The sequence below is a fragment of the Parus major genome, chromosome 2 (genome assembly GCF_001522545.3).
Source record: "Parus major isolate Abel chromosome 2, Parus_major1.1, whole genome shotgun sequence".
NCBI lineage: Eukaryota > Metazoa > Chordata > Aves > Passeriformes > Paridae > Parus > Parus major.
Genome location: NC_031769.1, coordinates 7828485 through 7900573, shown reverse-complemented (window position 1 = coordinate 7900573; position 72089 = coordinate 7828485). Strand labels below are relative to the sequence as shown.

At 42.9% G+C, this 72089-nt stretch overlaps 1 protein-coding gene across 1 annotated transcript; it reads left to right on the top strand.

Annotated features, from left to right (window-relative positions):
• The first annotated feature begins 52430 nt into the window (after positions 1–52430).
• On the top strand, positions 52431–63960 carry SHH (sonic hedgehog signaling molecule). The gene is made up of 3 exons (XM_015620259.2): positions 52431–54710; positions 59395–59656; positions 63167–63960. The coding sequence occupies exons 1-3, from the start codon at positions 54402–54404 to the stop codon at positions 63859–63861; spliced, it is 1266 nt and encodes a 421-aa protein (XP_015475745.1). The 5' UTR covers positions 52431–54401; the 3' UTR covers positions 63862–63960.
• The last annotated feature ends 8129 nt before the right edge of the window (positions 63961–72089 follow it).

Genomic DNA, 72089 nt, shown 5'->3' with positions numbered 1-72089 from the left:
TAATGGCAGTGCTATTTTCCTAACTTGGCTTCAGTCACTACCGTGACTCTCAATTCTCAAATAATAGGTGATTCATCTTAATGTTATTTAGGGAAGGAGTCACAATGGCTTTGATAAGTCAAATGATGGTCAGATATTTTTCTTACAGCTCATTAATTTTCCCAGGAAACAATGGGCCAAATCCTGCTGTCAGTTATGCTACCAAAGTCAGTGTACTAGAGATGCTTTTTAATCCAGGATAGATCCAGATCCTTCTCTGACATGTACAGCATGGGCTCTTGTGTTTTCTGATATCATCAGATCTCTTGGGGCTCTCCTGAAAGTGTCAACCAGAAATATACTCACTGCAGCATCCTGATGAAATCTCTTGGGAGGGTGGGATCAGGGAGACCCCTCAGTCTGAGTAGGTGCCTTGGAAACTTTATCCAAGGTTTCATGGTTCCACCAGAAAATTCAGGCTTTGGTGGGGGGAAAAGGCTCCACGTTGCCTGAAACAGGAGTGTTGGAGCTCATACGGCTGCAGTGCCTTTTCAGGGCAGACATAAGGTGCTCTCTCTTCCCCTTGTTGCTGAGTTTAATGGCCAGAGAAGCAGCCCATGAAATTGTGTTTGTGCCTTTCCTTTGGTGTCCTCCTACAGAAGGAGGTTGAATGGGATGTGAGGCTCAAAGAGCAGCTCTCAAAAGGCACTGACTATTCTGCTCCTTCCTGAGATAACTGAGACTTCTTCACTGCTGTGCAGATTTCTCCTCTGTCAGCATACCTGGAACTCCATCATCTTGTGCAATATGGTCCAAAGGTTTGGCAAAATCAAAATCTCTTTCCTTATTTGAGGTCAGAGCCTGGTGCCTTCAATCACAGCAAACAGACTTACTGCACACTCCAATGACTTCAAGGAAGCTTCTCATGAAGAAATCTATTTATTCAGCTTGAATAATGGGCACAGGAATCTGGATTTTGCTATTACAGGAATGGCTGCTTCACAGATGCTACAGCATTCAGTATTATTCCAAAGTTTCAATTTTTATTTCTAATAAGATGATGACCTTCTAGACATTATAATTAGAAGACTTATTGGGAAGGCTAATATAATATTATACCCACTGGGGAGTCAAAAGTGCAAATAGTAAAAATATCAAATCTCAATATTTAATTAATTGAAACAGATTGAATTTCAACCTATTTCTCATTTCTGTCAGCTACCTAGAGTTGCATATGAACTTTAGAATTAATGCAGATTTTCCCACAGACTTTCTGAGCTGGAATTTCAAACAACTAACATTGATGTTTGTAGACACACACTGCAGATTTTTTTAAGACCTTCTCAACAAAGAGCTTCCAAGGCTCTGCGTGGGAGGAATTAATTGAATATGACTGCTCTAGTCAGGTGCCTAAATGGGATTCAGACACTTGAGAAAACCTGTCCTTTCTTCTTGGTGAGGAAGGTTTGTGGAAGACCATCGTTTAAAGCTCCCCAATCAGGCTGTTCTCAAGGAGCACCTTCATCCCAAAACACGTAGAAGACTCAAATGTATGAACACAGATTTCTTCAGTGACACAATGAAGAGCAAAAGGCAAACAGGAATAGCTTTCACAAGAGCTGGGGTGACTTCCATTTTTGTGTCACCTTTATCCAGCATACAGCAGGTCTTCCGTGCAGACAAATGGAATTGTGAAAAAATAACTGAAGAGCAGGTGCTTTATCAAATCACAACAGGATATTTGTCCTTATTCCTAACAATGATATCCTTACAGGGATTGCCTTCACTGGCTTACTGCACAGTAGAGATTTGTTGTCAAAAATATATAAAAATAAATGAAAATGGGCACCCAGTGAATGAACCACCAGTGAGGGACCAGGAGCTCCTCTGAGAGACTTATTTTTGCTAGAGGATCCACGTGACTGCAGTTCATCTGTGGGACTGCTGTTCTGCAGCTGAATTTCTTCATGGTAAAGGAAATTTGCAGTACTCAATCATATGCCATGGGTCCTTTGATTAAATGTGGATTTACTGTACTTGATAGCCCACAGCAGCTTAAGTACCATAGAGTGTGTTACATAAATGCATGTTCAGGATTATTACACATACCAAAATAGGCATGTACATGATGGAGGTTGTTATGGTTTACAATTCCCTTTTCCCTTTCCCTCTCTGTGGTAATAACTGTACATGTATTGGCCTTAAACACCTATATGTCTTAAGCACAGGTTAAATTATAAAAGAGATTGCAACATCTTCTTTGTCCATCATCATCTAATAAATCAACAGGTCCATTTCTGTGGATTGATGTAATGGCATTTATGAGCATTGGCAAAGTCATATCCACTTAACTGATGCAATTAAGTAGTGCCGTGCTCTTATTATAATAATAATGGATTGACTGATGAGTAATTTATTTCTTTCCAATGTAACTGACAAAAATAGGCTATATTCATAGACAACGCAATGTATTTGGATCATAAAACTGCTGTCTTATCAAATCTACCATTAGCTTAGATTTATCCTCACCAGAGAGTGGTGGAAAACGCTTTAAACCATGGACCAAGCTTAATGAGGTATGCTGGCCCTGATGTGTAAAGTCCCACAGAGAAGGTGAATATTTTACTAGCTATTTCTCATAAGAGAAGTGCTGCTAAACACTGTCATAAAGAACTAACTCTCAGAGCTGCCAGCTGAACTCTCTGGTCTAAAGAAGGAGATGGCTGTGTTTGGTTTAATTTTAATGGAGTTTCCAGGAAAAATATTTCCTTATTGCCACTTGTTACTCCATACACTCTCCCTGACACTCCTTTCCTATCAATATTGCCTGGAGACCTGGCAATAAGTGAGATCAGTGCTTTTATCACCCTCAGTGTGACATTTTGGAGTATCTTTTTATTTCCTGTGTTTATGACTATGATTTCATTGAATCATAGAAAGGTTTGGGTTGGAAGGTGCTCTCTCAACTTCTCTGGGTCATGAAAATAATCTCTATGTAGATTATTTGCATTACTTTGGGATTACATTTTTTTAATATTGATTGCTTTCACACAGCCCCAATTCTAATAGCCCTCTCTCTTCATAGCTCAAATTTTGTGATCATGGCCCTCCTCTGGACTCACTCCAAAAGGTCCATGTCCTTATTTTGGGGGTTCCATAGCTGTATGCAGCACTGCAGGTGGGGTCTCACAAGGGCAGAGCAGAGGCACAATCCCCTCCCTCGACCTGCTGGTCACAGTGCTGGCCATGCAGCCCAGGATGCCCTTCTGGGTCTTCTGGGCAGCAAGCACACACTGCTGGCTCGTGTTCTGATTCTCATCCACCAACACCCCCAGCTTCTTCTCCCCAGAGCTGCTCTCAATCCATTCTCTGCCCAGCCTTTGTGTTTGGGATCACCCCAACCCCATGCAGGACCTTGTACTTGGCCTTGTTGAACTTCAGGAGGTTCTCCCAATCCCACCTCTCCAGCCTGTCCTGGTTCCTCTGGATGCCAGCCTCCAGGGTTGACTGCATCACTCAGCCTGGTGTCACTGGCAAACTTGCTGATGTTGCCTCAGGCCCACTGTCCATGTTTCTGAAAAAATATTAAGTAAACTCAGTCCCAGCCCCTGAGGACCAGCACTCTTCCCTGGCTTCCACTCTTTGAGTGTAACCATCCAGCCATTCCTTAACCACTCATTAAATCCACTTCTCTCCAGTTTAGAGACAAGGATGTTGTGTGGGACAGTGTCAAAAGTTCTGCACAAGTTCAGTTAGATGGCACCTGCTGCTCTTCCCTTCTCCACCTTTGCTGTAAGCCTGGCATAGAAGGCCATCAAATTTGTCATGCACAGCTACACACGTGGGGATCTGCTGGCTGGGGATGGACATGCTCCATGGAGCAGAGCTGCTCCAGTTTACAGGCTGCAGGGTGGGCAAGGGCAGACACTACCTCCAGACACCCCAGAATTTCTGCATTGCAGCCTGGTTTTGTTCATTGCCCTTACATCCATCATTTGCTTTAGGTATAAAAGCTCATCATTCTCAAGGGCATATTACGTCCATTTCCATCATCATTCTGTTTAAATTATGGCAGCAACAACTCTGCCTTTCACTGAGTACAAGTCAAATGTGCCAGATTCTAATTTTACTGCATTTTAAGTTCATTTTATGTTAAGTTCAGGAACAAAAGAATCCTCCAATTTATCTCATTTGACCTCCTGACTCAGAGAACAGAAAGCAGAGCCCGAGACTTCTGCGTTGACAGGGAACTGATTAATTGAGATAAGCCAAAGTGGACCCCACACTTTCTGGGGAACAATGGAAGAAGAATGATCCTGACTTTTGCAGTTCAACATCATGGAAATTACCTATCCAATACCAAAATCTGTAAATCAGCTTGTCCTGAGCCCATGAACCCCCAACACTCAGGCAAGGATGATTGTACATGCCTCCTGGGAGCACTTTTCTGTTTCATCTGGGGGTCTCTCTGTACCTGTGGGATATGTTCTTTACATTCCACATGTGTTTATGTGGGTTTTTTTGTGTATGTACACAATTCTTTACCAAAGAGAAATTCCTTCCTGGCCTGAGGTCCAGTGTTTGTTGTTATTTGAAATATTTTATTTTGTCCTGAACAACACTGGGGACAATCCAGAGCTTGTCCTTTGCATGGATCATGGATGGAAAATGGGATTACATAAACTCAAGGCCAGCAGAGATCCCCACAGCCACCCCATACTTCTGGCCATGTTGTCTGTGACACCCTGATGAGGAGGGGAACAGCTCTGCTGACTGGGGAAGAGGCTTTCACTTCTAAAAACAAGAGATGAAAGTTCTATTTCTTCTCATCAAATGGTGGCAAATATCATAAGCTTCCTCAGCACTAGCAGACTGATCCTAAATGTTACACTAGGAAGCTAAAAAGATCTTTCAAATGCACTGCATGAACACTAACATAAAAGTAGAAGATGTGGTGGTTAATGGTATTGGCTGGCCTAAGAGGGAGAGAGAGACCTACAGAGGTTTATTTACTGCTCTAAGTGTTAACAAAGTTTGAAATCAAGGTGGTTTATGATTAAAGACAACAAAGAGGTTAATTTTTGCTCACTGGATCCAACTCTTTAATGCAAGGTTAACTCATTGACCTCACCTAAAAGGCATTATGTATTTAATTTTCAAGGCACAACTGCATGTTACACGATTACCAATAAGATCATCAATACTGCCTTTTATTTCTGGACTGAAACCTTTAAAATAAGAGAAACATCTGATCTCTGAGAAGGTGTGATCTATGCCTGCACTCATGCACTCATATATTATTTATCTTGATCTACAAGTGAAGTCTTATAAAGGTGCCTGTGGAGGAAAATAAGAGCCATTTGTGCTACCTTTCATCAGAAATATTTGTATAGAGTCTTCTCTCTGACCACAGAGCAGACATCTCATTCCTGAAACTACATCTCCTCTCAGGAAGAAGCACTAATTATTCTCACCACTGCCGAATGTCTGGTTCTTCTTGTGACTTAAACTCGCTGCTTCAAACTCTCCAAACTCTCTTCAAGTTCTCCTTCCTCCTCACTGATGATGTAGCCACTGCTCCTGTCCACTGATCCACACAAACAGAACACAGGATCTTCATTGCTGAGTAGCTACTAAAAAACTGGTTACAGGTCTTTGATAAAGCCCTTTGGCACAGGAGAAAAACAAAGATGAAATAACGTTCCAGTGATGAAGGCTGAGTGCTGAATCATGAGAATGAAATTAAACCCATGGAATGAAAAACCCAAGTCTGCCTCTACTAGGTGGAGTACCAAGATGCTGGCCTGTGAAAATTCAGCAGGATGGATTCACTGTACTGGTGATGAACACTAAACAGGAAAATTATAAGAAAATCAAGAATAATGGCACTGATGGACAGGCATATGATGCAATGAAGAGAAGGTTTCAGCTTCTGGGTAATTTGTAGGCCAATATATTTCACTGTTCTGCCTGAAAGCTGAGACCTGTTGTGATACCACAGTCACCATACAGTTAAGGTCTGGAATGTGATGTTCTGGTGAGTTAAGAAAAACTTTTTGATTACCCATGCTTTGCACCTGGAATTTAAACCAGGGACTGGATATGAAATAGTGCTGGATGTGCTTTGGAGATAAGGACTCACTCACCATACCAATAGGGTTCTTTCTGTTGCTGTTATTACTTTATTTGTCTTGTGGCATTTATTCCAATTCAATTAAAATAATAGAAATTAATTTGAAAGACATAGCTAATTTATTGAAACTTGAGAGACAAAAAGATTGGCAAAGGGTTTCAGATTTTTCTGAAAGAAGAATGATCAATTTGCAGTAATGAAGCTGTTTCATACCGTGTGGTCAAAGGGAAGACAAAAAATGACCATGCCTGAAGAAGAAAAGGATATCTCTATTTGGGTGGGAAAAAAAAGAGGATGAGATGCAGAAATGTAGCAGAACTATTTTCATGATCAGTGTCAAAGGAGAATCATGTTTGTACCCTGGGAAGATGGGCAGCATGAAAAAACTAATGTTTTTCACAACTGGATAAGCACCATGGGGGAAGAAAAGCAGAATATTCATGATTTTCTGTCTACTTCTGTCCCTAGTGTTTCAGATTAGTCAATGTCTCTAAGAAGACCTCAGGGATGAAAAATGAAGAGAGCTGTTGCCAAGAGCTGTGTGCAGAGGTGGGGCAGGCCTGAAGGATCAGGAGATCCTGAGCCTGCCAGAAGGTGTGTGCTGTTCTGGGGTGCCACATACCTGCCCGTGGCTCTGGAAATGACAGCAAGCCAGACAAGCTGAGTAAATGGTGGCACACAGAAGAAGGCAAGGAATTTAGAGGGATATTTTACCTCATATTTGGGAATGAGGGAACTCTGTTGAGATACAACCTACGGGTTTTGTCTATTATATGCATAGCTGGAATGTGCTGCCACAAGAATCATAGAATCATCCAGCTGGATTGTGGCTTTGCTGCATATTCCCTGTACTCATGGAGTCCAGCACAGATAACCAAGGCCCATCTGAGGATTTTAGGCAAGCCCAGAATTCCTCTAGACTGGAGGTGAAGTATGGCCTTTGATTCACCCAGAACAAGATGCTGGAGGCTCAGGAAAAGGTGAAGAAACACCAGAGTCTGCACCGCCACCTGCATCACTGCAGCTGACAATCTGCCATGCCTTTTGGAGCCTGTCCAGAAGTGTGCACAGTCCCACAGGCCACTTTAGTGCAGCCTGTCACTGCCAGTCCTCACTCCCAGTATGCAAAAGAAACACAGGAAGCCATTTCCACTTACATATAAAGAGAAGTAACTGCTACACACCCCAAAAATGTAGTCTTGGGCCCATGTTGTGTCTGCAATACTGCCACTGTTCTCTGAAGAACTCTCCTCTCCTGACCCATACCTCACTCCCTTTTTCTCCCACCTGGATATTGTCCTGCACCATCCCAAAGTCTATCCCAGAGAGGATTTTGGAGGACCAGACACTGTCCTGCTGCCTGACATGCTTTTTAGGAGGTTCCTTTCAATCCTGGTATATTTGCTTCGTTATGAATACACAGTGTATCTAGCAACAATCCCTTTTCATGCCCACTGTCTTTTCTGGGAAGTTACTCTGAATATCCAGACAGTAAACAGCCTGGACTTGAAAACTGTTTCTGTAAAAAGCCAAAATCTATTGGGAGATGAAGGACAGCTCATAGATTTGATTATAAAATCTGTTTTGTTTTGAAAATGAGAACTAAACAGGTTTGGCTGTACCAGCAAGCCAGAAATTCTAAGCAAGCATGCAATATGAGTATAGGAAAAAGGAAAAAGGATAGCCCCAAGGCACAGTGTGCAGCAAGAATACCTAGAAAGTGGAACAAGTGTATAGCTTTGCATGTGGCCAAGTTAGACCCTGTATGGCTGTTCCCATATTGCACTTAGATCCCTAATGTTTCCTACAAGGGCCTTTAGTGACTGTTTAGGGAAAGTGAACAGTTGTGGGTAAAGAAATTACTGTGTGAACCAGTGACTAGAGAAAAGGGGGAAAGGAGAGCAGAAATGTCATGTTTTACCCTGGTGGGGGTTATTGGTGGGGTTTCACAGAGAGCCATCCTGGGACCTCTGCTCTTCAAAATATCAATAAACAATCTGGAAAAGGAGCTGAGAAGTAACATGACCAAAAAAGCCTCCAACAAGCAAAAAAAAACCACCACCAAAATTAAAAGCAGAAAAAAATTATGACATATGAGTGAAGTTTTTCACGTTAATTAGTGACCAGTTGATGCAAACAGTCAAATGAAATTTATTTGACAGATGCAGTCTAATAGCTATAAAGAGTATAGGAGATAAAAAGAATATAAACCATTCTAAATATAAGAAAAGGATAGTGTGTTCTAAATTGTTTATTATTATTATTATTATTCAAGAATGGGGGTATCAAGGAAGGGTATCACATAAAAATATCAAGATGCAGATTTCAAACAAAATAAATTATTATTAATTCTTTTTTCACATGCTGCATAATTAAACTGCAGATCTCAATGCCACAGGATGTTATAGGGGCCAAAAGTATAAATGGGCTCAAAAAGCAATTAGACAAATTCCTGCCTGAAAAATTCATCGAGCGTTACAAAACGCAAAGATGCAGATACAATCTCTGGCTCAGGGTGCCCCTAAGGCACAGACTGCTGGGAGGGTGTGCCAGAATAAAATATCCCTCTACAGTTACTCTGCTTTTACACTGTTCCCTGAAATACCTGCTACAGGCCATTGTCAGCAGCACTGGGCTGGGGAGGGATTTCTGCAGCCACTGCTACGGGAATAGGTAGTTACTCATAAAGTTAAGGGGAAAAAAATAGGAACTGAATCCAGCAGCATTTGTGATTGCTGAAAAAAAAAGGAGTCAGAGAGGATTTGTCAGTCATAAGGTAAAAAGATATTGCAATAGAAGAAGTATCAGTTTTAGTATGGGCTGATCAGTGTAAAGTAAAGGGTATCAGTCTTGTACTGTCAGGTAGAAAGGAGGCTACACACTCACTGGCTCATGAGGCTTCTGGGGTCATAAAGCACTTTAAGAAATGAAATCCACACAGAAATGCTTTCTAAGACACCATTTAGTAAAAGACATAAAGCCAATCTGAGGAGTTGCATATGTCATTGATGTATTTCTAGGAGCTTACCTTGTTTTTCACTAGAATCCAAGAAGAGCCATTTGTATTTAAATGACAGTAGAAACGGTAAATTTTTTCATCTGGGACTTTAATAAATGGTTTGCCCTGGTTTGTCAGAGTTTGCCGTAATTTTATGTGACTGGCCAGATAAATTTGCTGGAAATGATCAGATAGCAGGAGATTGGCACAGCAGAGGAATTCCAACAGAAGCACAGAGTTAATGAATCCCCACCCATGTCCAGACATGTGGATGGGGAGAAGGCCAGGCAGGAGCACCCAGCTGGGATCCTCTGAGCAGAGCACACCAGCTCCATGATCTCCTTCCTACTGGTTCCTGCATCCACAGGAGAGTGGCTGAGACTGAGGAGAAACTCTCTGTGTCCAGCCCCTCTGAGCACTTGAGAGGTTAAAAGACATTCCAAAGCAAATTATTATGAGACAAAAAACCATTTGTGTAGTGGATAAGCTGCACAAATGTCCTAATGCTAAAAAAAAAAATAATTCTGGGAATTAATCCACCAAGGCACTACAGCAGGCTCTACCCATTTTGGAGGGGCTCAGGTCCTGCTAGAAATTCAGGTGCATCCTCAGAGGTGTAGGGACCACGGTGGTGGGTTGAGAAGATGTCCTGGACCCTGCAGAGACACCAACCACCTCCTGTGCCTGGGCTGGACAAGGTGCACATCAGCTCTCCATGGGCCATGGCTTGGCGTGGTGTGACCTTTCTTCTCCCTGTTGCAGTCAACCCAAACTGAAAGCAGTTACTCCTTTCCTGGATTTTAAAGCATCTCTTAACTGCTTCAGCAAGGAGGTAGCTTCTTTTTAAGTTCACAAGTCTATTATTCCCCTGAAGTTACCCACCTAGAAAGTCTTCCTAAAGTTAATGGATTTGAAGGGGAAAACATGCCCTGAAAGTGCAGATAATTTCTGATTGTCTGTGCTCTGCAAATCAATGCACTTGAATCTGGTCGAATCTGCAGCCTGACAGGCTGAAAAAAAAATAATAAATCCAGCAGGGGTTTGAACATCGTTCACACATCTTAATAGGGACATTATGCCTAAACCCCTTCGTGACCATTTAGGTGATAAGACCATTAGAACCACTGAGTGGCAAAAACAACTCTCACAAGGAAAATGCATCTTAAGTATCAAGTGTATACAGTGCCTATCTTAAATAAAAGCCTCCTTCCACAAAAATTCACAAAAATCAGGAAAAATGCATTGATGGTCCCAGATTGCTCTCTGGGTAAAATTTATTGGTTTTTCCTAGTGAGTTTTGGTGAAATGCAAAAACTTCTACAAGGACATGAATCTTATGTTTACAGAAATAACGGAGTATAATAGATTTTTTTTTATTTTTCCTCCTGAATATTTGGATTTCTCTTGCACACAGTCTATGACTTTCAGCTACAGGCTATGACTGATCCCTTGACAACCCTAGTCTCTGCGATAAATTGTTCAAAGTCAGACCTGGGGCTGTGTCAGTTCCTAGAATATCAGGGTTTTATATCTTCTCTAGCCTCATTTTAAATTTAAATGATAACAAATGCAATCTGACCCCAGACGGAACAGAACATTTTTTTATATCAGATTAGTGTTCTTGTTAATATGACTTTGGTAAGGATCTCAAACCCCAAACAGTCTTGAACAATCTCAAATCTCAAACAATCGGTTATGCTGAATTCCTACAAGCTTCCTAAGAGGAAGATGAGCCATGAGCCACCATGGGAATGATGCACAATGCCAACAAGAGCACACCTTGCCTTGCAGGGAAGCAGTGCCATGGTCCTCTGGGCACAGCTTTTCACACTTCTGTCCCCAGTTCTTCTGGTTCTTTCTAAGTTGGTTTTAGAAAATACTTTATATATTACATAGATTGTGTTGGCTGAGGGATTTAAATTGGGGTTTATTTTTTTGTTTTTTCTTTTATTTGCACATCTACTTATTGCATTTTGAAAATTATATTATTTGTATAATATATGCTCTTCCTCAAATTTCAGTGTGACAGGACTCAGACCCAAAAAGCAGGTTATTCCTTTGTTCTTCCCCCACACTCTGTTTTTCTTAAAAAGAAATGTTTGTAAAATACTTTATGGCAGTCTGGGCCCACACCTCTGTTGTTTGGAAGAGGCTGGAGAGGGCAAGCCTCACAGAGAGGAGAACAAACCTGACTCTGCAGTTGTATGGCAAAATCTTCTGATTTTGTGGGAGAAGGGAAATGTCTCATGGCTTGTGCTCTGTGGTGCCGTGGCTGATGGTCTGAGCTGGCAAAGCACTTCTGGCAAACACTGTTTAAATGCACAAACCTTTTTCTCTGGTCTTTAAATCCAGTTCTCATGTCAGTAATCTCTTTCCTATTTTCAACCAAAGGAAAGCCTTGTGCCACGAACAAAGGGGAAGGAGATGCCACATATTAGTAGCCAAGATAAGGTACCAGTATTTAAACAACATCAAATGCTCACTCCAGACAAAGAGGGATATCTCTGATGAGTCCAGTGCAAATACACACCCTCACATCTACTGTGGTCATCTACAGAGCCATTTTGGCTGGATTTTTTTCCCTCTTTGACCCCTCATCACCTCTTTATTCAGCCTCCCCCAAGCAGAGCATGATGTCTGACTCAAGCTTTTGAACTCTCTGCATGTAAGTAGGTTTCAAAGAAACCAAACAAGCTCATACATCCCTTGCCTGTGTAGGTGTGTTCACATTTTTTTATTTATTAAAAACAAAATAAAAACATAATCTGATACAATTAAAGATGTGTTTCAGAGAGTGGTCTGTGCAGAGAAATGCTTGCACCTGGTATCATAATTTATAATGCTTAAAAAACAAATTGGCATTAAAAAATATGAAATTACAACAGAGATAATAGGATCCAAAAGTCTCTCCTGAATTACTGAACAATAGAGAATTGGATAAGATCACTCAGGCTATTTTTCTAATATTTAAGAGTAGTAGTTGCCTGTGCAAGCCTTTGATCTCATAACTTTGCCAGCTGACAATAGATAAATAAGTGTTACAGACAATACAGCAAGAATGAAAATCGGTGCATTTTCTAGGGAGGCACTGAGATAGGAAGTGATAGGAGATTAAAGTGTATGTGAAGGGCAGATTTTGCTCTCAGCTGTCTGATGTACATGCAGACTTCTGAATATGGCCTGTTTGCAGGAAGATCATCTAAAATTGTTAATTCAACAAATAGAGAAAAAAGCAGTTTTCCAGTGTGGGTTTTGTTGTTTGTTGTTTTTTTTAATTCCCTGTGCTGATGGAACACTTATTTGTTAATCATGATATGTAGTAAATAATGCCAAAGGAAGAGAGCAACTGTATAACAAAGAAACTGAAAAGCTATCCTCTCCAGGATGAAAAAGATGGGAAAAGAGACTCCCATTTTATGTCTGTTCTTCTGGTTGAGTGAAATAAAAGCTCATCAGGTCTCTAAGGCCCCTTCTCAGAGTCTGGAAGAGGCAGAACTCTGTGAAGCACTGGGACTGGTGAGGGTTTGGGGGTCCTGAGCCCTCCAGACTCAGTACAGCCACAAGTGTGCCCAAAGGGACCACAGAGGTTGAAGGTGGGTGTGCAGCTACCTCAGCATCCTTTCCAGAGAATATTAAGAGCCACAGATGAAGCAAATGGGAAATGGTTGCAAAAGGCCACAGAGTATTCCCAAAGCCACCACAATTTTGCAGTGAAGGAGAGATGGGAATCAGCAAGAGAACAACTTGTAGAACCAACTTTGTTTTCCTGTTTCACTGGCTAGTATATGAACCACAGGCATTGGGCTAAAATAACAAATATTACTGACTTCTTGGCTTGGTCAGTGGAGAAATACATTCTCCTGATGGATCTGCTCAGAGTTTTTTGTAGGCAGTACTTTGTGTATTGAAGTGAATTAAACAGGCTGAAAGGAATACACCCATACATTATAGCAGTAGTATAGGAAAACAAACTTTCCTTTTCCTCACACCAGATAAACACCAATAACACCCAGAGACACTATTCAACGGAGGCAGGGTGAGCTCCAGATACCAAGGCCCTGAGACCCTAGTCTGTCAGCCCTGTGGGATTTTGCTGTGTGACTGAAGTCCAACGTAGAACTTGGCTCTGGACCAAACCCAAGGCCAGCAGAGCCGGAGCTTGTAATTTTTTAAGCGATCCAATCCTGCCATATGTTTACCAGTGATATCATAATTGTCTGTGCATCCTCAGTCTGCTATGGATTTTGCAGCAGCTGTCAATAGCACTCATTCATCACGGGCCCAAGATAATTGAAGCACTCCATCTGCTGCAGGGCCACTATTACCAACACTGATACTTGTGTCAGTAACTTACTGAAGAAGGGCCTGAACTTGCTCCTAGTGAAAAATCAATGGGAGGGTTCCTGTTGGCAGAAGTGGAGGCAACTCTAACCCTTTCAGTACTGGAAACCTGAGCTGCTGCTCAGCGTCCAGTTCCACAGCACCATCCAGACCTGCTGCACCCCTGGATCTCTGGCTGGGAGCAAACATAGGCAGAGCTCTGCTGTCATCTCACAGCCTTTGCAAACTGGTCCTGCAAGGCAGTCTGGAGCACAAATCCCCTCTGAGGGGAAAGGCAGGTACAGTAGAAAAAAGGACTTGGCTGAAGGAACACCTGATGTCAGCTCACATGGACGGGAGAGGCAGAATTCAAGTTATGCATTCGGTTTAAAGCCCCTGCCTGCATAAGCAGTCAGACATGTTTACAGGAAAGTGCTAAAGGAATTAATCTGTTACTCAGCAACACTAATCAAGACTCCTACCCCATGCAGTTCACAAAGTCCTACATCTGTGCATACCTTTATATTTCTGTTCACAGTCAGCCCCATTTCATCTTCTGTCTGCTGTACAAACAGAAGGAAAAAAACAAGGTCTGTGAAAGAAAACTGGCTATTGTGATAAAGCATTATTTACTCTCACATAAAACAAATATTCTCTATCATTTGCAGTTCTCTTTTCTCCTATTTTTATCTACTTATTTTCTTCCAAGAAACGAAGAAACTTTAGAAAACCAAGGCAAGTTATGGCCTTTTTAACAAAGCAGGGAAAAGAGGAGTTGTTGTCCTACTGCTGTGAGTGCAGATGAGATCGAATTAGAAGTTTAAATCAGAACACCCTTGAACTTTCAAGGTCAGGTTCACCTCTAAAGTTTGCTGCTAAGGCAAGTCAAAGCCTGTGCTCAGATGGATGAGGATAGCTCCCACTGAGTTTCAGGCTGCCCTCCTTGATTGTCACGGTAATATTTTTGTTGTGTTTGTTTACTCCAGCACAGGTTCTCAAGGATCTGACTTCATTTTCATTCTTTCCTGTTCAGACCCAGTATAAGAAAGGCCACTTTCTCAAATACATTTAGGTTGTCTTTGTGCACACAGTGATGTAATAGTAAGAAAATGAGAACTTTAGTGAGGACAGCTGTCCCTGAAGTGTCACTTCAATGGCAAAAAACAAAGAGTGCTGAAGGTTCAAAGAAGATAACACTACAAGGTCTCAAAATACAAAGCAAAACCTGGTGATTTCTCTTTTCATCAGAGGAGCAGTGAAAGTGAGGCCCTCTTCTTCTGGGCAGTGATTTAGGTGTTTTTTGAAATGTTTTGTTGTTTGGAACATTCTAGTCCTGAAAGGTTTCAACCGATAAATAACATTTTTAACTGGATCAATGGGAATAGCAGAAAAGGGAGGACATCTGAATTTCCTGCCAGTGAAGTCCTCCTGAATATTTTACAGTTCCACAAGATGGAGGAAGTAATCTAAGATCTCCATATTGAGATGATTGGAAAAACTGTAAAGGAAGTTTACTTTACGGTTTCCTTTGACTTCTGTGGATGTCTCCTTAATTCCTCCAATACACCAGGAGTCAAGGTAGATTTGTTTTTCTAAGCAAAATTATCAGCTAGAAATGAGAGAAGAAAAATCAACAGTGAGGAATAGTTTGATGAGTGGCTGAAGTCAAAATAGAGACAACCGAAAAAAACATAGACATTCCACTGGTAAAGAGAATCATTTCATATCAGAAGGAAGACATAAGATTTTTTTATAAACTTTGATCTTTAGAAGAGATGTAAAGATTCTAACTAAAAAAAGATACCTTTCTTTTCAATATTTAATGAGCCTTTATTTTTGTCCATCTACTTTCAGTACATGAAAACAAGCCTCTAACACAGGAACACACTCTCCAGCTGCAGTGTAACAGATGTGCAAACCATTAGTATCTGCTACCCATTCCAAGTCATTAAATCTGAAACCCTGCAGGAGGAGTCAAAGGTACCATCAGGGGACCTGTGGCAGTTATGGTGTTTCTACTTAGCCCATTTCACTGGAAAGGGCCAGTGCTTTACCTTGAGGCACAGAGAGTAAGGAACCCAGATCTGGACTAAATGTGGATGAAATGACTATGAAAATGTACAGCTGGAGCCATAAGATCCATTTTCTGATCCCCTCACCATGGTGAAGGGGAGATAAATGGTGTGTCACTGATGAGGGAAGGTGCCAAGAGCATCCAATGGACTTAAAAACAGAGTTTAAACGCAGAAGACCCTGGGCTAAAATGCTGCTGTGTCTGGGGAAAAAGGCAGAGCCAGGGTTTGATTCCTGAGAGCTCAGCTCCAGCTGAGAAATGGGTGGTTCAAGCTGGACACTCCAGAGAGTGTTACAGGGTCCAGGCAGGGTCTGTGCCCACCAGCTGACCCAGGATTTAAGAGCCACCTTGGCATTTGCATTCAGTGCCTCTGAAAAAAAAACCCTCATCACAAGGTAACCAGCACTGAAAAGGGACAGTCCAAGGACTGAATGGAAAGATGGACCTGTCCACAAAGGCACAAAAGTGCAAGCTGGGGAGCTGAGTCTTCAGAAATGCTCCTGGCCCCTGTTCACTGAGAACACAGCCCTGGTGGGCACTGAGGCTGGACCTCAGCAGAACCTGACCAGAATAAGACCAAACACCTCAGGCATCTTCCAGAAAGCCAGGAACCTTGGTTTGCCTAAAGCACATCCAGACCCCCTTCCCTCCTCAGAAGACACTGTTCCTCCTGGGATAGAATTCCTCACTCTTCAGACGCCCAAATTCACAGCATTTTTGTAGACTGCGTGGCATTCCAGCCGCTGGCTGGCTTTCTGATGTTGCATGTGGGTGAGGTTTTGCTCACTCTCTTGCCATCTCTCTGCAAGCAGTGGGAGCCAGAGTGGGGCAAGTGTCACAGGCAATATGCAGAAGCAATTCCGGAAACTTTATTGCTCAGAAGTGGCACTTGGCCAGGGGAGGAGAAAGAGAAGAGCTCATAGTTGTGTGCTTGCACACACTGACAAAACTGCTACTGATGAATCAGAGAGAGAAATCTGTAGAGGTGACCTTGGGAGGTCACAGAAGACTCATTTTTGCCAACAAATATGAACATTTGCAATCATGCTGTGGCCTGATGCCAGTCACTGTTTTATGTGCTATCTCATCAAAACATATGAATTTTCAATAGCTGTTTTAGAGTCCTACTTGCTGCGGCGTTATATCTCTCCTACTCCTACAGGTTTTGGATTGTACAGATACAAAAGCAGGGTATTGAGGAAAGCTGGCACTTGGGTTGGCATTGTTCCCCATGAACATTTTCCTGCATTCTGAAAATTGCCGACTGGTCAAGTGCCGGAAGGTCACTAAACAACGTGGCAAAACTGATGACAGAAGGGAGGAAAAAAATCTCTGGAAAAATGAAACTCCTCCATTGTCCAGCCTGGAAGGTCAAAAATTGCCGTTTTAAGATTGCTTGTGCTAAGGGAGGCTCACCCACCCTAGGTGTCAGCCCTACAGAGAGAACTACTGTAAATATCGCCATCTGTGATGTTCCTGGTGAAGGACTCTGCTGATGTAAAGGTTATTACTCATTTATAAACATATGGCTGCTGTAATCCTTCGTTCCTTTATTCATAGTGGGGCTTGTGTTTGATTGAGCTCGGTTTCAAAACAAAGATTTTTTTTTTTTCTCTACTCAGCACTAAGGGGACATTATCAATTTGATTTATATTAATAAAAAATCCAGCAACCCACTGTGGCAAATTCTTAAATCAATAAAGATGATTTGACTTTAAAAAAAAATCCCATTGAAAGCAGTTGGTCTGAAGGAGCACCACCCAGTGCAGCCTGAGATCAAATCTGCAGTGACTGAAAAAGATTGTGAACAAATAGAAAGAGGACTGTGCTATTCATCATTGTCCCAACTAAACAAAATAATACAATCTAACAGCAAATGTATGCTTTTCTGGCATTATTTCCGTTTTGTCAGTCCAGAGAGATAAAACACTGAGGTTTAGAGTACGTGAGCTGACAGCATCTTTTCAGTGATACTGTGATGGCGAAGGCTCTGAAAATGTGTTTTCAAACTATGGATTTTATTGCCTGTGTGTGTGATGTGTGAATACTCGAGCATATACATGCCTTTCAAATGAGCCCTTTAGATCTAAGATCCCATTTCCTCCATATAGTCAACAAAGACCATAAAGCAATTTCTGTAGGAGCAAGAGTTCACGTAGAAGACCTGAAAGCTGAAAATTCCCACCAAACCAGTTCAGACACAATGCACAGCTTACCTGTTGTCTGTCTGCTTCCAGGAGCAAAGGGACCAGTTCATCAGGCTTATTGTAAATGTCTAGCTCAGGCTGAGGTGAACTGCTTCCTAAACTCCTTTGACTTTGGGGAGAGTTTTATAAGGCCCTTGATTAAGAGTTTTGATGGCAGTAGAGCCTGTGTTTGCATAGCTATCCATAATATTATGCAAATTCTGGGGAAAAAAGTACTTTATTCATTGTTGCATTGAAATACCTTGCAGCAAGCCACACCCCCATCCCCAAATGGGCACGGCTGGATTCCACATAACAAGACATCTCTCTCTGTACTTTTAACCAGCAAATTCAATAAAATCAGAACTACAAATACATGATCCTGACTCCTGAGAAACATTTTTTCTGATAGAGGACTCATCTGCCATATTTTAAATAGTGTCTAAAAAACCTTGTCACTGATATTGCCTTGGATTACTCTAAAAGAATACTTTAGCACCCAGCCCACATTTCATCATTAATAATATTTATGTAATGCAGCTGCAAGGCTGAGCAGCACATTACGTCACCTCAGCTGAATGAAGAGCAAGTTGCACTTTCTAGATCACAGCACTGCCATGTTTGCATTATGTATGCTGGAATTCAGTAATGAAAAAATTTAAATGATGGGAACAATTAAGCTGGCTTTGGGATTTTTAAATTTAAGGTTGCGGGATGAAGTTGAAAATGTTCTTCAGCATCTCGGGGGTTTTAACATTTTCATGTTTAAATCAACTTAGAAAAAAATTCCTTTTTTTTGGAATGCTGAGGTAATTATTTTTATATGTAATCTTTTGTTAAAACTAATTTGTGAGCCCCTGAAATAAAGGGAAAAAACAACGGAATTTATTGAGGGATCCTTACATCCATGAGAAAGCTTCAAATACAGAAATGTGAGTTATTTTTTATGTGAAAGTGTGCGAATATCCCTGATTTATGGCATCTGAACACCAAACTGCCAGTCCTTCCTGGATTGCTGTGAGATGGCATTTGCACTACGACAGAGTTCTCAGCACTTTCTTTCAGCAGAATTAAACATATCCATGCAGCTGGCAACTTCAGTTTCTGACAGAGTGTGTTAAATGTCCAGGTTTTGGAATGTTTTAGATGGTAACACCTAGTATGCTGAGAAACTTCACCTCTACCTGTTTGTGTTTTCCCTCTAATCCACGTCCTGTAGTCTTTGAGCACACTGGGTTTCACCCTTGCTACATGCCTGGCAGAGATTTATTAATTGCAGCTACTTGAACAGAACAGAATAGAAGCACAGAGAGAATAAATGACTTGGCAGAGCCAGAAATAGAATCAAGATTTCCTAAAACCCATTCCAGTGCCTCAACCACAAACCCATTCCTGAGAAAAGACCAGGTTATGTACCATCCCTTCATTCCCTGAATTTATTCTATTAAATTTCTGCAAAAAGTCTGTGGACATTCTTGCTACAGTTTAAATAGTAGCATAATTTAGTTTATCTTGAACCTGTTCCCAACAGGCTTGAGACGAATCAAAACATCTGTGCAATGCAGGTATTAGCTTTATTTTTAAACCCACTGTTTAACTGTTGAGGATTTCTCATGGCCTGAGTTATGGGTCAGAAGAATTCAGATCTGCTTCTCACACCTTGTAAAATTCAGAGATACACAGACTTCTGTTCAACTAATAATTACTTGATCATTTCCTGCAGATTTGCTTCTCTGTGAATTTTAGCATTAAGCTTTTAGCTGCAATCACTCTCCACAAAGCTCAGAAAATTGTCTGTTGTTTTAAATTCATTGTTTGAGAGTTTTTACAAAACAGCTGCTGTTTCACCATTCCAAGGCACCATGACTGATGAAAATGCCTGAAGTACTTCTTTTAGTTTTCTCCCCCAAAATTCCCTAATAAACACTAGAAGCGAGTTTGCCTAGTCTGTACTTACAGGCGTAATCTCCTATTGACACATGTATAAATTACAAGGGGAGAAGCACTATCCAGTCACAGGGTAACGCTCTATCAGTGAGATTTCTGGGATTTTTGAGCAGTGTACTCTGTATATGGCAACTGCTGGCTAGTGTTTGCCTATTCTTCACTTGCTTAAAACCTCTGGTTTTGTCTTGAGGGTCCACGTAAGGTCAACTTCCCACCCCCCAACAGTGGCATAGAAAACTGCTCTGAAGGTGGAAGAAAATGCCTCTCCTCACTGAGCAGCCAGTGTTGATAAAACAGCTCTCTGTTGGAATAGCTCTAAGGGCAAACAGTGAGGAGGTTTACCCATTCAAACAAAGTTAAGAGTGAGCAAATTCTCTTAAAGATGTACCTATGTCTGAGATCTTTGTTTCGTTTTCAGTTACTTGATAGAAAATAAAGATAAAGCCAAGAGCAGGCTGCACTGAAAAAAATCCTCTGTGCTCCTGAAAATATTTCTTTTGTGTTCAAGAGAGAAACATAAGAGAAGGCCACTTCAGCTAGACTTGTAATAATATTTTTTAAAAATAAATAACAAAGTCTTCTATGTGTATATATATACATATTGAGCCCTTTTTAACCTTTGCTTTCTCACTGTTTCTAGAAAAGAACAAGAATGGGGAAAGTACATGTTTTGCCGTGTCTAATTTACTCCCTTTTATGGGCTCAGGTCTTAAGAGAAAACAATCCCTGGTGAAGTTGTGTGATTTGTAAACATGAGATGGTGGCTGTATCATGAAATCTGCATATAATTCTGTCACTTGTTTCCGCTTGCTTGTCCTCTCCTGGAGTGTCTGGTGGCATCTCTGGCAACATGTCCACAAGGACTTTCCTAAAAACATGTCCACTGATAAAGTAGAACTGTGGGGTTTTCTTAGGGGTTGTCTGGCCTTGGGGATGAGATTTGACAAGTTGGTCCAGTTTCAAATTTAGACAAGGGCCAAACTGGAAATTCAAGATGCCATTAGGAGAGGACCACAAACGAGGAAGGAGCTGAGCCTGAAACATGGAGGCAACCCAGAACCGCCTCTGCCATGCACACCAGGATCAAATAATGACTCAGAGCTCCCTGAAAGAGATGCAAGTCAGGAGCCTGCCCCACACAAACACAAACACACCTCCTCCTGCTTCCAGTGTCCTTTGAAGTAGATGTCCTGAAATTCATGTGTAGGTCCCCAGGGATGTGAACAATGGCTCCACGTGCAGCTCTTGTTTAAAGGGGAGGAAGAGAAATCCTGACATCCCCTGCACCTCCTCCAGCCTCAGCTTCAGCTGGTTTTACATTTTCTGCTCCTTGAAGGTGAAGGGTTTCTCTCTGCTGCCCATCAGCAGGCTGGCCTTATGGCCTGCTCCATGCAGCCAGTCTCACAGCAAGGTGTTGCTCCTCTCCCCAGACTGAGCCTGCTCTAAGCTGCCTCGACAGGCAAGGCGTGCTCAGCAGAACTGTCCTGTAGACTACACATCCTGCTGTCTGGGGGGCAGGTCATCAAGTGTACGGAAAGGCTTTAGCAACCAGTCTTTTGTGAATGTTTTTGGGGTGGCCTTGGGGCTGTCAGGACAGCATCCTCCTGAATTCTGTTCCCCTGTGGTTGCCTGGCCACAGGCAGGGAGAAGTTCCTGTGCCTCAGCCCAAACCCAGCAAACCTATGGTGACAGACAGTGTGGAGATGTGTTCTGTGTTGTGTGCCTGGGCTCACTCTGGCCCTGCAGTACTCCAGTGTATTTCCATGGATGGGTTCTGCATCATGAGCTGCTCTTCTTGCACCAGGATCTCTTCAGTGAAGCCTTTCCACATCTGCCCAGCTGGCCCTGCTCTCCCATGGCAAAAAACCTTCCAGTGCATATTCCCAATTTAACAGGTTGTTACACAACCTGACTATTTCTTTGCTTACCTCCCAGGTGGCATTTGCCATGGTGAGGAGTTCAGACCTATTCAGTGAGAGCAGGACAGCATCAGAAAAGGCAGCGCAGAAAGAAAACTTCACCTTCTCGAGAGCTATGAGCTCATTCTCAGAGATAGAGCACTTAAAATGAATTAGTGTATTCCAACACAGCAAAAGCTATAAATAGAGTGCTTATAAATAAACCAGTTTTGTCCCTTTCTCAGGCACCAATTCAGCAGCCTCTTCCTCCGTGTCTAGCACAAGCACATACTTACATCCCGCTGATTGCAGTGGGATAAGGCATTGCTTTCAATTAGGCATGTTTTGCTTAATGTAAGCTATAATGCTAAATCTATCCAGGTACTAGCCCTTCTTCCCTGTTAAATCAATAGTGCTTAGAAGCCTAACTCCCCTCTGTGAATCCAGATTTTACATTTTAGGACAACTTCTATGTTTTATGAATAGGAGGTGGATATTTCCTGTTTCAAACGCTTCTGTTTGCCGTTCCCGAGGGACCACCCTTCCCTGCAGAAGGGAGCTACTATTTGTGTAGGCCATCTTTCTCTTTCCAACACATGAGCAGCCTCCTGATGCCATGAAAGGGAAAACATCACAACTGTTAGCAAATGTGCTGAAACAAGGTTTAATTTGAAAGCAAAGGCGTGCAGTTATCACATGGAATCAACTCTAAACAGAGAGCGCTATCGTATCAATCACATTTTGATGGGCCAAATCAAAAAGCCCTGAATCTTTCAGAGATGTGCATTTCTGGATTGGCAAGAAGAGCCAGAACACATGGCTCAAATACATCTGTTTGGCCAGATGCCCTGAGGACAGTGTTGGCATACCCAAGGAAGTGGCCAAATGTTTGATGTTATCCCATGCAAATATTTGATATTATCCCATTGGACACAGGTTCATGTCACCACTCAGACCAGTTATGCCCAGAGTGAAAATATCCACCAGACATCATTATGCAGAGATGCTTAACATGTCCAAATTGGACTCTGAGCCTATAAACAGTTTTTTATACAGCTGACAAGACCTCAGTGACTCAGGCAGGGAGCCTGAGTGGACAGAACCATAATTTGCACCATAATTTCAGTTCTAACACACCAGCTCTACTGGCAGTATCTGATTTTGCAGTTTAAATCTATCTTGAAAGCTTATATTGACACACAGAAATACCTGAGGTAATAAATTAGCTTAAATACAGCCGTTATTTACCTGCAAATTGCAAACATGGTTTTGCCCTTGCCACATTTGCTAGCTCAAGAAATGTCATGTGGATATGTGAAACGCCTCTGAGCACCTGTCATCAGGTCACTGGCCTCTCCAATGAGTCTCACTGCCTCTTTAACCATTTTCTCCTTGGCTGCTCTTTACATCAGAGTGCAAAGCTTTTTCCTCACAGAAGTGCTGTGTGTTCCTGCTTACCACCCTTTGAGCATTTTATTTTCTTTAAATTTAGCTGCAAGCTCATTTTCTTTGCTTATTTTCACATGCTTTCTGTACATGCACCAAAAATACAATCATCAGTGCTTTGTTTTTAAATACAGCAACTAGTTCCAGAATAAGCTGGTGCAAGCAGATGAAAAATCTCCCACATTTACATCAGCTGTGCAGCAGACCCACAGGCTGAAAGCAAAGCAATGTCCAACACTGGCTTTTGAAATGGCCTTCTTCCCCAGCCTTAACAACTAGTTCTTCTAATTCAGCCTTAGCATTGGGAAGAATGTCATTATTTTAAGGAATATACTATTAAATTACTATATTTTATATACTATTAAATCACAAATTTTAAGAAAATCCCTTCCCCTACCAAGATGCCAAGATATGTCAGTCTTCAGGCTGCAAAACAAGACCTTTTCCAGGGCAAGCTAAGCCAATTCTGTTTTATTTCAAGCTTTTTAAATGACAGAGGTCTCTGTATTTGTATGTACACAGGGTAGGAATGGTTTGAGTAGCCTGTGGGCTGTCAAATGACAACTGTTGGACTCTTCCTCCCTGCCTCTGAAACTTTCTGAGCACAAAAACCTCTAAGCACAAAACATTCTGCTGAGCCTCCTTTTCTTCTGTGGGGTTTAAGGGAGCTGTTAAATTCAGCTGCACACCCCACCAGGCAAAATCAGCCTCATTTCTTGCTGAAGGTTTCTCCTGTAAAAAAAAGTGTTTTCTCACTTGTTAAAAAGTGGGGCAGAAAGCAGTTTGGGGTTGTTCACATAGGAGTCATTTCAGAGAAATCCAGCCTACAACAGCATTTCTGAGTCCATTATGGTGGTGTCCCAGGATCTTGTTCTGTACTCCTGTTCCCTTTAAGAACACAAGGTCTTCATATTCGTCCTCACAAGGGAAATAATTTCTTTGTGTAACTTTGATTATTTTTTTTTAAGAATGGTAAGAATATTGAAAACAGTAGAAAATTTCATTTTATCTTGGTCAATGCTCGAAAATCTTACCCTTTAAAACAAATTTATAGCATCTTCCAGTTTCTGGAGATGCCTAAAGAATCTGCCAATGTCACCTGGACCTCAAGAACAAACACATTCATCTTGAAAGAAGACAGATTAAAATAAAGGGCCCAACTCTACTCCCACAGAAATTTTCCCAGCAGAAACATTTCTAAAGCACCAAACAAACCCTGCAGTGGCTGAGTCCTCAAATATTCTGTATTAAGTACTGTCTCTGGAGAGGTGCTTAAAAATTCATAATATGGTGTATCTATTGATGTATTTAACGGAACTCTGAGTAAGGAAGTAGAACTCTCCACCACTGTCAAGATAACACTGCCAAATTTTCCTTTGGATCTGTACACCTCCAGATGAAAACCTGAGCTCCCTAGGGGCCCAGATATTATAGTTGGAGCTGACAGCTTGGATCTCTATTGTGAGAAATTATTCATGATATTAGCAGTTCTTTCCTCTTAAGGCAAGCATGTGAAATATTACATCTTCACTCAGATTTCCTGCAATAACCTGATACATAACTCAATATTAGGAGACGTTCATCAGCAAAAACAAACGTGTGTTAGTGCAGCAGTATAATATAACAGAACTCGATACCAGGATGTAGCTGCTGAAATGAACTTGCAAAAAATAGCAACTATATAGACATTACATCAAGTGAGGAGCCTTTTAGGGAAGGCAGAGAGATACATGCACTGTGAGCCTTTCTCGCTGCATATCCCATCTTCCCTCTGCATGAGAGAAGTTCAGCTTCACAATAGAACTGCACTCTACTGCACTGTGAAAATATTTGCCCTCTTTTTATCTGTTACCCCAGTCTAACACTGTCAATAACCTAATTGTTGAATATATGGGAGTAAGCTGTGGGTTGCTATTGAAATGCTTCCCCTGAAGATCTGATATCAAACATGCAAGAAACAAGGGGGAGTTTGAGCCCTGCTTTGGAACAGGGCAAAGCTCCTCCTTGGGTCGTGGTTTTCTGGTTATGTGACTCCTAGCTCAGAATTTACCCTTCAGGACTAGTGAGGCATGAGGAGAGGACATGTGCAGGGGGCATACACTACACACACCTAAAATGAAAGAAAACTTCAGTTGTAAGGGAGTCTCCGCTTGAATAAAGTGCAAATTAAATCAACTGTCATTATTCTCTACATTTAACCAAAACCTGACTGTACCTAAAAGGCTGTGAACAAGGTAGTTTTTTATAATCTCCATATTCTTGTATGCTAAATCCTACTTTACCCTGAGCAGATGGACAAGGATGCAATTGATGATTTGACTTCAAACCTTTTGATTCAGGTTTCACTGTGTAACCATCTTGCGGAGCATAGGCTCGCTCAGGCCCACATTATGCAGCTTTGAAACACAAAGAGCAGTGAAGAGTGAGTGAAAACCCTTCTAACTTCAACATCTGAACGACCCTGCTCTCCTTCTGAAAAGGAGACTGAGGTTTAAAAGCAAATGCTGACCTGCAGTCTATACAATTTTAAGTAATCTTAGGTGCATATAATGAGCAGCTGTAAAATCCTAACAAATGAAGCCTCTTTTCCCAGCAAAAGAGGATCAGTTCTACAATGCTATTTAATTTATACTTTTCCAGATATGTTTGAAAATAATGGTTATAGTCTATAACTCCTATCTGCACTATTTGCATCTCTTTTCCAGAATGCAGCAATCCCTGCAGTACCCAAGGAAGTCTAAGGTCTCAAGAGGTCACAATGCAAAAGAGTTTGACCTGAATTAGCACAAGGTTCCACAGCACCACCTGTAAAATCACATATTCCTGGAACTAGGATGAAGGACAGGAGCATAAGGTAGGCAGGGATGTTTTTGCATGGTGAATAATGCTCCAGTAAAGGTGGATGCACCAGGGATGGAGGCAGATCTGGGCTTGTTGATCTGCAATGGTGAAAGGAGATGGGGTAGTTGTGCCTTCTTCTTCCTAAGAAGGATGTTCCTCTTTCCCAGCAGGAAAGCTGCCACAGCTCCATCCTGCCATCAGCAGCAGCACCCAGCCCAGCCCTTCAGGACTCTGCCACAAGCAAAGTGGACAGTGGGGCGCTGGCAGCCCTTGGCAGCCCTGCCATGAGCAAGTGGATGCTTTGTTGACCCCAGATGAATTCACAATACTGCTCTGAAGAGGGTAAAATTTTTTCACAAAATTACAAATGGAAAGATTGAAGAAATTCCTTATGACTTATCTTGTGGCTAGTGGCAGGAATAAAATGTGCACTTCCTGCCTGAAAGCCATGCCTTTACCCATAAGGCCACCCTCACGTCCCACTGACATAGCTGAAGAATTACATTGCATGAGTCACCAGTAACTATTTATATTTGAGGGCTTAGAGCACTTGCTGTTAACCAGAACACAGAAGTTGTGCTGGGCTGATGCAGAGAACAACTTGTGGATGCCCAGGGAAGGTCTCACTTGCATTTCCAATCTGTCCTCCCACACTATCTTTGTCATAGGGCAACAAGTAGCACAGTGGCATTTTTATGTGTTAATTTTTTTCCCCACCCACTCTGATTTCAGCCTCCAATTTGACCTTTTGTTTGCCAGAGATGTCCATTGGAAAGGCTACTGGGTTGCCACATCATGTAAGACCAAACATTTTGATGGGCAGAAGTTCAGTGGTCTCCAAGACACTTTTCTGCATATTTTCTACTACAGCTGAAAAGGGGAGCTGAAAGTTTGCATGGTTCAAAAAGATCCCATGGATTCTTGCAACATTTTGGTCCACAAAGAATTAAACTGTCAAAATATGTATTTGCACATTCTACACCTTTGTGTGCTGTAAATATTCTGTAATTCCCAATCACTGGCAGTACCATCCTCTCTCTCCTAGTGGGGAATTCACTATGGCCTTTGCAGATTAGGTTAAAAAGTCCAGATTCAAATGGAAGAATAAATAATTGAGTATTATTTTACAAGCTATAATAAAGCTATAATTGATTATTAAGGTAGGTTTAATACATGGTGATTCAGTTGTTAGAGTCCAACAGGTTTCATTTAACCAGAGCTCACAAACATCTATTACATTTCCTTTTCATGTGCTTATAACCATCTACATGTACAAATACAAATAATTATGTGTATAACACACTCATAAATCCACTGACTCTATATTAAACCTCTCTGAACCCTTTCTAAGTGGAATCTTAATATAAAGGGTGTGAAAGGTACTCCATTATGGAAATAGACCCAGATATTAAGAAACATCCAACATTAACAATTTCAAGAGAACACGAGAAAACAACAACATTTTGCCAGTTGTGTGCAAAGCATATTCTAATGAAATTGGGAGAAAATCAATACATATATTCAGAAAACAGTGAACTGTAGAGCAGTAGATATCTACATCCTGCCCTATTAATATCTGCCTCACTGCATATGCCTATTAATCAGTGTCTTATTTTTGTTCTTTCAAAGATATTATCTTTTGTAGATTTTTTTTAAACTTCAAAATAATAATGAAGAAATAGATATGTATTTCTATATATAAGTCGAGAATTAGGCAAAATCTTGCTCTTGACTGCAGCCATTATCCTGAAAGTGAAATTCAAGCACTTTGTGGTAAAAGCACGGTACTATCTTGGGAAGAAGTTTGCATGGCAGCAGCCACACTGCTTTAATAAAATGCCAGTTGTGTCTCTCCCACATGTAAATTTTTTTCCCGTAGACTTCAGTGACCAGAAGCTCTAACACAGTTTGAGTATTTTGAAAAGAAACTAATAAATGGACTATTGCAAAAGTGAAGTGCTTAGACCCTTTTGCATAGGTTTGCACACTGAATTTTCTGCAGAAGCATTTCCCAACCTTTCTGACTCCCGGAGGAAGGAAAGGAAGGAGACATTTTCATTTTTCAGAACGCATTTATACTGTATAATCCTGTGCAAGGATCACCTCAGCTTGATTGTTTAATCATTTCTTTAAAACAATGCAAATGGAAGGCAAAGTTATTTTGATTCACCCCAGACTGAAAGGCCTTGGCAGAGATTTCATAGCAGACAATAGAAGAAAGACTGCAAAGAGATAACAAGGAAAACATGATTAAATCACCGAAGTGACATAAAATCAATAGAAGGAGGCAAGGATCAATAATTCTTTGCTCTGAGTAACAGTCAGTAGCTCTTGTACTAATTTTCAGATTTTTCCAGGATTATTTCCTGTTTGATTTGTGTAGACAGAGACTTTCTTTACAATAATGTTCTTTTACCATTTTTGTTAAGATTATTCTTCAGTAGGCATTTGTTGCGTAATTCATTACCTAAATTGGTTTCATTTGTGCTGGCTCATACAGGAGCCAATGACTAATCACAAAATAACAACATAGAGCAATTATTTAAGAAAAACTAATGCAAATTCATAGCCATAGTTTGAATGGAAAAAAAGGAAAAAAAAAAGGAAATTTTCAGCTTTTTGTAGCTGTAGAGCAGATTTCATTTAGTTCTCCATTTATTGTGTCTGTTCACAGTATCTGTTGTTAAATATCCAGAAGACAATTTATTAAATCCAGACATTCCAAAACAGAGCAGATGAAGCAGAGAGATTCACCACCATGGAGTCAGAAGGATCTATTGCATTTGAGAGAGGAAGAGGACCAGACAAATTGCATTTTGCAAATTGCCTGAGTTTTACAAACCCATCACAGACCTGGAAGCCTATTTCTCAAATTTTCCTAAAAATGCCTGTTGCAAATCAGCCCAATCCCATATCATACTCCAGTAGAAAAAATCCTGTACAGATGCAGACCCACAGCAGCACTGATTCATCCTGTGGTGCATCAAGGAGAGAATATAAATGGTCCTGGTCCTGGGTTAACAATTAACACAGAGCTAACCTCCAGCCCCTGAGGGCTGTTCCTGTATCTGATTGCCACTGGGTCTAAGGATGTAACTTCTCAAATGTTGTGCCCCACACTTTGGTGTCACTGGAAAGCCCTAAGGTGGTTGTGCAACATCCACAGACCCCGAAACATCAATGTCAGCTTTCATGACTATCCTCTGTGGTGTTATCCTACTGTACCAGCAACATTGATAGTTTAAAATTCATCAGGCTACAGAAAACACAAGTCTGGATTGCAGATAAAGTTATTTTCTTTGCAATCTAATGCTTTATCTCTTGGGTTTCATTCTAGTCTGGTTTTCCTTTGGATCATCAAAGTTTATTTAGGACAAGGAATAATGGCTTTAAATTCAAAGAGGGAAGGCTTAGATTAGATATTAGGAAGAAATTCTCTACTGTGAGGGTGGTGAGGCACTGACACAGGTTACTCAGAGAAGTTGTGGATGCCCCATCCTTGGAAGTGTCCCAGACCAAGTTGGACAGGGCTTGGAGCAACCTGGGATAGTGGAATGTATCCATGTCAGGGCAGGTGGAACTAGATGATCTTTAAGATCCCTTCCAATCAATATCATTCTATTATTATTTTTTCCTTATGAAGGTAAGAAAATTTTTAAGTGCTTACCTAGGTGATTCTCATGGCTGATATTTAAAACACCATCAAATCCCAGAACAGTTTCACAGTTTTGACCACTGTGGGAGCAGGAGTTTGTCCCGAAGACTTGGCAAAGTCAGGGTAGTTGGTAAGATCAAGCTGCTTTATGTCTTAGGAGGGTTTTAGCTCTTACATTTAAAACCTGTGAAGAACTACTTCAGTTCATTTTGATGTCCTTCTCCTTCAACAGTAATTGAAAAGGCTTCACTTCACATGCAGCAGTTTAAAGTGGGATGACCAAGAGGCCTCCCAAAAGCAGTGAGGAATACAGAGGAATTACCTTCAAGTATATCCTACCTATAATTATCTCCCAACTCTTGTGTTCATTCCCTCAGGTGCTTTGACTTCAATTATTTTCAAATACACCTGATTGTATAATGATAAACTTACTAAAATTACAATTAATGGAGTTCTTCACAATCTGCCCTCGATCCTCTGGCCAGATGAAGCAGAAAAACACTCAACAGAGCCCACTCTGATTTTTCTGGAGGTGGCAGAAATTTAGGCAGAAAGATATTGTAAGGACAAACAGAAAAGAAGAAATCCCACAGCTCTGAGGGGTGAAACAACTGTTCATCTTTAAGTATAAGGAATGGGAAGCCTTAACAGCACACTCCACATATGTTCTGGTTGATTTCTATGTAAGCAGAGAGCAGAAGACACGGATCCCTCCTGGCTCAATTATCATCAGGATGGGATAAAAAGAGGTGATCATCTGAACTATTTGATCACTAAAACACCTTAGCAAGGTGGTGAAAAGAGCTGGAATAAAGCTGAAATGGCAGGAGTTTCGGCTGTGTGTTAGTGCTGCCTATTTTGGTAATAATTATGTCCTCAAGGAAATTCACATTTCTGCATGTACACAGGCTGGGAAAGTCCTTGAGCACTCCTCAGTAAATGGTTAATACCCAAGTACACACCAGTTGATCTCAGTGCCTTAGGGACATGAGGTAGGTACCAGAATTATGGGAAGCAGCATTCTCCAAAAAATATCCTCATTGCAAAATAGCCTCAGTGGAATTTGGTTCATTACAGACTATATTATGATAATATTATATGTAATATATTATAGATAATTATAATATACATTATATATAATTATATCTATTATATTACCACTGAAAAACATCTTGTTAGATCTTGTAATAACTTCACAACATTTCCCTTCCAGTCCACGTCCAGTGCTAAATATGGTTCAGGAAAACTCAACAGGAGACACCAACAACTGTCAAATTTTGTTCTTTGGAAGCTCCCCAAAAAAGAGAGCACAGGTTGCCAAGGTTCAGAGGAGCTGAGCAACCATTAACTTCATAGATCCTTCCCACTGAAGCCTATTCTTCTACAAATTAAAAAGGCTTCTGAGAATGGATAATATAAATACAGTATAAATATGACACAGGGAATACTTAATACAGCACTTAACATTAGAATCAGGGATGCATCTTTAAAAGCACAGTTTCTTGCTTTTGATTTTCTTACCCTGTAAATAAAGTGGAAGAATCATGATGCATTTTGGGGTATATAAAGCTCCTGCTAGTGGTCCTCTAAAAACAGAAAGAGAGGAAAGAGACACGACTGCAGCATCTCCACTGTTTAGACAGGACACTGGTATTTGACAGGGATGTAACAAATTACACCAACCTGTGTGAAATCCCTATGGCAAGGGAAAATGCAGAATTATGGGATTTCAGCAGCAGTCAGCTAATGGAAAACTCAGCTAATGGAAAAATGTGCCTTTTTGGTCTCTCTGCAGCCCAGAAATGCCCACATGCCCTAGCAGTAGCACATCACTAACTGCTGTATCTGCCAGGGCTAAAATTGATCCTGTAGATGACAAGGCTGGATTAATGTTGGGTGAAAAATATGGGAATGGGTGGTGGCAGTGGCCTATCAGGACTTACAGGATACACCAGCAAAGGGTCAAGCAAAATCTGAATTCAGGCTGGCACACCAGCTCTCTCACCTGTGGCTTTCTCCATCAGTGGCAAAATTATTCAGTGGCCAACACAGCTGGACCCACGAGACAGAAGGAAAAGTGATGAGTAAGATGATGGGTTTTCTGTAGACTCAGAAAATTCTAAATTATTTCACTTCTGAAGAGTGTAACAGAGAACATGCAATTTTATGAAGAGCTTTCCACAACTTCATTTCACTGACAGTGGAACAATTCCTGAACAGTGTGGATTCAAACAGCCTCACAAGCCAGAGAGGTGTGAGGTGTAACACCACTGTGCAAACACAGAGGTTCCAATGACATCCCTGGGCTGTCTGCCCCTGCTTGCTCTGCTCACACCTTGCAAACACAACCAAAATTGTTTCTATGTTGGCCAATCTAGTTTTATAACAATACAATAAAAACCAGGAGCATTTTGAAGGAAATATTTTTCATGTGGAGGCAGCACCATCTGAGACCAATGCCATACTGGGAAATGCTTCCAAATGGTAAAAAGAAAATAGAGTATTGGAGGAAAGTAGCCTGGAGAACCTTAGAATGGAAGATGTTTTCATTGTGGTATCAAAGTTATTCTCCCCTTGGTGAGGACCCACAGGATTTACACTGTTACTTCAGCAAGGAGCACTCTGAAGCACCCCAGGTTGTTCTGTTGGTCCACAGTTCTTCTGACAAAACACAAGATAAAAGTCTCTTTCTCTCAGCTGAGCACACACTGGCTCATATAAATATAAATCACACACATATAAATAATGGAAAAAAGCAATCTGTATCTGTTCAGGACTGCTAAAGTAGTATATCCTAAAATTTTCCTCCTGGAAAATATGCTGAAAATATGGATTTCTAGGTGTTTCTTTTGTTTTGTAGTATAAAAAGGGAAAAATAAACCAATTTATTGATTTTTTTTCCCAAAAATACCACATTTTAGTCTTTTATAGTTTTCTGTCATAAACAGACACTGCCTTCAAGCTGGAAGTTTTCATTTAACTTGTTTTTAATTGCAATCAGGAGTTTATAGTCCAACTATATATAACCCCATAAATCATCATTAAAATGCCTCCAGTCACGAAACAATGACCAGAACAATAATCACAAAAGTGAGAGATTTACACTCCAACTGAGACAATAGCACAAGAAAGCAAATGTTTGCACTCTTCAAGAATATCAGTGTCATTTATAAAGTATGAGTAATAAAATCAATAGACTTGATATTAATCAGTATCTGGGTGGACCTTGTTCTTGTACTTAAGATAGGCCTTCTGATAAGATAGTTAGCTATTTGTATTCCCTTTCAGTAAATTAAAATATATTTCCTTGAAGATATAACTTGCCAGCCATAATAATGTGCCATTATGCTGATGATTTACAAACATATTGTAAAACACAGCAATGCAACAGCTGTGGAAATAAAATAATCAGCCTTCCACCTCTCTGCTACATGGGGTCAAACCTCTTATTTGCCTGTAATGACAATAAGGAATAAATAAATACCCCAGTATGTGATGAGGGGGGTGAGGCTGGCTATTGAGAATGTGCTTTGCATGGCAATCAATGATGTGTACTGAGGGAGCACATTTAACCACTCACTATTTATAGGACATGGAGAGGCTGTCTGTTCCAGAGACTCTTACCTAAGCTGAACTAGAGAGGCACTTATAAAATTGAATCTGCTGCTCAGAGCTTGGGCTCTGCTGTAAATTACAATCCATAGTCCTGCCTGGCTGCTGAGCCATGGTGAGCTCACCAAGCTGCTCCGAGGACGTTTGTGTGCTTTTTATGCAACTGTGTCAGGTGCACACAGGAAATAATAATCAGGAGGCAGAGAAACACATCACAGAAAGAAAAATATTTAGCAAGAGCGGCTTCTGAAAGGATGCATTACTTTGTCTTTACAGTGCACTTCTGGCTCAGCAGTCCTGCTGCAGTCTCATAATAACGTTGGTAATATTAATCCAAATTCATACCATTGTTATGAAGAAAAGAGAGGAACTGATTCTTAGCAGGTCACAATCTTTCTCTCTGTTTTCCCTCTGATTTCTACCTCTTTTATGGGGCTCTGTCATGCTGTGACATTTGCAGGTCACAGTAGCATTCACTGGGTGTAACACCTATTTAAGCTTATCTGCAGAAAAGAACCTGGCAATGATCTACCTGGAGCTCTTTTACTGCTGGAGATGATCCAGGTTTTCCTTTCCTTCCTTACCACCCCCCTTCTGATGGCACGAAGTCAATACTGAACCTGCCTTGCTGAGCCTGTGTTTTGCAGGAGAGGGGCTGAAGGTCCAAGGTCAACAGAACACAACTTCCTTCAAAACAATGGAATTGTTTGGGCCTTTCCATTGGCTTACAGAAAGCAGGTGTCGATCCCCAGTCAGCAGCACAAATAAACCTGAATCACTGAGCTGTACAGTGAGACACCCAGCACATTGGGTAATTCAGCTGGCTGATGAGCTACAGCAAATTACACAGGTTCAGGTCCAAAATTAAATTTGTATTATTGCTGTTAAAATTGATCAGATTATTCAGTTTGATTCAGTTAAAAGTCTTGTCATAGTCCTTGCATGCTTCCTACCTTTTGATTAGAGTCACTAAGAACTATCCCTATTGTTCAGGGACAGGCAAAGTAAAACTAAAATATTAAAAACTGTTTTGCCTGCCAAGCACAAAGAAGTGTTAAACTGGCAGAGCTTGGAGCCTGCCAGAACCTCATGATTTCAGTGCTTGTGTTTGTCCAATAAAAATAATTCTGAACATTTTAGATCTCCACACAGCAACTCGCAGCATAAAAATAGAACGCTTTGGGATATCAGTTGTTCAGGCAGACATGCACTTTCACATAAACCAGCTACATCCCACAGAGCTGGGACTGCTCCTGGAAAAAGTTCATGCTCATCTGAGCCCAGAAATCCAGAACAGAGCCTGCTAAAGCACTGACCTCAGTAGCAAGATTGTCTTGTCTCAACCCACCACAATGGAAAATATTGTAGATCTGGGGAAGAACTGATTCAAGGTATGACCTGGCATGGGTGATTTAGAAAGAAAATAAAATGGTCAGCCTTTTTTTAACCCACAGAGCTATAAATCTTAGGGCATGTTTATTGCTATATACACGTGTACACACACATGCAAAATGTGTGTTATGACCCTAGAGGTGCTCAGGTGTCCAAAGTCTTTCCAAGACAGAAAGATCTGTTCTTGCAGACAGATAGATTTATTGCTGTGATTGTTGTTGTTGTTTTCTCTGTAGACAAAGATGTGCTTATCTTGGACCACATTTTTCTCTATACAGTAGTCAAGCCTTATCCAGGTAAGGTAATCAAAATAAGGTCAAATGAACGAGAAGTTTATAATCTGGCTGAAAAATCAGGTTTGACAAATCCAGAATTATGTCTGTGAGCAGGAGAAAAGACCTCAGAGGCCTTTCCACCAGAAGTACTTTCTCTGGAATAATTCTGTAGCAGGAACACCATAATCATGGTGAGACTGACAGGTTTCTTCTGAGCTCCCTCTAGTGAACCCAGTGACCAGCTCCTGCTCCCTCCCACTGAGACACCCTCAGCCCAGGCCAGGATTTATAACAAATTGATATTTTCCTTTAGTGTAGACACTCCTTGCTTGTAGACATGGTTATTATTTTTCTCCTGAGTCACTGATGGAAGCAGATGAGGCTATGGGAAATTAGGGGCGGGATCCACTTATCACATCTCTAATCTAATCACATCTGTAGCTCATGAGAAGTTTGACATTTACTATAAACCAGTTGTCTGGGCTCCACCTATAGCCAGCATGGAGAGACATAAATACCTCCAGAAGGCCATTCATTGCTGTCTATCTCTTTTCACTGGCAACAGGGGACTCCAGATAGCCCTTTTAGATTAGATAACTAAGTGTCAAAGGGATAAAATTAGGTGAGACGAATCCCTTGTGATTTGATTTCTCCATCAAGAGGCTCTTCTGTTACTCTAGTCTGAAAACCTTCTTCTTTCAAAAAAAACCCCTTGTTCTTAGCTTCATTTTAGAATTTGATTGAACAGAGCAGAAGCAGAGAAACCTTCTGAGAGTGATGAGCCCAGCACCATGCCAAAGCAGGCAGAAGGGCACCCACAACTCTCTCCAATGGAAAATAACTCCTGGGTGTAAATGCTGAACATTTGAGTCCACTGCAAGTTCAGACAACCTTTGAACCATTGACGTAGAAGTGTAAATTCCCCAAGAACTAAGCAAATAGTTGCTGGTGTGAGTTCATCCTTTCTTCTTCTGTGAGACATCCACAGGAAAACATTTTCTTGAATACTTTTGCACTGTCACAGATTGGGTTTCTACATGAAGAGATTATTCATTAAAATGTGACTCTGAGAAGTGAAACAAACTGATTATTAAAGGCTGAAATGCAACATCACCCAAAGGCACTGACAGAAAATGAGGTGCCATTGAGCCAGGGAGTGTGTAAATACCTTGGGGCCAGACTCATGTAGTTTTGATCCCATTGGACAATCCCAAATAGCCTCACTGAAGCCAATGGGATTGCTCAAGGAGTATGTTACTCAATGGGAATAGAACCAAATTTGGTTTACCCTGAGGAACTTGCAAGAGCAAAGATTACACATGAAATACTTGGTCCTATTACAGACAGGAGTAACAAAAACAAAACAAAACAATTAATTTCAAAGAGTCATATTTGACCCAAAGTATAGGCAAAGAGAGTATGCATCTTCCATCTGCTTGATGCTACATTTGTCATTCCCAATGAAAGAAATAGAAATGTGTAAAATTTATGGTGAAACGTGCAATCAAAATGTCTACAAATACAAATATTGGCAACCATATAGATGCACATATAGCTCCATTGTGTGCTTCTCCTTCATTTTGCTTTCTAATTTGAAAACATGAATTACACAGTCTGGTTAGGTCATATGGTATGGCACTATTCTCTTTCTTGATGGCATAAACCTAGTGAGAAATGGTTTTGATCTAAATATTTTCCCATTGAAAACCTCCAGTTATATGAAAACAGTGGTGGTAAAATAGTCCCACCTGACCAGAGAGGAAGTTCTGGTCGAAAGAAAACATGTTTGTGTGTATCTGAGAGAGAGCAAAAGTCTTAATACCCCAATGGCTGAGACATAATGAGGGATTATTATAAAAGAAAAAAAAAAAAAAAAAGTGGATACTGTCCCTATGGTGATGAATTATTTATTCAAATGATCAAGTTCTCATAGGAATGACTGGGAAAATTCACTGCCTGCAGGGTACAGTGATTAGGACACAGGCTGGAAATATGGGAAACCCCACCCTCAGTCCCCACTCTCCAGCAGGCAAAGCAAGGCCAACCTGCAGTCTTCTACATCCCAGGTGCAAGTGGAAACTTCTGTCAAAAATTTTGCTCTGCTGAATTTTTGGGTTTTTTTTTGTTTTGTATTTGTGGAAATTCAGCCCTTGATTTCACCCTGATGCTTAAAGGGGTTCAAGTTCTTTTGACAATTTATTTTGGGAAAAATTCAGTCCAGGTCCTGCCACTGAGGACTCACAAAATTCAGATATTTGGGTTCACATCTGATCAGGGAGCCAGGAAAATTACTGAATTTTGGAAGGAAATCAGGAAACTTTTAGTATCATTCCTTTCAGGAAAAAAACAGCTCTAAACTCATCTACATAAAGACAATTTATTCATTTAAACCTTCATCAGGGCAGGTAGAAGCAGAGCCCAGGAGTGAGCAATACTCACTCTAGGTCACAGGGAAAGGACAGAAGTTCACTAATCCAGGAAATGCCTGGAAATGCTGGGACTTCTTTGAATCTGATCACTGCCTGATTGCACCATTGCACAGGCCAAAAACCACCCTGGCTCTCACAGAGAATGATGCAACTCTGTGTGAGAGCTACAAAGGTACCCTCTAATCCTGCCCTAGGTTAAGATGTCAGGATTCTTAAAGGAAGTTTGCTGAATATTATCATTCTAACAGCCTCTGTCCCCTGTGAAATAGACCATTCAATTTGGAAATAGCCAGGTGTAGTGGAAAAAAAGCTTCCCACATCCTATACGAAATCCTCTTCCCTGAAAATCAACCAAAAAATTGTGGGTAAACATAAGGGGAACATAAATAGTTCTTCTTCTTCTATTTTAATATTCCTGTGTTTTGCAGCATTCACCCAATATTCTGCAGGTCATTAAGATAAAGGTGTGTGAACACCACCAAGAAGCTGGGGACAAGCTGGGAGTGAGTTGCAGATTTGAACCCTGTGTGAATCTACACACATTACACAGAGAAATCTCATAGAGTTTGGAAAGCTCATCTTTAGCACAGATAAAGAATTTCAGTCAATGGTGGCAGAAATAATACAACAGATTGCAGATTTTGATTCATAAACTGGGAAGTTACTGGAAACCTTAATCAGGAACACAGTAGGGGAACGCCTAGAAAGCTATTGTTTAATTAAAGATAGTCATAACTACAAAGAAATTATGTAAGGACATCAGAATTCTCAACTTTTGGATATAGCACCTTGCAAAAGCATAAACTCATACACAAATGGTTGAAGGTCAGGTCACTGTTCATAAGGAACTGGTCTATAGTTTAAGTTAATGTAAAATCAGGTCAGGATAGGAGGGGAAAATTCAAAAGGATTAGTGTATGGGTGATCATTGCTCATATTGTTATGGCAGTGACCTTAAAGAAACAATGAACCAGTGATTAAATTAACCAGGTTGTACCTGCATGGAAAGACAGTCATTAGTGAGGACTCCAAAGCTGGGTTTAATTCACTGGATTAAGGACATGTGATGAATGAGACTGAACACTAGAGATGATACAAACTAAACAAAAAAAATAATACTAATAATAGGGAAGAAGTATTAAAGAGAAGCTCAGCTCTTCAATCCAGGTGAGTTTTAGTGCTGCCTTCAGTGGCAGCACCTGTTGGAGCAATCCCATTTTAGACAAAGCTGGACTAGGTTGCTCTAGATAGGTGTCTCCAGAGCAAAGTTTAGAGACTGAATCCTACAGGAACTTGGACAATGCTGAAATGGAAAGTAAGAAAAGAATAGAGGGGGAAAAGGAAATCCACATAATTCCAAAACTGCAAATCAAGGGAGACAGGTTTCAGACAGAACAAATGATCTACAATAGTAGAGTTTGTACATAGAGAAATATGCACAGGCCATACAGCTCTGCCAGCCTGAGACATAGACACAGTAATGACCACTAAAGTGGATGATAAAGTCTCAAATCAAAGGGAAGATTGTCACATCTATTGTGCAAATCACTTCTGCACTTGAGTTACAGTAACACCCTTTCCCTGTTGTGTTTGTTTCAATAACAAGGTAGAGAACTGATTGTGATTTCACATTTAAACACAGCTCAAAAAACTGGGATCATGATTTCAGTGATGGTTTGTGGTTGCCATTATAATAGAAATAATAATAATAATAATAATAATAATAATAATAATAATAATAATAATAATAATAATAATAATAATAGTTATTTTCTTTTTGAAAGGGTGCAACAGAAAGAGAAACAATCCAGGGCACACAGAGCAATATTTAGATTCAGGAAGTTGGTCTGCACCAGCATGTTCAGAGAGAATTATTCACATTCATTAAAAAGAAAAGTACACCTATGGCACATGAGAGCCTGGTTCTGCATCTTTTAAACTGGCAATGTTCTTTTGATATATTTAATGTAAGGTTTTGATGATGAGACAGAGTATTAGAAAGGTCTAAGCATACTGGGGATGACAGATGCCAAGAGAGTGTCTCCATTTTTGATAGAACTTCCTTGAAGACAAAAAACTTGAGAGGACAAGGCTGACAGTGACTATAGAAGAAATCCTCACCTAAACCTCATTTTGCAGAGCAGTTGTAAACAGGAGCTATAACTCACAACTCAGACAGGAGAGATCCAGATGGGCCCTTTGGCTTCCTTCCATAACAAAATCTTTAATTTTCGTAAAGAAAATAGCAACTCCATGCACATGCTGCTTACTTCAGAGCAAAATTTGGTTTACAAACTCAAGCAGTTTAAGGATTAAAAAGTTTAGTCTATCTCAGCAAATGAACTTTATCAAAGTGCAGGGAAAATCAAGCCTTCAGGTAAACAGGAGCATTTGCCAAGTGGAAATCCCAGCTCTTTGTATATTTAGTAATGAGTGAAGATAAGATTTCTTTTTTTGACAGCATGATGGATACAATCATAAAAGGAATCATGCTGCTGTAACAGAGTATACTTGAAGAGTGAATTTGAAGGCTGTGTCTTTATTCCAAACATGTCTTACCTTTCTTTTTAGAGTACATGAAAGCTAGTTTTTCTGGCATGTGAAAATGTTTAAGTTTTGTTGTGTTTTTTTTTTTCTTTACTTCCTGCACCCCAATATGGATGTGTTATGTTTAATTGTCAAACTCAGATCTGCTTCCTAGTTCAATAATCACTGACTCATTTAAGCATATTTATTTTTTTATTTTTTTTTATAGATAGAAAGGTACAGTAAGCAAAGAAACACAAGATCTCAGATGAACATGAGCTCATAAATTGTTACATGTGATTCTGCTACTGTGGGTTAAAGGAGGGGGCAGCACCAAGAATGTGGTGAAACCAGCTGCTTTGAATCCTGTTATTTCAGCATAAAAGCCACAAATCTTCCATAGATTAAAAATTAAATTGGTTTATTGGTCTCAGCCTGTTAAATTTTGGATGCTTAACCATGTCACAAAATGAATCAGATCTGATGTGATTGACAGTCTCTGCTCAGAGAAAAACCTCATAGCTACTGGCCACTCATGACTGAAATCTAATGATCCAGCTCTGCTGAAAAATCCATGCAAGGAGAAATTCTGCTGTACTTCACTCAAGAGACAGAGCAGCCAGATGACTCTCTTATTTGTCTTAGCATTCACACAAAATTGAAGGTGCTTGAAACCTTCACAAGGAGGACAAAACTAAGCACAGGTTCCAGAAGTGTGGTGGGCATTCATCTTAAGGGGTGTTTTAATAATTCCTGTGAAATTCTCTTTTCCCTCAAAAATGTGCTGAGGAAAGTCCAGGGCACACTGCTTCATAACATTAAGCTCACAAATTGCACAAGTAACAGAGGCATATTCCATCTCATCTCCTTGGATCCAGGATGCATCAAGAGATCCCAGCAGAAAGGAGATCAAACTGTGAAAACAGCTTGCCCCACAACACATTCTCAGTGATAGTCTCTTGTTCCATGATTGGCCTCAAAATGAGGTTGTGAAGATGAAATTATCATTTTAGCTGATGTCATCAGGCCAAGATGACAGCTTACCTACCTGGGAAAAGATTCCTGGGGTCACTGACAGCTGAGCCTGGCTGTCAGTCCATGGAGGGAAGGAGGCCTCATCTGAGCCAAGCCATGTCCTTCCACACTACTTACATCATGAAACAGACATTTACAAGGTTGAACTTTCATGTGTTTAAATTCTTATCAAAAGTAGATACAGGACCCCAACATAAAATAAGATCATAAAATCATTAAGGTTGGAAAAGACCTCTATGATCATCAAGTCCAAAGAAACATCTGCACCTTGACACCGAGCACAGTCAGTCCCTTTTAGTCTGCAACTTGACAGTCTAAAAATAAAGAAAATGATGTTATATAGCAGGGGTAAATGCTCCTTCTCACTCTTCAACTGAGAATGAGTAAGTAAAGAGTACCATTCTGAAAGAAAAAACAGACATTTTTGATCATATTACTTTTTAAAATGTCTTTGGTTGAAATTCTCTGCATTTCTCAGCGAAGAAGAATAGAACAGTGTTCTCAGAAAAAATAAAAAAAAAAAATAAAAATAAAAACAAAGCTGGACAAGCTGGGCAGTAGATTTTCATTCATAAATCCTTGAGAAATCATCCACAAAGGTACTCATTGCAAAGGCTGTTGCCTGCAGACCTGTGTTTCCCCAGGAGCAATGGTGAAGGAGGGAAACCCAGTTATGATCTGAGCTGAGAGTTCTGGTGACACCTCCTGCAAGAAGATGGTTTCCAGCTGGCACCTAATAGCTGCAAATTGTCTTTCTTAAAATGTGATGGACTGGGAGATTTCAATTGTTCCAATAACAATTTGAGAGAGGAAGGATTGGAGATTAACTTCTTCATTTAATCAAGAATGAAAGAAATTCTCATCACAATAATTTTAATCATGTTTTTTTAAAAAATTATCAGAGAAAAGTTGTGGGGTTTCTATGCCAAGTAAAAAAAATGTAGATCTTGATCAAAAATGTCAATGATTTTGCTTCTTAGAAACATGTCTTTCTAGTTTATGTCTGCATTTTATAAGGATTATCTACTTGTTCTGGGAAGTCTTTATTAAATTTGAAAACAAATTCTTTGGAGGGGAGATATTTATGATATCTCACAAACTATATTAGACTTCAACCACTCTCTTGGGGCATTATTTGGGCTGTGCACATATAGAAAACCTGATCTGATAGAGTCCTACTCAAATGGGTTGGCTCAGAGAGGTGTCCACTCATTCTGTAAATATTCCCACAAAGTGGTCTGCTCACAGTGAAGTGTGTGGTTTGAAGAAAACACTGGATTTTCTTTCCAACTTAGAGAGAAACAGGTTCCCTGATATTTTTGTTTTCATCTCCCTTGCTCTCAGCCCATAAAGCATTTTTGTTTTGTAGAAAATCATGAATAACTTATATTTTTAATACTCTAGCATAGATCTCAGAAACTATGCAGTGTTTTAAGAAGGCAAATATCCAAATATCCAAATTCATGTGGATATTTTATGGAAATAGTACAGATGCTTTGTCAAGACAAGCTCTGCCTTCTTTGAGCTTGTCAATGCATTGTCATAATCAGAAACAAACATTTGAAATCATATAGTCTGTGAATATGTTAAATAAGGCTATTACTCTTTACAATTGTTGTCATTATATGAACCAAACATGACTTCTATGGAGTCATTCCAGTGCATTCTGCCAATACAGATCAGAAATAGTGTTTGCAATACTTTATTTTGAAAAATATGGGTCTATAACCCTGAACAGGAAGTTGCATACCTTCCTTGAGGAAGAAAGAGATTGTACAGGAGCTCCAAAAGTCTGAGGAGGATAGAGAAGAACATTTCAACCCTCCTGTAAGAGGACTGCATGGCAGCAGTTAGCTGTGAAGTACCTGCTGCTGGGGAATCTGCAGAGGGCAGAAAGGGGATGTTGCAGTTCCCTCTTGATGAAGCACAGCAGAAGATGAGTTGTGCTACAGCCAGTGCTTCTAATATGTACTTGCTCCAAAATCTGAATTTTTAATAGCGAAGCCATAAATAAACATAAATATGCTGTGTTCCTGGACACAAAATAGGCAAATATGAATGTGATCTTGGTCTGGGATCAGGAATCAAAGTTAGACAAATTCCTTGGGATCATTTCTTATTCCATGTGTTAGGCAGAATCTAACAGGTTTTTAAACAGCAGATTTGAGGGTTCTAACATTTTTTAAAAGTTAAAACAAGAAAAAATTCTGTCTTAAATTCAGGGTGTGACAGTGACTTAATACATTAAAAGGACTAGGATTAGAACTGGCAACACAAGGCTTTCCAGCATCCCAGCCAGCTGGACATGGCCTTGCAGGTCTCAGTCTGCATGGATCACAACAGGAGTATGTAGGTATAAACAAAAACAGAATTTAATTACAAGTGCACATTTTTTATTGCACAATGGTCTTTCAAAAATGCCTATGTGAAGAACCGTGATGCTGAGTTTGATCATTTGTTGGAGACTCTTTGTTAAACAGAATGAGTGCAGTGCAGTATGCAGAATATGCTGACATCTTATGGGCCTGACATTTACTAAGGAAACGAATTAAAGTAATTATCTTTATGTATAATAAATGCATTCAACAGGAAATAAAAACAGCACAGTGCAAGAATAAAAAAAAATCTTGTTTTTCTAAGTGGCTGTCATGTACAGAGGCTTAGCAGAGGTTTTTTTGAGGCTGATAATATAAGCATAGATTGAAATAATCCTTATTTCTAGGGAAAATAATAGTGACCTTCAAGACATCAGATTAGAAATTGTGAATACAAATTAAAGATATCCATTCTCTACATTGTATTTGTGTCTTAAAAAATGAAAGGTGTGGAGTTGTTTACTTTCCTCTGTAGGACCAGCCATTCACAGCCTGGTTCTTGGTTCACCAAACAAATTGGGCAACATCATACTACCTGAGTGACATTTCCACAGCTGCCTATGGGTCTGTAGGATTCAAGGAAGCTCTGTGGTGGCAAGGCTGAATTAGTCACCACGCTGCATCTCACCTACCATAATGAGCCACTCAGGCTCTCCTGGCTTCCTGCACCTACAAGAAACTTGAGCTTGCCTACACTGATCCACAAGATCCAGCAGGGCTGGTGGATGAGAGGCTGGACATGACCCAGCACTGTGCCCTCACAGCCCAGAAGGTCAGTTGTGTTCTGGGTGGTATCAGAATTATTACTAGCTTGGATGTTAAAAAGGTTCTTCACCCAGAGAGTGTCTGGGCACTGGAATAGGCTCTCCAGAGAAGTGGTCACAGCACCAGCCTGGAATAATTCAAGAAGCATTTGGGAAATGCTCTCATGCACATGGTGGGATTCTTGGGGCTGCCCAGTGCGGGGCCAGAAACTGGATTTTGATGATGCTTGTTGTTCTCTTTGAACTCGGGACATCCTGGGATTCTATGATTCTTTGGAAAAGAAGGGTATCCAGCTGACCAAGGAAAGTTGAGGGAGGTGATTCTGTCCCTCTGTTCTGCCCTCATGAGACATCATCTGAACTGCTGTGTCCAGCTCTGGGGTCCCCAGCATAAAAAAGACATGAATTTTCTGAAGCAAGTCCAGAGGAGGCCATAAAGATGCTCAGAAGGCTGGAACATTTCTCCTATGAAGACAGACTGAGAGAGTTGAGGTTATCCAGTATGGACACTTAAAGGCTCCAGGGACACCTTGTAGCACATTCCAGTGTCTCAGGGGACCACACAAGAGCTGGAGAGGGACTTTTGACAGGGACATGGAGGGACAGGGCAAGGGAGAATGTCTTCAAACTGAAAGAAGGGAGGTTTAGATGCTAGGAGGAAATTCTTTCCTGTGAGCATGGTGAGGCACTGACACAAATTTCCCTCAGAGTTTGCAGACACCCCATCCCTGGCAGTGCCCAAGGCCAGGCTGGATGGGACTTTGAGCAACCTGATCTAGTGGAAGGTGTCTGTGCCCAGAGCAGGGGAGTCAGAACTAGATGGTCTCTAAGGTCCTTTCCAACCCAAACCATTCTGTGATTCTGTGATAAACCTATCTTGTACATTTGCTACAAGTGAGGATGCCCTCTCACAATGACTTGTGAAGCTGTCACAATTCAATTTTGTGCCAGAGATTGCAGATGCACAACTCATTGCTTAAGAGAGATCACTGTCCTGCCAAATCACCAGGAGTCTTTACAACCTTTTCCCCTTGGCTCCAGCCAATTTCAGAGAATACTGCTGGCTGAACTTCAAAATGGTTATTTACACAAAAAGGTGTTTAAAGGGAGAGTTTCTTCCTGGCTTCAAATAATTAATGAAATTTTATTTCAAAATTGCTAAAGCTCACACATCATTTAAAACTGTCTATTCAGCATAGATACTCCAATTATGTAAGTATCCAGTCCTGTTTGAATCTCTCTGAATATAATTGCCTCAGCAATATCTAGAGATGAGTTTGGCCAGAAAGTTTTAAAATGTATGGATGACAGTTTCAGCTAGGGAAAGAGAGGCATTTCTCCCACTGCATCCTATCAGGAGCAGCTGAAGACTTTTATAAAGTTTCATTTTGCTATATCAAATTGGAAATCTTAATATGCCTCATTCTGTAAATTGTTCCACTTACTTCAATGGGTCTTCATACAGATAAGGTGAAGTACAAACAGTACAAATAAAAGGGTAGGCTCTTTGAAGAAGAGATGTTCTTATATTTGTTTGGGTAAAGCTGAGTGAGGTGCTTCTCTCTTCAATTCTAAACTTTGCTGCAATAAACAGAAATGAATAAAAATAGCAATATCAAACTGCACCAATGTCTGCAGCTTGTTTGGCTTGCCCTGGGATTCAACTGGATACTAATGCATAAAAATACTGATTAAAGCTGAGCAGTTTTTCCCCAAATTGAATTCATTTTAAGAGCAGAGAGGAAAGGGAAATATTATCCTGCTCTTTGCTCAGCATATTTAGATATAATGACATAATATGCACACATTCCAAAAAATTGCCTGTCTTTAGGTAGCGCATTTTGGAGTGATTTCAAATTCCCTTAGGTTATATCAGCAAAATGCTTTCCCCTGCCTCAAAAATCACTAAGCTCTCAGTGCCCAATTGTCTGTGTCACCTTGTTTACATGGTGGGTAATTTTCTAGCCTAGGATCTGTGCCTTATTTTGTCAGGCTGCCCTTATGCTACTTTGTGACGATTTTGATTTTCAAGTCTCCATGCATAAATTATGATTTATTTTGCTTTCTGAAAGATGGGCTGAGTGAAGTAATAGAGTGTGGGGATTTTTGGTTTGTTTTTTTTTTTTTATGATGAATATTTCAAGAGTGTGCTTCTTCCTTCTGAAGAAAACTCTGCACCTCCAGCAAGGATTTTTTCTTCTATACAGAAAAATAAACACAGAGAAGAGCTGAAATAAAAACAGCATCTCTTGTTTGAACCTTGATACATGCAGAGATCTCACAACTCCAGCACTGGGGTGAGAGATGCATCATACTCCTCCTTGGTTATCAATGTTAATTTCTATTTAGCATGGTTCTAAATTAAATCTGTGTTCTGTGGTACTGTCACTGCATTGTTACTCCATGCCCACAAAGAAGCCATGTGCAGAAAATGTGATTATATGAATAAAATAAGGATCAACATCAACATTGCCTGATACTGTGCACTAATGAAGCAAATTGCTCTTCAAAACTTACTTAGATGTTTTTACAACAGTGAGAAGCAAAAGATAAGGCCACAATTCAACTGTTGCCCAAAGGCAATTACTGATTGGAATTGATTAATTCTACAAACAAATTTGACCAATAGATTATTTGTCACATTATGGCAGATTTGGGCAATACTGCTGCAGTTGTGAAGGAGACACAAACATCTAGCATGAATGTTTTAACACAGTTTGTTACCCTGTGGAGCTGCTTGTTGAGTTACCCAAAGAAATCTGACCTGGGAACTGATCAGGGCATGCTACTTTGATGCTATAAAACCATAGTGTTACCTCCCTGCTTTTATGTATGAATCTGAGGAATTGTTAACAGCAACACAAGCAGTTTGCTCTGAGCAACACAAATGTGATGGATTTAACATCAAAATGATGCAAAATCCACTGAAAACAACAGAAAGGCTCCAACTGAATCCAGAGGATTTTGGATCAAGGCCTACCAGGGTCAAGTCTGCTGCTCTAATGGGTTTCCTAAGGGGATCGTGTGGGAAATTGGAAAAAGGATTCCAATTTCTTGAATCCAAGGATTACTGCTGCTTAGAGCTACTGCTTCTGCGAAATCATTGGTTCAGCTTCTTTCCCCTGCCAGCCCATGACACAGCAGCACAAGAGCTCTGAGCTTCATGGTTGCACAAAGGAATCTTTGCACGCAAGAAACTTTCCTCTCTCCTCTCCTCTCCTTCCTCTTTCCCTTAGTCCCTCTTTCCCTCCCTTTCTCTGTTCCTCCAGTAAAAATGCTCCAGAATCCATCTAAGGTAAAAACAATCATTGCTACTACTCAGAAGGAGGCTGCACAAAAGAGGTCCTTGCATCATCAGCTATCAGAGGATAGCGGGCTTGAGGTGCCTGGTTAATCTTCCTTCAGTTACCCAAGACCTTCCCTGCTTGGATATTAAGCTGCTGAACTGGGCACTGCTAAATTATTTCTCAAGCCACCATGGAAGCTCAGAATGATGTGCAGCATGACAGACCTCTCCTAGCTCTGGCTTCACACTGGATCCAGAGCTGTGTCAGCGACTTAGCTGGAACGGGTGTCAATAAAAATCAAGGTTTTGGCTCCATCATTGCAAGCCCCACATGGTTTGAGATGAGTGAGCAGAAGTCTTCCTGAACTGTCACACAATCCAGTTGCAGATGTGATCAGTGAATGATGTTCTGAGGCTTTCTGATGTTAATTCAAGTAACTTTATGAGCTGACTGTGCAGAGGAATGGGCCCTTCTCTGCTCATAAGAACATATCAGCTGATGGAGTATGCCACATGCCACTTCCTCAGCTCTCATATCTGCATATCTTCCCTTGGAAAGGACAGGGTTTTGTTAAGCTTTCAGGAACATTTCAAAGCCCCTTTTTCTGCTATCAAGGTGTTTTAGAGGGAAAGGGCATAAATGAGCAATGTGATAGATATGGGGAGTTCTTATTTTGGTTGGGCAACAGATGAGGCATATGGGAAATTTATTGCAGTATAATTGTGTTATGTGATATCGATGCTGCAGTATTAATGACTGCAAAGTGCCCAGATTGATTCAGATGGCCATTTGCTGTCATTATTACAAATCTAAATAAATAAATTAGAGCAGTTGAACTGATGTAGCTAAGAAATGTTTCAAAGTCACCCGGTGACATACATGTAGACGCTTGTGAACAGAGAGTGACTCAAACAATATCGGGGACACTTTTTATTGGGGTCAGAAAGAAATAGAACAATTAAGTCATTTTCAGTCATATACAATATATTAGGAACTGTTTTAACAAGCACATTGCTAAACTGACTGGCATGAACAAAGCGTTTTAAAAAGCTGGGGTGTAAATATGTCAGGAAAAAAGAAAGAAAACATGTAAACTATGCTCAAAAATAGTCTGCAAATGTAAGGAAACAAGAAAAACTAAGACAATCATGCACATACCTCTCCTGCTACCATGGCCCAGTGAATACAGTGGTTACCATGGCTGGATCTGGCTATGAGGTGGACTTTAGAGGGCAAGCTTTGTTTCTGATCTCTGCCCAAACAGAGAGCCTTGATCCAGTCTGTTGGTTTGTGTACTTTGAATGAGCCAACCTCACACTGCAAGAGCCAGCAAGTTAAGTTTGAATTTATCTCATGCCTTCAGGTTTCTCTTAGCATCCCCTGTCTGGCTGCCATATCACATAGAGGGGGAGATGCATTATCACTCAATATTCCAAAATATGACTCTGCACTTTTTCACTGAAACACAAGAACCGTGCAAGTCAGACAGCTAAGAGTTACTTGCATTTCCCAGTGCTTTTTATGTATCCATGTTTTATTTTTTCTTTCCTGAAAACAGTACATTAAAATGTAGATAATGCTACAATGCGATGTAATGTTGCTAAAAGGTAATTATTTCATTAACCATTTGTGGGGAGTATTAATATATATTAAATATAGGCTCTTTATTTTATACTAATCATTTTATTAGCTTCCAGAGTCATTGATACTGAAAAATATGAGAGCAGGTCTTTCAGAATAAATAGCTTCTTCATTCTCAGAGGTACATTTGTGAATAGGTGGGACCCAAAGACAGCCAAGTAAGAACCTGCTGGTATTGATCTGCATGGAGAAAAAGATCTATTTTGGCTCTTCATACACGCACAACCTCTAATGATCATTGTCTCTGTTGACCAGATAATTTCCTTAGATAAACAACCAAAACCCAAATTAACATACTAACAATTAATAATCCAGTCAACAATTTTTGTAACAATAACAACAACAGAAAGATAAGCTTTATTTTGAAGGTTTATTCTTAGGAATGTTTATGTGATGCCAGCTTTGAATCTAAGCCACCTGCCAATGACCAGGAAAGCAAGTCAGCTGTACAACTGAGATGAAACATTACATATTCTTGTACTCATGGCTGCTGCTTAAGCAGCTACATTTCAATATCTCCCCATTTTATGAATCAGAAACTAAGGAAATATATGTTGTGGCTATTTCTCACTTCACAATTCAACATACAGAACAACAAGAAAATAATTTTTTGGATATTTGTCTACAAAACTTATTTAAAAAATTAAAAAGAAAGCTCTAAAACTTTTTTTTTTTTTTTTTTTTTTTTTAACTTAACACCTGCTTTCAAATTTCTACTGCAGAAAAGCTGTGTAAGCTGTGAGGAAGGTGCTCAGAGGTTACTCCCAATTTCGAGCTCCCCTAGTGGCTGATTCCCTCCCACCGTCCCCGTGGACAGAAACACCTCGTCTGGGATTTTCCCCATTCATGACCAGAAGGAAGTAACTGCAAAAGGGATGTGGATCACAATCCAGGAAGGAAAAAAAAATTATACTCACTCCCACCTGGGACTTTTGGAATGAGAAATAGTTGGGTTATTCAAGGAGAAATTAAAAGACCTAAAGGAGATATGTAAGGGTTTTTCTATAAACTTATAATCAGACACTGCATATTGCCCTCCTGAAGATATAAGGAAACCTGTGGGAAATTCTGCTTTAAAGTTCAACAGCAAATACACAACAAAACTTAGATAACAATGTCTTATGAATCATTCTGCCTACAAAAATTTTTGCATGTATGATGAAAGGTTCTATTGACCATATCCAAGCCAATGATTAGCATTAATCGACTAGCAAATGGATATGAAAACTGAAAAATCAATGCACAGATATTCTGGAAAGCAAATATTTTCTACTTCTCCATACTCACAAAATGTTTTTTCCTGTAGCAGAAATTCTCACAGACTAATGCCAGACTAAAGGCACAGAAAAGCAACACCAGGTTTCACCTGCATGGCTCCCTGAATTTTGCTGTCAAACCAAAATGCATGGAAAACGATGAGCTTAATTTTTCTTGTTGGTGCCAGAGTTTTGGGCTTTTTGGAAGAAAATTCCAAAGAACAAGACTTGTTCTGCTTGTCATTATAAAAATATAGCTGCCAGCTAGCCAGCAATTTTGAACTGAAATGTCTAAGTTGATTTTCAGTATAGGTATTGTAATATCATGAAGATGGGCAACAGGGAGGTGCATCAATTCCTTTGGAGAAAATGGTTTAACACTGCTATGAAGGAGGATGGGGTATATGAAAGAATCAAACAAAACTTCAGGTGAAAATCCTGCCTGAGTCTCCTTCCATTTACACCTGTTTTACTCTGGTATAACCTCTGTTCTCACTGAATTTATTCATGATCTACTTCTCTGGCAGTGATTGCTGTGATCCAAAATTTCTTGGGAAGCTGCACAGGTGCAAAGAGGCTACAAGAATGAAGCTTCCATGCCCCAAAGATGGATAATTTATTTAAAAAATTGTATATTAAGCATAAGGACAAATGTTCGCTATAAAGGATGCAAAATAGTTAAGATCCATTTAAAAGTCATACAGCATTTACATGTGTAGTTTTCTGTATTTTGAGATTCATCAACCAAAATATATCAACACGAGGGAAATCTGGAAACTTCAAATGTCCAATGAGCAACCTCTCTTGTGCAGCCTGAACCCTTCCTTGGCTCTACACAGAGCACACAGCCACCAGCAAATACAGATTTCATAAAAAAAGAAGATAAATAATGTCTGATTCTCCAAGAGCTTGGCTGGGGGTCGGGTGCATCCATCAGTGCCCCTCTGCAGCCCAGGCTGGGTGGGGATGGCCCCATCCATGGCAGCGCAGCGGAGCTTGCGGCGGGCTCGGCACAGCCCCTGGGAGAGCCTGGGTGCCAGCGAGGAGCGCTGGGGCTGTGCTGGGGACCTGCACTGGGCTCAGCAGCTCGTGGCACTGGGGGGCTGGATCAGCCGGGGGCCCCAGCACTCCACAGGGCTCGGGGGGCTGATGAGGAGCCTGGAGGCAGCTCCACGGTGGACCTGGCGCTGCGGGCAGGGCAGTGAGCGAGGCGGCGCCCCTGAGGGGCCTCCCCAGCACCCTCACGCCGGGCAGCCCTGAGGGACCCCGGGGGCCGTGGGTACAGCAGCGGCTGCGGGCCCTGGAGCCTCCAGAGAAGGGGTCGGTGCCGGCCGGGGGCTGCCGCAGCTTTGGGGTGTTTGCTGTGGCTGAGCTGTGGGGCGGGCAGGGCTCGGCTCGGGCCCGGGCCCGGCGGGACAGAGGCCGGGCAGGACCCCCGCCCCCCGAGCCGCTGCGAGTGAGGAGCTGGGGGCTCGGGGCTGCGGTTTTCCCAGAAGCTGTGGCATTTAAATAATAATTTGAAAGGAAGAAGAAAAGCTGGTGGGGAGGAGAGGCAGGGCGCATCCCGGAGGCTCGGCGGGGCGGGCGGGAGCGCCGGCCCGGTTCCCCCGGCTTCCCCCGGGGTCCCCCGGCACCCCCCGGCTCCCCCCGCCCGGCTCCCGGCGGGGCCGCCGCCACTCCAGCCTGCGCTGAGGCTGAGCAGAGCCTCCCCGCTCCCCCAGCTCTGCTTTCTTTCACATCTAATTTGATAGGAGGGGGATTTCGAGCTTCCCACAGTTACAACTTTTCTTGATTTCTCCCTTCCCCCCCCCCCGCGCATTTATTACTTGCATTTAATTAATTCCTTCTTTGCGTTTCCTTCCCTGTTAATCTTTGGGTGACTGCTTTGTACATATGGCAATCTGATAATGAGGGAGTTTGTCCTTATTCTCTAGACTTCTTCACTGCGATGTCCACCCATCTAGTGCCTGGGATATCGATCTTCTTTCCATGGGGAGGGGGACAAGGTAAGAGGGGTGATAAAAGTTTTGCAGTATTCCACACCATTAAGAATAGCTTTTATTCCTTGGCGCTGTTTAATCAACTGTTATATCAAGTCATGCTGTTTAAGCAACCACATCAAAAGAACATACCCTCTTTTGTATAAATTATATATTCCTTGTATCTGTCTTCTCGCATGCACGCAGACGGGGAGATAAAACTTAAGTTTGTTTTTTAATAGCATGAAGCAGGTATTTAGCTGTTATACAACTTGTTTCTGCAACTAAGTTGGTTGATAACAACCTAGGAGCCAAGCTGCTGCCTTTTTAACTTTTTACCCATTTCCAAGTCAAAACTCCTCAATTTAAAGGTAGGAAAGGGAAATCAATGACTCGCTGAAACTCCACAAAGAAACATAAATAGCAGAAGAAAAGCATAGGCTAAAAAAAGATGAAAGAGCACCAGTTAGAGTCGGCATGAGACCACTTCGGACCACTTCTTTCGGCTCTTTTCTAAAGTTTACCTGTAGAGACCGCTTGGTCCCTTGAAAAGTCCGTGCTGACCTGCTTGTTGCAGTTTATGGATAGACAACTTTTTTACCACTTAAAAACTGGTTTTAAAATTAATTTTCAAGGTTTAAGTTGATTACTACTCAGCTCAATGTCACAGACCAGAAAACTCCCATACAGTTGTTCACCCCAAAGAGCTCTTTTTTTTTCTTTTTTTCTTTTTTCTTTTTCTCTTTTCTTTTTCTTTTTTCTTTTTCCCACAACTTAAATAAAGTTCATTTTTCGAATGTGTTTTGTTTTTCTGAGAAAGTAGACTTTAAATTACCTCAGCACACCATCCTGGAATTTTTAAGAACTCCTGAAAAACTCCTGAAAGTTTCTAGATCCTAGGACAAATTGTATTTTCTTAGGAGCAAAAGCAAATGAGCACTTTGCAGGCAAAGAAGTGTTTGTTCATATGGGACTCTGCTGTTCTGTCTAACCTGCTCTATCAGCCTCATCTCTGCAATTTTGCTCGTCTCTCAACACCTTTGTCTGATTAGTAGCTTTTGGAGATTGGGATAAAGACATCACTTGCCACGCTGCATGAGATAACAATTAATTTAACATTAAACTTATCCCCTTTCCATTCACTTTGCTTGGATCGATCTCTGTTAATTGTGTTTGCGGATGCTTTCAACACTATGCTTTTCTTAAAAACTTAATGACACCCCACAAGGAGGTGTAAGAATCTGAAACGCTCCTCTCCGACTTTGACCAAAGAAACAAAGAATATATCCCCAGCGTGCTCAGGAGACCATCTATTTTTAATCAGTTGACTATTCATGCACTTCCGAAGATACAACGTTATTTTAAACTGGGTGATAGTCCTGATTTTATTTTAAAAAAAAAAAAGTGCCACATTGCAGTTGTGTGATACACAAGTCAGACACAGTAACTTCATTTAACTGCCGCTTCGCATCAGACCTGTTTCTGCTATTAAAGTGGTCATTTATCAGCTAAAAGGCGAGTGTGTTTAAAAATGTATGTCTTTGGGAGGGAGAGCAATCTCCCTTTTCAGGGGCAAGAAACCTGTTACAAAGCCATTTAGGTGGGTGCGCTGTGAAATGGCATTATTCCCCCCCCCCCCCGGGGCGTTAGTATTACCTAAGTATGTTCCCATTTGCACGGCTCCCCGATAATTCGGCATTTTATTTAACCACACTGCCCTTAGAAACTTGACTTGCACTGAAGCAGCCTGCTAATCTTAATTTTTTTCCCCTCTTTCAGAAAGGCATCTGTTCCTCTTGCTGACAAATGTACCATTCTGCCAAGAAAGTTTTGGGGAGAAAAAAAAATAAGAAGAAGAAAAAAAAAAAAAAAGAAAGAAAAAAGAAAAAAAAGAAAGAAAAAAAAAAAGCGTGTAATTGATGTTATCCCAAGAAAGCGCGATCTCCACCCCTCTCGGCTCTAAGCCCTTCAGGTAAAAGGAAAAAAAAATCTTTCAAGAATTTGTTGCCTTTTTGAGGGTTAAAACATCAGAAGACAAGCTTGTCTCGCCTTGGCCAATCAGCTCTCGGCCCTGGCAGCTATAATATAGAACTAAAGGCAGACTCCTCTCACAAGCGTCTTGCTTTGCTACCATTAAAATCAGACCCTTTTTTTGTCTCTCGATTGCTGTCTCCCGACCAAACTCCGATGTGTTCCGTTATCAGCGACCTAAAGCCTGCCATTCCAGCACCTGTCTTGCTAGGGATCGGTGGATAGTATACGATTCAGAAAGCAGACAAGGACATAGGAGGAGAGAGAGCTCTAGAGAGACAGCCAGGGATAGGCACAGAGAGCTTTGAAGTAATTGGATTCAATGGACGAAATGCTGCTGTTGACAAGAATTCTCTTGGTGGGCTTCATCTGCGCTCTTTTAGTCTCCTCTGGGCTGACTTGTGGACCAGGCAGGGGCATTGGAAAAAGGAGACACCCCAAAAAGCTGACCCCTTTAGCCTATAAGCAGTTTATTCCCAATGTGGCAGAGAAGACCCTAGGGGCCAGTGGAAGATATGAAGGGAAGATCACAAGAAACTCCGAGAGATTTAAAGAACTAACCCCAAATTACAACCCTGACATTATTTTTAAGGATGAAGAGAACACGGGAGCTGACAGACTGATGACTCAGGTAGAGCCACAGAGATACCTGTATTTGTGTTTGTTAACCTCTCTGAGCAATCCTAAAGGACGCATCTGTCTTAGTATTTTTGAAAGCCCCCCCTTTCCCTCTCCCCCTCCTCCCCCCGCCCCTCCAAACTCGACTAGTTTCCCCATTGAATGTAAATACCATCTATCCAGCCAAGTTAGCAGGGGCTGGAGCTGCAGCTATTTAGATATTTGGTGGGGGAATCTGTGTGATACTTACAGTCATTACCGTGCCATGGCGTTCCCTGTAACTTGGTTAGAGATTGCTGTTTGCATTCGTCCCCAAGGATGCACTTTGATCAAACGAATTGCATACAGCTCAGAGGACCCCAAGTGTATAGTGACCGCCAGGCCACCCACTCATTATTACAAACGTAGTCCGCGGTTGCTGCGCCTGCTGACTTTATTTTTCATATATATATTTTATTTAATTTCTCTTTTTTTCCTTTTCATTTCATTTTATCCTTCATTATTATTATTGTTCTTGTCGCGAGCATATTCTAAATTTAGTAGGCATGCAGTCTTGCACTCACAAAAGGCAGCTGAAGCCGGATCGACCATTCCTCATCTGATTCCGTATTATATAGCTCGTATTGCAATACCATCATTTGCAATTGTGCCCATCAGAGCGTAAATATATTGATATTTCTTTAAGGATGCTCGCCGCCAATGCTCTGGTACTTCCATAGGGGAGGGACTTGCAACTTATCGGCATTGCATCACCTTCTGTTTTAAAAAATCTGATGGCACAAGGTTTACAACTGGGTAAATATTGGATTTCGGGTGGAATCGTATTGCGGAACCATTTTACGAAAAGAAAGAAAGAAAGAAAAAAAAAGATAAAGGTGAGAGAAAGAGAGAGAGAGAACCGCTCCGAGAGTCACCTCGTAATTATAATTCATGCTCAGCAGAGAGCTCGGTGAAGTCAATTGCTCTGCCAATCCTGGAGTTTCAGAAACTACATGCAATCTAGACACTGGAAATGGGTTTCCTCCAAATATAGGTCAACAGCGCTTTTTTAATATTAATACATTTAAGCCCCACCTTCAGTGCTAGAGCAGGACTCGCCTGGAAGGACTAGGCGGGGAGTGGACGCGGGGAAGGGGGGTGGGGGGTGGAATTTCCCAAACTCTCCCCGTTCCTCGGCCTGATTTTCCGCACGTTGCCGGGTCTCCCGGGGCGAGGGACCGGCGGCCGCCACCATCTCCTCCCGACCACCTTAAATCGCACCGCTCCTCTGAGCGCGGTGGCGCCTCCGCCCGCCGCCGCCGCCGCCCCGCGCAGGGGTGCGGAGCGGAGCGGAGCGGGTGCCGGTCCCCGCTCGGGCGCGGCCCGCGCCCCTCCGCGCACCCGCGGTCCTCCGCCCCCGCTGCCTCCGGAGCCACATCTCTCGCATTTTCAGCTCCACTTACTCCCCTCGCGTATCGATCGCGGCGGCTCGGGTTTCACCCTTCCCTCCGCAGCCCGGCGGCGGCGGCGGCTCCGCGGGAGACGGGCTCCCGCCGGGGCTCGGCGCATCCCTCCCTGCGCGGCTGCGCCGGTGCGTGTGCGCGGCGGAGCGGAGCGGAGCGGGGCGGCGGGAGCGGGGGGAGCCGGGGCACGGTCGGGAGCGGTGGGCTGCGGGCTGACCCCGGCCCCGCGGCTCTCCCGGGGCACGCCGCGCCGGCTACGCGGCTGGCCGCTCCCGCTGCATTAGCTGGCAGCGTCTGAACTCCTGACCTTCTGTCAACTTCCCTCAGACGAACGAAACGAAAACAAATACTTCCCCCCCTCCTCCTTCAGTGCTTGTTCCCGTGCCTTAGACACAAAGGGGGGAGGTGGGCTGAGAGCGGCGGGGCCGCGGAGGCCGTGGGGCCGGGTACCCGGCGGCAGAGAGGGGAGCGAGGTGGGGGGCGAGGTCGGGGAGCGAGCGGAGCTCCGGCACCCCTGGGCCAGGCAGCGAGCGGGGAAGCGGAGCGGACTGGTTGCCCTTGCTCTCCGTTCCCCGGGCACTGCCGGGTCCTCGGCGACCCGGGGTGCGGTCCTGCCGCTGGACTCCCTGCCTCGCTTTCCTCTCCTTCCCTGTCTCCCTAGGCCAGCAACCTCTCGTTAAATCCCAGCCTTTAAACGCCGGCTTCGGGAGTCCTTCAACCATGGAGAGATCTTTCATGGACAGAATCGTTAAACTTGCAGAGTGGTTGCCGAATGAATTAGCCGCTAGTTAATATTAACTCCAGGAGGGGTGGGGGGGTAACGCAAACAGAGGTAGGTAAGTCAGGTTCTCAACTTTACAGGTGACACCAGCAGTTTGCTAAGGGCTCCCCCCTTCCTCCCTTTCCTCCCCACCACCCCGGCCATTGGCTGGATTCGGGAGAGAGATAAGGAGGCCAGGTCAGTATGATAAAGCTGGAATTTGTATGAAATAAAATAGCAATCTCGTGTAATGCAGGCACACAACCGGTGCGTGATGTGAGGAATTTAGAGATCAACTTGGCATTTAGGAAGCCCACCAGGTTGTTTACACTGACAGGTACCTGTTAAGTGTTTCCTTCAAGCAATTCATTTGTGAAGAGATTAGGAGCTGGCAGGAGAGGGCTTGTTGAACAACTTTGCCTCCACACAAAGCGTTAGTGGAGGCAGCCCTGCTGAGCTTCACGGTGGCTGAACAGAATTGGGCTTGATTTGTGGCACACGACCCGATGAATTAATAAATAGTCTGGGCTTCACGGCTTTTGACTCTGACAATCCAGCTCAGGCAGTATAAAAGGGAGAAAAGTCCCTTTTAGGAGGCCGTTTCTTCTTTATTTCTCCTGGAGCCGGGAAGTGGTGCTGGCAGGGCCGGAGCGGCCAGAGCCCCTCGGCGCCGCCCGCACCGCTGTCCGCGTCCCTGCCCGCGCCCGCTCCTCCCGTGCGGGGCAAGACATCGCCGTGTCGTGCAGTGCTGTCGCCTTATCAGCAACTGAGACTTTTGATTCTTCTCCCCCTTTCCCCTGTAAATCAGTGAGGGAGCATATCTGTCCACTCAGGTGTGAGAGGGAGAGAGGAAAAAAAACAAAATAAATCAAACTCAACTTCCTTGTGCTGCTGCACTTTGCTGCCGGGAATGGTGCCGAAACCCAAACACCAGTCTCTCTCCATAAAACGGTAGGCCAGAGAGTCCAAAGTGAGCTCACGACTGTGTTTTATATCTCTCGGGTGCCTCTGTGTTGCTGGAATCACTTTTATGGCTGTTGGTGAACACATGGGAACTTCCTTGCTAAGCAACCTTGTCACGTCCCTAAAAGTAGCGTCGTCGGAGTAATGGAGGGGCTTTGCTGTCCTGGGAGCTGTGAAAGGGGGACTTTGTGGTCTGTTACCGCCTGTGCTGGGAGCACACTGGGGAGAATGGTCCTGCAGAAGGCCAAGCACACCAGTCAGGCCAGCAAAAGTGTAGGAAGAGCAGCTTACTGCATCCCACCCTGGCTTGCAGCCACATCGGTATTTGCATCAAAAGAACAACATCGGGTATAGCCATGAGTTGTTTTCCTCTCAAAAAGGAGTAAGAAATCTGGCAACGTGTGTGTTGCTAACTCTGTACCTTTAGTCAAGAGCTTTTCAATGCTTTTGGTGCTGATTTCCTGTTTCTGTGGGCTGAGAGTCCTTTCCCCCCACTGCTACTGTGCCTATTCCCTGCCTGGCTAAGATGGAAATCTCCCCAAAACTTTCAGGGTTTCAGCTCATCTCTTTTCCTCATCCCTTCCTGTGCCACTCATTACTTGGTCCCTACACGCTCTCGGTGCTGCTGGGCCTAGTTCAGCCCAGGGATGGCTGGTGGCTCTGAAGGGTAAATGAAAAACCCTGCAGTACTTTCTCCACGGAGTTGGAAGGGTTTTACTCCACACAAAGGGGGTCCTAGCTTGCATAGCATCCCTGCTCCGCTTAACTTCCCTCCTTGGCCCTCCCTTGCTTTTCATCTTCCCACTAAGAGCTATATTATTGTATGGATTTTCTCGGCTTTGTAGGCGAGCGCCGATGTATGTTTGAAGCAGAGTGAATGCTCCCAGCCCATGCAGCTTTGAGGGCTCTAATGAGTGATGGGCGAAGGGAGAGAAGAAAAAAAACACCCCTCCCTTCAGCACATAAAGGCTGTTAACATGTATTGATACCCTTTTCAACACAGAATTAAGCTGAAAAGACCCGCAGAGACATTCCGGGGGGGAATCCGTGACTCCGAGATATATGGCGAGTGTTTGTTCTGGGCAGAAACTTTGCTCTCGGGAAGGGACAGGGCACTTAGCGGCAGGAATTTGCTCCGTGCAGGTGGCTTTGGATCGCCACGCTCACACCCCAGCGCCAGCGGTGCGGCGGAGGGGGGTCCCTCTGTCCCCGCAGCAGGTGCCAGGGGAGGGGAAAGGTCCGTCTCTGTGGGTCCTCGCGGTGTTTCATCCTCTGTTCATCCCGTGTCCCCAGGTTTCATTCTCCTCCTCACCTGCCTCCCCGTCCCTCCCTGGCAGCGGAGGAGAAGATGCTCAGCCCTGGCTGAGCCCATCCCGGGGTGCGTTTGGCGGGGAGGGCAGGAATGCCGCCGCTTTGGCTGGAGAAGGAGAGCAGGATGCGGCCCAAGGGGGAACAGACAGCGCAGGGAGGGTGTTCGCCCTGTCTGCAGCACCCCCAAAATAACCCTTCCCTGTCTGCCCTTTTCCCCATAGCGCTGCAAGGACAAGCTGAACGCTCTGGCGATCTCGGTGATGAACCAGTGGCCCGGGGTAAAGCTACGGGTAACCGAGGGCTGGGACGAGGACGGCCACCACTCCGAGGAGTCCCTGCACTACGAGGGCCGCGCCGTGGACATCACCACCTCGGACCGGGACCGCAGCAAGTACGGCATGCTGGCCCGCCTGGCCGTCGAGGCTGGCTTCGACTGGGTCTACTACGAGTCCAAGGCGCACATCCACTGCTCCGTCAAAGCAGGTAAGGCGGGCAGCCTGCCCAGGGACGTGTCGAGGTGGGGAGGCACCCCCGGGCCGCAACTCAGCGCCCTAGAGCCTTCTGTGCCCTGTCTCTGCCGCCGGTCACCCTCCTTTCGTCCCCGCAGGGTCCCCATCACCCGGCCTGCCCCGCCGGGGCTCCCGCGGGGATGAGAGCAGAGGCCCGAGGGCTCAGCCGGCCTTCCCCCCGCCTCTTAGCGACCCCGCCGCTGCAGAGGTGGGGGAAAGGAAAGAGTGAGGGCGAAGGAAAACAAACAAACAAACAAAAAGCCGATCCAACTGAAGCAGTTTTTCATAGCACTTTTATTTGGGTGATTTGCTTGGCCAGCCTTCCCACGAGAGCTGCGTCGCAGCTTCTCCTTCTCCTCCCCCCGTGGGGTCTGATGCTTTCCGTACCCAAGGAGCATGTTCAACACAAACACTCGTGGCCGTCTCCAGCCGCCCCGCTGGCTGCACGCCTTACTCGCGAGTGCTAATCTCCGAGTGGGAGCCGGCCAGGAAAATAAATAAGTAACGTGGTCCCCAGCCTCCTTCAGTGGTAGCCGCTAGGAAATTCCCAGATAGGAATACACATACACGTAATTTTTTTTCCTCCCCTCCCCTGTGCTTACAACGCCACACGCTGTCTCAACCCGGGAACAGCTCGCAAGAAATTCCCGACTCCCAGAGTTCCTTTTCTTGACACTTGACACGTTTCTGGGGGAGCAAAGCTGTTAACGAGTGTCAGCCCCCAGCTCCACGGCTTGCCTCCATCCAGCTGCATGACATCTAAAGCTCTTTTTAAGAGCATACTCTAGCCCAGCAACCTGCTGGATGTGTCAGAAAACACTTGGCTGCAAAAGAAAATATTGGGCTTTCTTTAAATATAACTGTTTGCTTCGAGCCCAGCAGCCCCACGGCAGGGAAACCAGCCCGGCCCTGCCGTGCCCACCTGCAGGAGAGGTTTGTGTCCCCCACTCCAGCCTGGAGCTCCCCAGGGGCTGAGCACCTCTCCTGGCCCATGTGGGCTTTGTTCTGAGAGCCTGCTACTGCTTTTGTTCAGCTCCTGAGTCCTTTCTAGCCGAAAAGAGGCCCTGCAAAACTGTCAGCTGCGTGGAGATCCGAAACACCCCTTTCAATAGCCAAGATGGGCTTTGTAGCGCAAGGTGTCCAATTGTGGTGCACGGTGACCTTAGCCCAGGAGCTCCTCCTAATCCACCCCAGGGGTGTTTCACAGGAGAGGAGCCACCCCAAGCTGCTCATTGAGATTCACCACACAAGGACTTGGGGGCAATATTTGGAGGGTGTCAGGCAGGGTCGTGTGACTGTACGAGGCAGGCTGAAGGGAGCAGGCTTGAATCCCACTCTCTCAGCCTGATCTTAAACTGTCCAAACCTCATTTCATGACAGAGCATCTCATGAGAAGATTAAATCCCATAATGCCAGCAGGAAGATTCTTTATCTAGATCTCTGTTTGCAAAAAGTATGATCCAGGAGACTGGAATGCAAAGAAGAGTTCCCCCAAGGCCTGAATTATTGTCACCAGAACAGAGGAGGGAGAGGCAGGGGTGGTAAAAGGGACATTGATAATGCGCTACAGCAAGTATTTAGAGCAAGCTTCTACATTTAAAATTCAAATACAGATCTTGAGTGCCTTGGAAAAGTGGCTCTGCTGTGCAAATAGTGCTTGGAAGGTCCTGGGTTTTTTGGAGAGTATGTGTGTGAATTGGCACATAGGGTTTCTGCACCTGAACAAATAGGGAGGGGGAGAAAAGGGGGGGAAGAAGCTGGGAAAAAAATGGAAGTGTCCTCTCTTCCAAGAGTGTCTGCATTTATTACATGAATCAGAATGACAATGCTGATCCTTTATTGGATTTTAATTAGAGAACCCAAACAAGCACTGCTCAAAGAAGCAGATTTTCACACCTCTGCCAATTCACTGGCATGTTTGTAGAGCTGCTACACTACTACATCTATTCATCAAGTCCCTGAATATGCAAACAAAGCTCTAGCCAGACCTTTACCGCCAGCTTGTAGGAAGGTGTAGTTTGCTAGCAGAGGCCTCTACATAAAGCACATAGCTTGTTTGTTGCCATGTCCTCCCTGAAGAGGGAGGCCTTGGAGATCTTGCTGCTTCATTTCTGAAGGAGAAGTGATAAAGTCATTAGCAAATCAATAACGGTCTAATTTTCATCCTTCCTGTCCTTCCTGAGAAAGTCATTAGGAGACACTGCAAGGATTTGTTTAAATCATAGGATTTCAGTAACAGTCACAGAGGCAAAATATAAAATCTGTCCATCCTTAGGAGCTAAATCACCAGGTCTCTTAAGTGGTGTAGGAAGTAACTGTAAGAAAGCAGGGAAAGGCAAGGGAGATATGGGGAAATCCAACAGCTGCAGCAAAGATGCTACCATTACATACTCTGGGGTATTACCCAATTTTTTAAAGAAGCAGAGCAGTTAGGAACACTGCAAGTCCCTCTGTTAAGACAGAGATCAGCCAGAAACAGAGCAGATGTTTTTTCCCACTGCCCCCCTGGTGTCTGAGCTTCCAAAAAATGATTTTGCACCGAGTCTCATTGCTGCTTTTGCTTTCTCTAAGTCTGAGATTGTTGCTCTCAGTAGCACTGGAAAGCAGTGCTACTCTAAACTGCTCTAAACTCTGAGTAACTCCCGAGAGCTGGAGAAAGTGGAGGAGGCATTTGCTTGGGCCTTGCACAGGGACCACATGCTCTGAGAAAAGGAAGAGCATCCTTCTTCTAGGGGGGAGGGAGAGGATTTTATCTTTTTTGAAAGAGGATTGAAGCAGAGTGCTGGAGATGCCAGGCAGGGGTGCTGCGAGGGTGGGATGTGCCCCAGTAGCCACCATGCTGAGCAGGGAGGCTGGAGGCAGCATGGGGACTTGTGCAGCACGATAGAGGAGGATTTGGGAAATTTGAGTTGTTGCTTTGCAGTGGCAAAATTTGTGTGTACCCTGGAGCAAAGTCTCCTCCTATTCTCTGCTGTTTGCTCCCCTAGATGTGCTCCTTGAGTAAGAGCTGTGTGGGGACTCTGAGCATCGAGAGCGCAGGCACTTGTTTAGAGAAGAGACTTTGTGCCAGCAAAACCACTTGGCTTTGAAAGCCTGCAGGTTATCTGGCATCAGGTGTCAGTGCAGAGTAAACAGTAGCCAAATGGGAAGTTCTTCCAGAAGACATTTTGTTTTGGAACAGTTTTCTCATTGGAAATATTTTGGCCCGTTTCCTTTATGAGACAAATCACCCTTGTAACTTCTAACCCAGGGGAGATTTTGCACTGGCTCAAATCTGTCAGGAAGGGAATTCTCACTTGACCCACTGAGTGCAAACGGGGAGTGTTCCTAGATGAGGGTGGAGCAATTTCAGAGGGGAGTCTGGCTGTGTCCTGCACTTTCTTGGTGGGTTGGGGAGGCTGAGGAAGTGATAAGTTCCCACATGCTCCCATGCCCCAGCCCAGTCTGCCTCCTCTAACCTTGCTGTGCCTCTCTCCTTGCACAGAAAACTCGGTGGCGGCCAAATCCGGGGGTTGCTTCCCTGGCTCGGCCACGGTGCACCTGGAGAAAGGCGGGACGAAGCTGGTGAAGGACCTGAGGCCTGGAGACAGGGTGCTGGTGGCGGACACGGAAGGCCGTCTGCTCTACAGCGACTTCCTCACCTTCCTCGACCGCGAGGACGGCTCTCACAAGATCTTCTACGTCATTGAGACTCGGCAGCCCCGGGCCCGGCTGCTGCTCACGGCCGCCCACCTCCTGTTCGTGGCCCCCCAGCAGAACCAGTCCGAGGCGGGGGCCGCCGGCAGCCGGGCGCTGTTCGCCAGCCGCGTGCGGCCGGGCCAGCGGGTCTTCGTGCTGGGCGAGGGCGGGAGGCAGCTGCTGCCGGCAGCCGTGCACCGCGTGTCGCTGAGGGAGGAGGCGTCGGGGGCCTACGCCCCTCTCACGGCCCAGGGCACCATCCTCATCGACCGCGTGCTGGCCTCGTGCTACGCCGTCATCGAGGAGCACAGCTGGGCACACTGGGCCTTCGCTCCCTTCCGCCTGCTCCAGGGCCTGCTGGCCGCCCTCTGCCCTCTCCCGATGGGAGACCCCACGGCCCCCGGCATCCACTGGTACTCTCGGCTCCTCTACCGCATCGGCAGCTGGGTGCTGGATAGTGACTCTCTGCACCCGCTGGGCATGATGGTGTCATCCAGCTGAGGGACCCCGCGCCACGCCGGCCGCCCGCCAGGCTCCGACGAGAGACAGAGACACTGAGGGACAGAGAGAGAGAGAGAGAAAAAGAGAGAGAGAGAGAGAGAGAGAGAGAGAGAGAGAGAGAGAGAGAGAGAGAGAGAGGAGAAAAAAAAAAAAAAAAAAAAAAAAAAAAAAAACCTAAAAGATTTCTTTCCTAAGTAGCAGAAATAATGAAACTGAAATAATTATTCTATTTATGTTTTCNGAAAAAAAAAAAAAAGAAAAACCTAAAAGAAAAAAAAAAAGGAAAAAAATACATATTTTTTAAAAGAGAAAAAAAGAAAAACCTAAAAGAAAAAAAAAAAGGAAAAAAATACATATTTTTTAAAAGAGAGCACGGATTAAGACTTAAAGATAATAATAATAAAATAATAATAATTAAGTAGGACAGTCCAAAGTAGACTTAAAGGGAAACAAAGACCCCTGGAAGTTCTGTTCTGTTTAGTTTATAAATATATATATATTTTTATTTGTTCTTTTGTTTTGTTTGTTGGTTGGTTGTTTTCGTTTTTTCCTCCTCTCCTGGATATTTATTTCTTTGGTATTTTGAATAGATGTTTTAAATGATATGAACCGGACCTTCAAGAGCCTTAAATAGTTTCTTTGATAATTTATTATCATGTGAACTGTACTCACAGGGGAAAAAATTATTTTGTGAGGCCAAGTAAAACTGCGCAGAGTCTATTTTTCTACATGTCATGTGTGTCCTGACTTTCAGAAAGCAAAATTCTGTATTTTCCCATCTCTCCATTACATTGCTCCTTCATTTCAGCAAGTCTAAAAAACAAGCAAACAAACACACACAAAAAAAGACAAACTTCATGGGGGTCCGTAAATTATATTTTTATACACAGAATTGTAAATTAGATTTTTTTGAGAGATCAATACTTAACTGAATCACATTTCGTTTTTTGAAATAGTGTAAAATATGAGAATATATTATTTTAATTTAAATAGTTTCAAATGTAACATCATTTCTTGTATTGTTTTCCATGTTTTGCTTTGTAAAAACATCATTTGGCCACGTTCATGGAAGTCAAGACTGTTACACAAACTTTTTATTTGCAAAAAACAGTAAGAAACTTTGTTATTTTTAACTTCAGAAAAAGTTTATTAGAAAATAATATTTTTTAAAAAGCGCACATGGCGGCAATTCTGTGACGATGGAGATGGTAGTTTGTACAGAGGGGGGAAAAGGATGTTTTGCATTAATAAATTGAGAAATAACTGCTGTAAATTTACTAAAATGTATTTTTGAATATTTTGTAATAGTTTTAATAGTTTTATAGAAATAAAATGTGCCATGCACAGTTTGGTTAGTATATAATAACTAAGAGTTCCTGGTGCATCCCATTTTTTTTTTTTCCTTTTTGCTTATTGGTTTAGGAAACACGAAGCCTAAATGAGTGCCCGTTATTTTATTTAGATGTATTGCTTATAACATTTAATTTTGGTACTTTTAATTAAGGAAACGAATCCATCACATCTGTGCATAACCTGGAATCTCTTGTACTGACAGTAGAACCTCACTTATTTGCACGACCGAGGGGCAGACGGGTTTCCTTTTGCCAGAGCCCTGGCTCTCCATCCCTGCTCAGGCGATGCTCCTCTCTTCCAGCTCCAGCCCCGACTCCGTGTCCACTTCCCAGTCTGGCCTGGAGACTGCGGATGGCTCTTAAAATTGATTTCTGAGGATGCCAAATCAAGTTTTCCCTTTGAAACATGTTAATGTGAAGGCAGGCAGCTGTCTTCACCTTGTGGCAACACGGGGATTTCAGTGGACCTCAATCTGGCTGCCCAGAAGATGGAAATCTGAGGGAAAGACATTGACTTTGGTGAGTTAGAGGGATTCACATGGCTGATGCTGGAAGAAGGAGATGGCCACCAGATTTCACTGGCCACTTTGAGTAACAGCACAGGGCTTTGGGCTGCTGAGAACAGAGCAAAACCTCCTTTGCAAAGCAAACAAAAGGATAAAGATTTGTTCATTTATCCTGAGAGACATTCCTTAGCTGTAATGCAGGAGTCTGTCCCTAACCACTCATGGGTGAATGTGCTGGAGATGTGTTTTAGGAGCTGAGTGGTGGGGCCAGTGCTGTGTCCCCTGCCTGGTCCCAGCCACAATTCACCTCGAGGGGATCATCCTTGACAGGTGCTGATCAGTGAGGTTCTGCTGCACCGCGTGCTCCTCCACGGAGGGTTTCCAGGATCCCTTTAAAAATTTTGCAAAACATTGTGTGTGCATGCGTGTGCGCGTCTGCGACGGGACCGTGCCGGAAGGGAGCTTGCCTTGAATGTCTTCTCACCTTTTCTTTGGTTTCCATTACTCACCAGTCTAGGATGTTCACCCACCAGGCCTTTTGCTCCAGAGACACAGCCATGTTCTCTACTGGGATGGATGGCAGCTCCACAGCCTCCCAGAACGTCCCTGCCTGGGGCCATCTCCAGAGAGCGTAGACCATGCTCTTCCACACTGATACCCTAGGAGCTTCTGGAGCACTGTCAGGAGCTGGTGGCCAAGCACTGCTGTGGGAAACCCTGCCAGATGGATGTGGTCCCTCCTTCCTGTCAACCTCTAGTCCAGCCGCACTTCCAACCTCCAAAGCTTGGACATGGCCAGAGTGATGAGACATCGGAGTGACCACAGTGTGCTGCAGCACCAGGAGAGGAACCAGGCCACCCTCATGCCTACCTGACGAGAGGCATCACGGGGGACTGTGGACTGCCTGGTGGGCGCTGAGGAACTGCTGCCCACCCCAGCTTGGACTCTGCCACCTCCTTGTCTTTGGGGTGTGCTGAGGGCTGCAAACCCAGATGATTTGGGGCATGTGAGAATGTGATCGTGGAACAAATGAGTCTCTGCTGTAAGAGTCTGGCTGTAGTATGGCAGCATCTGGGTGTCTGAGATCTTTTACCCTGTCTCTGAGAAATGGTTGCCATTTTTTAAGGCCTTTACACTCAAAAAAATGACCATGTTGGAAGGTGTTTTCTCCAGAGGTTTTGTGGTGGAGGTGTTTAGGGATGTCAGTGATCAAACTTAAAGCCACTGGCTGGAGGGCTTCAATCTAAACCGCAACTGAGATGTTAAAGAGCCATCAGTCCAGAGCCCACACTTGTGTCAGGACAGGGCACTTGCCTGGATGGGACCACACCAGACATTGCCTCATTTGATCTTCACCCAAAGGCCAAGATGGGTTCAGAGCTTTGTGGTGTGAGAGAAGCTGAGATGCTCTTACACCAGGATCAGCCTTTTTCACTGAGCAGAGAAATGCTGTGCCATGTTCTCCATCACACTTATTCCAAGCAGCTTTATGTCTTTCTCTCACCATGTCTGAATTCCACCTCTCCCTCCGGCGCCTTCCATCAGGATCACCCCTCCATGGTGTGTTAGAAGGGCTTCCTTAGATGGGCCAATCCAACCCATAGCTACAGCTCTTGTATGAAGGATGTACTGTCATAACCTTGTGCAAAACATCTAGGAGATGTCACTGTCCATCTTCAGGGTCCAAGTATGGCAATAGTTTGTATAAAATGTACACATAGTGATGGCTACAGAATAGTTTATGACTAAATACATATCTATTACTGTCAAAATAATGTATAAGAATGTACTTGAAGCTATTATCCTTGTGCTCTGTTGTCTGAATAATTAAAGAAATTACAGAGACTTCCTGAAATGTCTCATATGTGATGGCATTCCTATCACACTCTCTCTGAGGATTTTACCTTGAGGGGGGATCCTATGGGGTTTGGTACTGGACTCTTCAAACACACCAGGAATTGTGCCAGTGTGGCTTCATGTGGTGGCCACAACCTCCTTCTCCTCCCTCCTACAGCCACATAGTCTGTCATTTACCTGTGAAATATTGCGTGGCTCTGCAAAGCCAACTCATTTGGAAGGGTTCTGTGGGGAGGCAGAGGTGCCCTGAAGGGCAGCCCACCAGCAGCTCCCTGTCCTCTCCACCTCCCCCACCCAAGCCAATGTGAGAAGTGACCCTAATGAGACTGGGACTAGTTTGTGTTTACTTGACCAATAGTTCAAGCAGTGCTCTGGAGCTCAGACACCGGGTAAACCCTCCAAAGGGAAGCTTGGATGTGCCAGTGAAAGAGCATCACATCCACAGTGCAACTAAAATCCAAACCAAGCACTGGGGTAAAGCAGGTGTTTCCCAGCCAGGTAGCTCTGCTGTGCCTCAGCCAGCAGCTCTTTGTGCATGGAAACATGGGAAAGTTTGCCTAGCTGGATCTTTAGACGGATATATGCACATATATGTATACATATCTAATATTATTATCCTGATATTAGGAGCTCAGCACATCCCACCAGGATATAAATATTTTTATACTGGCCCTCCTGAGCATTTCACACCATGCTGAGGCTGAGCAGGAGATGTAAATCAGCCCAATTGGGTGATAATTGGGCAGCAGTTTTGCAGCCCCAGTACAGCATCTATTTCAATTACAGGGGGAAGGAAACCAGAAAGAGCATTTTATCTTACTCATTACTGCAAGCCATAAGGGACCACTAGATTTCTTAAGCTTTTGAAATTCTCTCTTCAGCAGTTTCTGCCTTAAAACTAGTTCAAACTTAACTGAAAAAAAGGTCAATTTTCCTTGTACAGAGCCTTTCAGAGCTTTCAAAGGAGCAGTGTTAATGTGATCCTCGGCCTATGCAGGCTGAAAGGGAAAAAAATAACCTTTACAAAATGCATCTTTACAAGTGATGGGATTGTCTCATATTTGATAGGAGCCCCACAGCCACGGCTTTTTCCAAAATCATTAAATTGAATTTTTAATGCTTTGCATTTGGGGTGTTTAGGCTTATGTATCTAAATAATTTTGGTTTTAGGGGATGAAAAGAAGTGAACAAATCCAGGAGATATGAGTTTAATGATCTTGTCCTGTTCCAGTGAAATCAAGAGTGGCATCCAGAGCTGATTTGGGTGCACAGGCAATTGTGCACCTTAAGGCTGAGTGCTGGACACTGTTTAACTTCCTTCCCTTCCATTTTTATGTGAGAGCAAGACATCTCTTTGGACAAATATTACTGCAAATCAGGAGTGAAACCACAAGGCCAGGAAATATGTTTGGGGTAAAAATATTTGTTTTGATGTCCTGTGACCTAAATGTGAAATAAGTATTAGATTTGCTCAGTTTGGTGTGAACAAATGTCTGTTTGTGTTACTGAGGAGGAGAGGTGACAAGGGATGCTCTGTGTGGCGTGACCATGGAGGGTTCCTTGGCCACCAAACTCACATCTGGCTGCTGCCCCAGGGCAGGAGGGGTTGGGCACGTTCAGAGGAGCAGGGATGCTCTGGGAACACCCTGTGCTTCACACAGCTCTGCCCAGCACACTGGACTCTGGAATGGCACAGAACACCTTCTTCCTCAGCCCATCTCTGGGGCAAAGCTTGCCTGGACCAAGCCTTTGGGACACCAGGATGCTTGCCTTGGAAAAGGGATGTGCTCACAGGGAAACCATACTTGGGAATGCTGTATCATTCCAAGTTTCAAGACTTTTGATGGCATTCTCTGCAAGGGAATGGATGATGCATCTGTGTGCAATTACAGCAACTTCCTTTTGGTCTCATGACAGACAGACACCGTGTCACAGACCTGTCATAGGCTTCCACTGGGTGCAGGAAGCTTATTTACAAGCAGGAAACAGATCAGTGTATCCTTGGCTAGTCTGGAGCATTAAAGCATTTCATGGGCTTTGCTTTGAGCAGTTTAGGCTGTAAGCAGCCTCTGGTGGTCCCAGGTCTTATCTCAGTCCATGCTGGGCCTGCTTAGAACAAGCTGCTGGAGGCCACCCTCAGGCCCCACATGCCTGCAAGAATGCAGGGGCTCCATCCCTCTGAGTAACTGGTATTGTTAAATAAGCTACCAGTTTTCCTAAATACAGCAGCCTTGCATCCCATCTATCAAGAATATTCCTTTATATTCTCCTTGCACTTATTCTGTGAGGGAGGAGACCAAAGTGTTAAAACAAGATTAGTTTTAAGAAATCCCAGACTCAGAATCTGGGACATTCAGAGCTCTGCCAAGCTCTGCTGCTGCTCCTGCAGCCTGCCCAGAGCAGAGAGCTGAAACCTCACTCACCCAGCTCACCTCTTCCTTGTAAGTCAGCCCCATCCTGTTTTCCACAGCAGTAAGAACTGGTTTTAATTATTAGACAGTGATGAATGCAAATAAATATTAGTCTCAGGACTGCTCATGAGCAATTCTCTTGGAATAGTCACTGGTTTGGTGTAAGCTTTGTTGGCTTTGCCAAATGATGCCCTTTCTACTCAGCAAAGTTTTTCTGGAAACAGGAGTGTAATAAATGTACAGTATCAAACAAGTCTGTTCTGGCACAGTGTTTGTGTGAATAACCATTTTGTGCTAACACCAATGGAAGCTATGGGGTTCACAGGCATCAGAAAGTCCAACTGCCATTCAAATATTTGCAAATAATGAATATGTGATCCCACAAATAACAACAAACCAACCTGGCTGCTTTCATTGAGGAAAATGATTATGAATCACTGTGTACTGTGGGCTCAATCCAACAACCACCAGCGTCAGAAGAAGTCTTTCCACAACTTCAAACAAGCAGGGAGCTGAGCTGTGTTTGCTCAGCTTTACCTGGTGCATCCATGGCTCTCATATTGCACCATTAAATAATAGAATTTATCAGGCGAGTCAGGATTTCCTAGAGCAGCCAGGAGTGGGCACATGTCACCTCCTGACTGCATATGTGCAGCTCCCACTGATGTCAGCAGGGTTATGTATGGGCAAAATGAGGTCAGACTGTGTTGTCCTACTTTACGTGCCCTGTGGTATTACACTCAATTAAGTTTTGTCTCCCAGGACACAGCCTCTCTCCCACTTAAGTCACCAGGAACTTTGTCACTGCACAACAGTGCAGGAGGAGGCACGAAATACCAGCCTTCTATCCAGAGTGCAATAAGTTTTAACCCATGTATTCAGGGTCTTTCAGCTGCACTTTGAAAAGAGGGGATTAAATTCAGTAAAAAATAAATATATTCATGAAAATCCAACGTGGGGAATCTTCAGGAGAAGGCAACAGCTTTGCAAACTCCCCCAGAGCCCTGTGGAGTATAGCAGACTCAGCAAGAGCTTCTTCCGAAGGCAGCAGGGCATCTTTCCTGCCCTCTGCCTCTCCCAGCTGATCCTTGCACAAAGATCCTTGCCTTACACTTCTTAGGCAGTGCAGCAGAATCAGTCACATCTTCTGTGTGGGTGACCACATGCTTGACTGCTTTGAAAATATTAACCACTGGTTATGAACTGAAACTATAAATAGCTGTAGGAAGGAGAAAACAGTAAAAAAAAAAAATCCTTATTACAAACAAGTTGCCAGAACAATGCTGGGCTTTGAGTGAACCAGGTTTGGTCCTTGCCCCATTGCTGGGTTTTCTTCTGACTTTGAGCAAGTAGCTTGTTGCCTCCCTGGATTTACCAGAGATGGGCAGAAAAACATCTCTGGGGATACTTTTCCACAGTCTATGGGGTCAACATGATGAAAAGCAGTGGCTCAGATAGCACCTACTGCCCCTGTGCCACTCTAAGGGATCTCCTCTGTGGGCACAGGGTGAAATACAGGGACTCTCCAAAACCTTACTGAAAAATAGAAAATTTCAAAGCCCTCTTAACTTATACATTGGCAAAAAGTTAATTTAATTTTTAGATGTCTCACAGCTGCCAGTATTAGGCATCTTTATATATCAGATAAGCATGCTTCTTGCTGGATTTTTAAGTCCATTCTAAATACCTTTGGAAAAGAGGACAGCTGGCTTTTTGCATGATGTTAAACTCTGCATTACACATCACAAGGAGGACCTGCAAGGCTTTAGCCAGATCAAGGCTTTAGCCAGATCAAGGCTAAGAAATTATTTTGGCTTTTTATTGTGTCTCCATGTACCTTTGGGGAGAGGAGATCCCTGCTGGCTGGAGGAGTCTGGCTGGACAAGATCTCCATGGGCTAACAAGTGAGCTGAGACTCACAGATACAGCTGCAAATATGTCTGAAGGTAGGTGTCTTAACTTTACTTCTGAATCCTGCCTACAGTGTCATGCCAGCCTTCTGCAGAGGCTCCCCATGAAGTTCCAGGCTACATTTGGAGCATCTTTGCCTCATCCAGTGCTCCTGGTGTGGGGTGCACACAGACTTTCCTTAGCTCTGCAGA

Coding starts and splice junctions, on each gene's coding strand:
- SHH (XM_015620259.2), top strand. CDS start 54,402: ATGGACGAAATGCTGCTGTTGACAAGAATTCTCTTGGTGGGCTTCATC. Junction 54,711..59,394: donor CTGACAGACTGATGACTCAG/GTAGAGCCACAG, acceptor TTTTCCCCATAG/CGCTGCAAGGACAAGCTGAA. Junction 59,657..63,166: donor CCACTGCTCCGTCAAAGCAG/GTAAGGCGGGCA, acceptor CTCCTTGCACAG/AAAACTCGGTGGCGGCCAAA.